Source organism: Lactuca sativa, chromosome 1 (genome assembly GCF_002870075.4).
Source record: "Lactuca sativa cultivar Salinas chromosome 1, Lsat_Salinas_v11, whole genome shotgun sequence".
In the NCBI taxonomy this organism is placed as follows: domain Eukaryota; kingdom Viridiplantae; phylum Streptophyta; class Magnoliopsida; order Asterales; family Asteraceae; genus Lactuca; species Lactuca sativa.
In genome coordinates, this window is record NC_056623.2 from 56,806,925 (window position 1) to 56,879,013 (window position 72,089).

General features: G+C 40.7%; 2 protein-coding genes and 1 pseudogene across 2 annotated transcripts; 2 read left to right on the plus strand and 1 right to left on the minus strand.

Moving 5' to 3' along the window:
• The first annotated feature begins 25,033 nt into the window (after positions 1 to 25,033).
• Positions 25,034 to 51,445, plus strand: LOC111891294 (uncharacterized). Its single transcript, XM_042896552.1, has 3 exons — positions 25,034 to 27,172; positions 50,039 to 50,229; positions 51,442 to 51,445. The coding sequence occupies exons 1-3, from the start codon at positions 25,034 to 25,036 to the stop codon at positions 51,443 to 51,445; spliced, it is 2,334 nt and encodes a 777-aa protein (XP_042752486.1).
• A 2,721-nt stretch (positions 51,446 to 54,166) lies between these two features.
• LOC111891319 (uncharacterized) lies at positions 54,167 to 58,673 on the plus strand. Its single transcript, XM_042900923.2, has 2 exons — positions 54,167 to 54,693; positions 54,826 to 58,673. The coding sequence occupies exons 1-2, from the start codon at positions 54,348 to 54,350 to the stop codon at positions 56,289 to 56,291; spliced, it is 1,812 nt and encodes a 603-aa protein (XP_042756857.1). The 5' UTR covers positions 54,167 to 54,347; the 3' UTR covers positions 56,292 to 58,673.
• Positions 58,674 to 62,907: 4,234 nt separating this feature from the next.
• On the minus strand, positions 62,908 to 65,110 carry LOC111891318 (protein unc-13 homolog; annotated as a pseudogene).
• Positions 65,111 to 72,089: the final 6,979 nt, after the last annotated feature.

A 72,089-nucleotide genomic window follows, 5' to 3' on the forward strand; every position in this document is an offset into this window, starting at 1 on the left:
ACCATCATATATATAATAAAACGTACATTGTTGCGTAATACATGTTTCCAAAATAATATTACAAATATGATGATTTAAAATGTTTGATAACAGACGCCTTAGTGTTCCTTCTTCAAAAGCTGGTAGTTACCTGTATTACTGATTCCCTGCGAAATACAAGTAGTTTCGAAAAAGTGTCAACAATCACTACTAGAAAAATACCCTTTAATGACGCATGAACCATGACACGCGGTATTTTATGATACGCAAATGTGTGTGCCCTAAAAATAATGTTATCTCTACAAAAATTAGAAGGATTTAGGTCACGTACTTTTGCGCGCCCTCAAATAAGTGTCACATTGAAAGAAAAAAAAACACGGAGGGCACATAACATAAAATGGGCGTCGTGTAACCATGTCGCTTTATATTTTTTAATGAAACACGGGATCTCTTCTCTGGGGTGAAATGAAATTCTGAAAAGTTTGAAAGGCCCGCCATGCTATTACCTTCTTTCCACCTTTCTTCTCTCTCTTACTCAAATACCCCAAAAAAACCCTAAGTCATCACCAAATCTCCGATCTCCCACCGGCAAAATGTCTCCACCTACTCTCTGCCCTCACACTAATTCTCTCAATTGAAAATACAAAAACCCTCAATCAGATAACCATGGCTACTTCTCCCTTCCTTATCTTCTCAAAAACCCAAAATTTCTTTAACCGTAAATCAATTGCGAATCCGACCCGAAGACCCATACTCCGAGCTCACTCTCTTTCCGGAAGATTCTACACCTCGCCATCGTCAAACTCGTTTGCTTCCTCCAACTCCGCCTTCTCGTCGAGCCCATCGTCGTTCTTTCAGAACCGATCTGCATCACCTACACGTGTCAACGTATACGGATCATCTCCATCGGCGTCGAATATACGATTTTCTCTCAACAATCGTCAAATTTCTCCGAGTCGTTCGATCTTTGTAATTCCGAGGAGTAATAATAGTAATCAAGCGTCAAAAAAGCAGTTGGATAAACCAAGGCGGATGTGTATGTGTTCTCCTACTTCGCATCCACGTTCGTTTAGTGTTTGATTCTAGTGTAAAGATGATTTATCTTCTATCTTTTACAAGCTATATGATCCTCATATACCTGAGTTAGAAAAATTTCTACACAAGGATTTGTTCTTCCCTTCTAACAAATTCTCTGATGCATTTCATGAAGATTATGTAGGCAAGCTGTTCGATGAAATGCCAGGAGACGAGTTTTGGTCTAAACTAAAAGCCATCAGATAGTATCCTGTTTCTGTTGACCCACCTTTGACCAGACTTCCATGGTTAGTGCCAGATAATACATGTACACATATAATACATGTACATAGATGGTATCTTGTTTGGTTTTCCCGTTGTTTTTTTAGTTTGCAATTGTACACACATATAGCTATACATACATGCATATGTATACATACATATATAGATAGAAATACATGTATGTATGCATATAGATACATGTATGTATGCATCTATGTGTGCCTCCTTGTCATTTTTTTAGCTATTTCAAAAAAAAAAATGAAGATGGATATATCGGGGTCTTGGACAAGAAAAAGGTTCATGAAGAGGAATCGATTGCTGTAACTTGTTGGTTTAATAATCAGGTATTGTGGGATTGGCTATGACTTATGGGCAACCACTACTTTTGATAGTTGTGGTTGGAACTGGTACAACAAGCATATATGCTGGTTTCACGAGTATGTTTCTTTGATATTAGTGATTGTTTTCCAGCTTTAGTGTAAAAATGTTTTTGGTTATTAAAAAGAAACATTTTCATGACTTTTTTTTTCTGAAAATGCTTTGAATTATTGTATGTTTAACCATTGTATTTCTTTTGAGTTTTTGTCTCTTTATATTATAAGGGCTATATATATTTGGGATGTTATGTTTAAGCATAATTAATCTATTTTGTTTTTGGTTATATTGTTTTGTTTTGTTGTTTAAACTTTCCCTCATTTAACTAGTTTGAAAATTTTAAAATATTCTGATTCCATTACTTAGTAATTACTATATATGACTCTGTTTTCCTAATTACCTGAGTAGCGTGTCTGTAAATTTTTGATTATTAATAAATAAATAAATATATAAGATGGATGATTTTGCAGGAAGAAACTGATAGGTGAGGCAAAGGCGACTTTTATCCCACGAGTTCCAGAGGTGTTGAAAACAAGTCTGATCAAGCACATTAGAGCTCATGTGGATCCATGAAACAAGTCAACAAGAATAGGAGGTAAATTTTATTTCTTTTTTTTTAATCTTTTGACCCATCATCAGGTATTCTGCTGGATCAATTGGACTTGTTTTCTCTTTTGAATCAGCTTCATTTCTGTTTTAATTATCTTAATCATGATAAAAGAGAAATCTTTGTTGACCATAATAGTTATCTATGAAACTATGAAGGTTTTGAAACAAGTTGTAGAGAATGTCTTAAAGGAGGTTGCATCCTTTTCCAGTAACTGGCTTTGTTTTACAATCAACTTGAATTAAAAGTCTTGTCTGAGCTTTTCAATTTTGTCTTGAATTTTGATGCATCAAGTGGAAGGAAGATCTTTCCAAGGAACCACAAGTAGAACAAGAATTGACGCTTGTGATGCTTAATGTCAATCAAACGACATTGCTCCTAACAGCAACAACAACAACAACAACAACACTAACACTACCATTAATGGCCGACTAGATTCCGGGTAAGTTGCATAAAATAGCAACATACTATTACTTTTTTTTATAACAAGACATGTGATATTGTGTAGTTTATGATGATTTGTGATAAAGTTGGTCAATAGAGGAGGAAGTGTTGCTTCATCTTTGTTCCAAAATTATTTGTATTTCCTGTAATGCATCTTACATTTTCCCTTTTTCACTTTATATAATTTACAATTCCATTATATTTATATGTAGATCAGTAATGTTGCAGTTAAGGCTCCTGCACCAGGTCAAGCGGTATATTCTTCTTAAAAATTTGCTTTAAATGGCTACTTTCATTCCTTGCGATCTGAGGTACACCAACTTTATATTAACTTTCTTTTATTAAATAAAAAATCAAAAAAATTATAATTATGATAATCATACTTATTATTTCAGTTTTACCAAAAGGGAATCATGGTAACAGTTGTTTGCCCTGGGCCAATAGAGACATCAAATGCACCTGCTACAAGCACATCATCGAAGGAGGTTAGTTTCATATCATGTTCCATCACCTGCCTGATATTTGTTATAAAGGGAAAAACTCCAACAAACTATGCCCATTGTTTCATATTAGGTCCTTATGGGTTGGCAATAGCAGGTTTACTGGTTAAGTCAACTTTAAAATGTTGACTCTTCTATAGCCACAAAAATACTTGTTCAAGGACCCAATGTGGACAAAAAAAGTTTCCTGACTAATCTGGGACAACAGGTATAGTTTGTTGGAGTTTTTTCCGACTTTACCCCTGTTATAAATTCAATGGCATGTTGATTATTTTGTATCGTAGATAGATAAAATCTGATGAACAGTAGGATATTTGTGTCTTTGTTATACATACAGATTAGAAAGGTAGACCCGACTTTGGACATGGAGGTTGATGAAGGAGACAATTACACACATATTCCAGTAAGAAACATAAATTTTTTAGTTTTATAGGAATGTATAACCCATCCATGTTAGCAATGTATTATTTTTCTATAACATTTGAATGATTCTTTGTATGACATATTATAATTTGTGCAATTTATTTTATTTTTTGACTTTGAAATTTTATTTTATATTATGCAATGGATTGCATTTTTTGTATATGGTATTTTATTTCGATTATGAGAGATTAAATGCAAATTTAATTTAAAAATTAATAAATATATAAATATATATTTTTTCTATTATGAGACATGAAATGCAAATATTATTTGAAAATCAGTAAATCTATAAATAATTTAAAAAAAAAAAATTAAAATTACGATACGCAAAAATGTGTGTCGTCTTCATTTATGACATGGCCTTTCTTGACAGGGGCTTCCTTGATACGCATTGCGTGTCATAAACATGCGCGTCGTAAGGTTACGACATGCAAATGCGTGTCGTCTTCCTTTATGACAGTGTCTTCCTTGATACACATTGCGTGTCATAAATGCGCGTCATCTATAGACGACGCGCAAAAACGCGTCGTCTGTCTTTATGACAGGGCCTTCCTTGACGCGCATTTGCGCGTCGTTTGAGCGTTTTACGACGCGCAATGAGCGTCGTAAAAGGCTGTTTTTCTAGTAGTGAATAAAGTTGGTGAGTTCATAAGTGTTTTTGTGCTGAAAAGTATGTCTTTTTGGAAGAAAATAGATGAACGTGGTTTCCAGAAAATCCAATATTTTCCACATATAGTTTGAAAAGCTCCCAAAAGTTGGAGGGCGTTTAGTATCTTTCATACTTAAATGATAAAGATGAATTCATACTCAAAATAATGTAAATACTGAATGCATTCATGAGTTTCGTAAATCAAGCTTGTTTTTATACTTCCGTGTGAGGCTTATAACCATGCTTTTGACACAGACTGCCTGTAACAACGTTCTTCAGGAGTTGTAATGTTATGACATTTGTCACCCTAGACCTGCTGGTCTAACTGTAGTTAACAGTTTAGGTGCAGGATTGTCAATATCGTATAGATCTATACACAATTATCACACTCTCCCTCCAAGAGATTATGGTTTATAATATAGGACTTGAAATGCATACTTGAGAGTACGTTGATGTTGAATATCTCACAACACTTAGTATAAATAGATTTACGAAAAGAAAGTCTTTATTTCATTTCAGATGAAAGTATTTCGTTTTTCAATATGTTTACGTAAGAATGTATGAATAACTCATAAATATACCCATTATAGTTTTTCATAAAGTGCGTTCCATTTGGTGAAAATAACTCGGTGAAATACTAACCTTTTTAAGTAAAGTAAGATGTTGATATCGAATAATAACAAGATAGAAGTTGTATTTATATCTATATAAAACGATATGTTTTCTTGTATTGTACTTGTATCCCCCCCCTAAAACATGAAAAGACGTGAAAAGTAGGGGTATGAACTCACCTGTTCGGTTTGAAGAGAGTGAGACTAGAATCGAGCGGAACTTCAACAGTGGAAAGTTGCGTCTTCGAGCTTCTCGGGGATCTTGGTAGCGTAGAACCTTCGTCGGGGGCTCGGGTATGGATCCGAGGGTGTCGGGATGGCCTCTGGAGCTCACAATTGAGTGAAAGTGAGAGAGAGTTTGAGAAAAGTGTGCCAAAACCCGGAGCTCATGCCCTCTATTTATAGGGTTGAAAGTGGGAGTACGTTGGGCGTACTTCGGTTACGCTGGGCATAAATTTGCGTCATGGCTTACGACTCGAGTCTAGCTAAGCGTAGAGTCTGCTAGCCGATGGGACTCAACCCTGCACGTGAGTACGCTGGGCGTACCCTTAAATTACGCTGAGCGTAATTTGGGCTTCAATCTTCTAAATTCCGTAACTTTCGCGTACGGGCTCCGTTTTTCGCGTTCTTTATATCCACGCGTAGGTGAGACTATGCTCTACAACTTTCATTTAGACTCCGTCGGCTAGTTTTGAATTTATTTTTAATATTATGTTTTTAGTAGGTCGGGACTGCTAAAGTCCGTTAAAAATTCATAACTTCTTTATCCGACGTTTGATTTCGTCTGTCTTTTCACCATCTTACTCCTGTTGTGGAGACCTTCAATTCTCGTTTAGGTTGTGTTGGCTAAAAATCATTCGATCTTTTAATTCGAGTTTTTAGCTCTCTACCGCTGTTACGAAACTTAGAAAATTCGTAACTTCTTCATATGAGGTGCAATTTTGGCGATCTTTTTATACACGTTCACGTTTTAACGAAATCTACAACTTTTGTTTAGATAGTTAAGGCTAAAATGCATTTTATTGGAATTTCACTTTTTACATTTAATAATGTTTTACCGAGTGTGTCGTGAATATTTGAGTGGTCATAACCTTTTCATTATAATTTGGTTTTGAATGTTCTTTATGTTTTTGGAAACCTTGGCACGATATCTAACATTTGATGCTTCCCAAATTTAGATTTTTGAACATTTTATTTTTGAGGTTAATTATGTTGATTCCATATAACAAGGAGGAAAAGAGTGTAGGATAATGTCAATAGCCAACTCTTCGTCAAAATTGACATTCAACTTTAGCTAGCGGTCCACATATCTTTGCATCTTTTGCAAGTGGGTCGTGATGGACTCTCCATCCTTTATTTTTGTTGTTATCATGGAGGCAATGATCTCATACATTTCTTGTCGAGCACTCTGATGGTACCTTTCCATCAAGTCTTGGTGCATCTCGAAAGGCCAAAAGTCCTCGTAGGACTTCTGAAGCGTATAAGTCATAGCGGCTAGCATGATGCACGACACCTTTGTTGCGTCCTTCTCATGAGCCCTACACTTAGCCAGTTGCTCAGGAGTAGCAGTTTCTTCATCAATCTCCTATAGCGCTTTGTCGAGGACATATTCCTTTTCCTCGTATCGAATGGCCATGCGAATGTTTCGAATCCAATCGTTGAAATTCGACCCATCGAAAATGACCTTCCCATATAAGTTCATGATGGAGAAAGAGCCAAAAGCGTTTGAGTTTGAAAAAGAAGAATAAGTTTTATTAGATAGAAATTCCTTAATGTAACACCCAAATGAAATATTAAGGCAAGGACCCAAACACAATAGTTCACAATTCAGAAAAGGGATGTTGTAATGTAATTTCAAATTATTTGAAGGGAGGTAAATGTCGATTTACCAATTTCACCACCAGAAACAAAATTTGAAAGAATTAAGTTTTATGAAATTCCTAGTACTTTGAGATTCATTAAACTTTTCAATGGCATGTTTAATCTCAATAGTGCCCTTCAAATTTTTGAATGGGATACAGAGGATCACAAACAAGGTGTGAAGAACCATGCAAATGTGCTCAGTACTCTTGATGTCATTTATCACCTAATCAATGTGCTGGTTAACCACACACACTCCATTGATCTTTGATAAACATCGAGCTACCCTTTTCCACCCTTTTTGTCCAAGTTAGTGTGTCGGTTAACCACACACGCTCCACTAACGACTTGTCAAGGTGCAAAGTGCAATTTCATGGAATAGTACCATTTTCACACTTTTCCTAAAGTCTGGGAATTTATGAAAAACATTTAGTTACTTTTATAATTATCATTATACTTATTAATGAGATCTAATGTCGTATCCTACCCGTTCGGCTAACGACCCTCCACTAGTCAAGGAAGCGGTGGGTGAGAGTGGACACCCATTCAATCACCATTTTATAGGCAATTTCCTTATACCCCCTTATAAACCAACTTCGTGAATGAGGCCTACTAAGGGTAAGACTGACTGTCTTATGCATATATATATATATATATATATATATATATATATATATATATATATATATAAGTATTAACTTATTAATATTATAATAGTATAAGGGTTGAATTTTAAACCTTTGAAACTCTAGGGTTTAGAATTTAAATATTTCAAAATCAAAACTTTTTAATCAAATTTTAAATTCCAAAACTTGAGGGAAAGTCTTAAAAGTTTTCAAAACCTCCTAGATCAAATTTGAAAACAATTTAAATTAATCATATAATTTATCTATATCACAAAACTTGACCTAATCTAATTTCATATAGAAAGATAATTCAAATTAAATTCTACAAATAATTAATTTATCACATAATCAAGTAATTATCTTAAAATTTGACAATTACCCTCCAATTGGATGAGGATAATCATTACCTTATAATAAAAAACGAATTTTATCAGTCAAAACAGTTTGTAGTATTGATCCTAATCTAATTCTGGCAAAAAAAAACCCAAAAAACTGCCAACATATGATCCAACTCGTCGAGTCAGGGCACTGCACTCATCGAGTTGGCCCAACTCGTCGAGTTCGTCATATAGAGGGTAGATTTCGATTTGCTTCAGCTTTGAACAATTAACCAATGCATCCATATAACAGAAAATAATCTAGGATTTGATACCACTGATGAGTTTTGAGCACGATAACAACCTTATGGTGCAACTACAACCCTAATGCTTTGGATCTAAGTTTTCTCTAGTTATACATGCAATTTTTCTTTTATCCAAAGCATGAAACCTAACTAGCATACAATTTAGAGACTTACAACATAAAACAAGTTAGATGAATGCCTCTTTGTTGTAGCTTGTAGAACTTGGCCTTTCAAGATCTTAGTACCTCAAATCTGATGCCTCAATTAAGTCACAAACACCAAGAACAATGGAGGATTATGAGAGAGAGGCTAGGAGGCACCAAAAATCGTCTAAGGTTTCTTCTTGGAAGTCTTGGCCGATTTTGGAAGTGCTAGGGGTTACATTTATAGTGTAGAATTCCTAGGGTTTTAACTTGTAAACCCGAATTCATTTACTTAGGCTTTTAAGCAATCCAATAACTCATTTGATAGGCCCATTGGACTAAATCTTCATGGACTCTCACATAGATTTAGTCCATCCCTAATCAACATGGATCATTAGCCCAAACTATATGTATTACTGATTTACCTAATCAGTCCCCGTAAATTTAATCAGTCTCTTTTTTTATCACTAAATTAATTCCAAATTAATTCCTAATCAATACCAATTAAATAATATGATTTCTCAATTAACATATTATATTAATAAATCACAAATAACCTCTTTCTTAAATATCCATCCTATCAAATTGCTCTTGTGAAGGCAACCCAAAAGAACCATGCTACTATCGGGTCAAGTATAACAAATATAGTTATGGGCTTAGACACCTATTCCAACAATACGCACATAAGACCCTCCGGTCATGTAACTCAAATAAGACCCTCTGGCCACATAGTATTACCACTCATGTAAGTATAGTGAGAAGACTCACCTCACCGAGTAAAGCAATATATCCCACACTCGAACTGCTGGTCTAGAGTCTGCCTACACATATCACAATCATCTATACTTAACAATTATATAAAACGACAAGCTAGCTCATTTACTAAATCTCCAAAAAGGGTGAAAGACTATTTTAGTCCTCAATGTTCTCCAAATTCCACAACTTGACCCAACCCTAAAAGTCAATGGAAGTCAACACTCAATCAACAATCCATGTTGACTCAACTCGTCGAGTGCATCTATGTGACTCGTCGAGTTCCTCTTTTTCTCAGAAAATAGGGAAAACTCCAACTCAACTCGCTGAGTTGTCTCATCAACTCATCGAGTTTGCACGTGTCCAGACTATTAGGGAAAACCCTAACCGACCCATCGAGTTAGCTCATGCACTCGTCAAGTCCCTCTAGTCCAACTCTTATTCAGGCGATTCTAGGAAGATCTAAAGTCCAAAACTCTAGATCTAGCCTCCCTAGGCAGAAATACCACATAAAGTTGCAAGCTTTACGGCCATGCATGGCACCTGGGCTCAAAATGCCAAAACAAAGCTCTATAGAAGGTTTAATGTTTGGAACTTGGCCAATTGCTTGATAAAGCTTGGATCTTTATGCTCAAGGGACCTCATATAGTCCAGATCTGAAGTTTCAACTTCATGCCATGCTCAAATGACTCAAAGGCTCTAAAAGGAAGATGGAAATAGCCACAAACTTCCTGAAGAAGAGATCTAACCAAACAATGATCAAGGTGATAGCTTTTTACCTCCAGTTAGTAGCTAGTACTGAAGGAACACTGGATCCGAGGCCTTCTTCTCATTCCAAACCTTTTGCTCTTCTATCTCCTTCCAAGAATGCACCAAATCTCACACTTTTGGCCTCTCTCTCTTTCTCGCAGATGATACTAGGTCGTTTAGGGTTTCTCTCAGGGTGTTAAAGTGATAAGGGAGGCAGAAATGAAGACTTAAGGTCCTTTAAATAGGATACAAACCCTAAAAATTAGGGTTGTCACACTCACCACCTACTCATTGAGTTGGGATCCTTCAACTCTTCGAGTAGACTATAGAAATATCGCGACTATCTCCATCTCTACTCAGCAAGTTGGGGCCTCCAACTCGTCACGTCACCCTAACAAAATGAATATAACTTAATTAAATACTATACCTAGGAGTCGGGATGTTACAATCCTCCCCACTAGAATCAAAATTTACCCATGAAGTCATCCTCAGGAAATAACTCTGGGTACTGCCCACGCATCTCGAACTCCGGCTCCAAAGTATACTCGGATCCCTTCTGATGCTGCCACTGAACCTGAACCAAGGGCACCTCTTTATTCCTCAAGACCTTCACTTTCTTATCCAAAATCGTCATTGGCTTCTCAATGTAGTTCAGGCGGTCATCGGCCAATGTCATCTCATCAGCTACACACTTCCTCAACTGTGACACATGGAAGGTGTTATGAATCTGGCTCAACTTTGCAGGCAGCTCTAACCGATAAGCTACCTTACCTACTCGTGTGATCACTCTAAAAGGACCGATGTATCTATGACCCAGCTTGCCCTACTTCCTGAATCCGATCACCCCTTTCCATGGGGATACCTTGAGGTGGACAAAATCACCGACCTGGAACTCTAGCTTGGAGCGTCTACGGTCTGCGTAACTCTTCTAACGACTTTGGGCTATCAATAACCTCTGCCTGACATGCTGAATTTGCTTCGTCGTCTTTAGCACTATCTCAGTGCTCTCCAAAACTTTCTGTCCGAAAGAGTGGCGAGAAGCCCTACGCTTTAGGCAACTAATCACCGCCTCAAAACTCCAAATCCAAGGTTCATAAAAGTTTGATCCACTCCATCAACCCTTGGGTTCTAAAGCACAACCCGAAACTCAAAACACACAACGATCTCCTCAAGACAACCAAAACAATCAGAAACTTCCAACCCGAGGAAGAACAACCACCTTACTGATCCACAAGGAAACCAAAACGCTTCACAAGGTCTGACCTCCGTCAAACTGAACCATCCCAACCCAAATCCTAGGGAGATTCAGCTCTTGCTCCGAACTGAATGACCATAACTCCCGCCATCTTCCAATATTGAACACCAAATCTGGATACAGGGTTGACTCTGACCCAATAGTGGAACCGTCACACGCTACCCTTAGCACCTTCGGCAATACGACCCCCATAGTCGCTAAATTTCACATGGCTATCTCTCTTAATCACGTTGTTTCTGCAGTCACCAAGTTCACTTCACCCCAAATAAACATTACATTTGATCTGTAGGCACACATCACTTCTGACCTCTGGCGTCTACTACTTGCTCATACCATGCGTGTCGTGGTTCTCCTCAAGCCAACGACTGATCCACTCCAGTCTCAACCATCAGATGGGATCATAATCACTCAGAATGAGACCCATCTGAAAGTCCGAAATCCCAACCCATCCGTCCTTTTCATAGATAGAGCCAAACTCAACATAAGAGTCTGACCCGACAACAAAATTGAAACCACTCATATCCAATCTGATACTGCACTCATGACCCGAGATCTGCGAACCTACTCATATATTACTCCTGTCATTCTTTCGATTTGTGACAACCCCTATCTTAATCGAGATATTATGGTTTCCGACCATCACAAAGACCCCGGTATCGCCCCTGGTCTGGCTACCAGGTTCCCACAGACTCAATTGATAAGACTACCTAGGCCTAAGAACCCCTCTGCGTCACATCCATACTAGTTAATAATATGGCTCCCCATAGTCTTAAAACACTCTCTCATTAGCTACTGAGTGCTATGGCTCCCTGTAGTCTTACGATACTCTCTCTTACCGACTCGTGGATGCTACGACCCGTAGTCTTACAATACTCTCTCTTACTAAATCGTGAATGCTACGGCTCCCTGCAGTATTACAATACTCTCTCTTACATACTTGTGAATGCTATGGATCTTCGTAGTCTTACAACACTCCATCACTCGCCATGGGCTCACCCCACGGTCGTCCCTGACAGTCCTAAGCGATTACTCCCACCTGGATCTACTCACTCTCTTATCACCCCACAATCTCATCATCAACTATCACCATAATGAGTTCACTAACTCATGCTCTGCGGTCCAACCTAGATAGGTGCACACACCTACCCAGATTATGCTTCACTTAATCTTGACGAAAATTTTGGTAGACAAGGCACTTTCCCTCTGTACAGTTTTCTCCCTTGGATAATCCTCGTTTGGCAACAATTAACCGATGATCTCACATCTGGAAATGTAGTCGCTTGATGTTTCACCTTCCGTCTGACAAACGCAAGTCTCATAGTAATCGAACAATTTAGGTCATTGTACTCAGATACCTTGACACACCATCACAGAATGTCACGATGTCTTTCCATGACCATTGATCTTCCACTTACATAACTCAAAACCTTGAAGTACTCTGGCACACAACGTGAAGCACGGAGGAATCGTCAATGACTAAGAAAACGTTGATGACAATCCAAAGCCCCATCCTCTACTGATGCAACCCATGTGAAACTACTCATATCGACTCTGAAGTTGATTGACAAATAAGTTGCTGCCCTTCCCGGAGTATAGATAAAAACCTATACGTCGAACTACCATTCTCTCAGCAATCGATTCTTGACCTCAGCAACCCAACCATCTCGAAACTCAGCCATTGGCACACCCGAAGAAACACAGGCCACAATCAGATTCCTGACCAACGGCCACCTGCCGTGAAAACACTCATTCTCTCCTGATCACATGCAACATGCATCATTTCGCCATGTATGTTGCCTTGGCTATTACATGACCCCAGTCTCATATACTCGGACCGCGGATCTCCATAACCCAAACTTATGCACCACACTATATTGAGAATCCTTCTCACAGAATACCCAATTCTCCCCCACTTAGGGTTCAAACCATCATCCATTGACATACCAAACAGATCACACTACAGACTGGCTAACAGAATGTACCATTCCCGACTCATGGAACGTACCATGAAACACTCGATGATATTCCAGATAATGACCAAATTCTCCAATTATCCCGTATCTCAGATGAAAACCATGGAATCCTCCCAATTTGACTGCCTCTAGTCATCCAAAATCTCATACCGATACATCATCTGACATCTTGACTGTCCCGAATTAGTTACGACTCTCAACCTGAGAATAATGAACTATCACACACACCTCATCTCTGATTCCTCAGCCAACATTCCATCATGGTGAATTATCATAGAAGCAAGAGACCTCACTCTCACAGTCAATATACAATGTAAACAGCAAGGGCCGCCGCCCCGATATACTCCTCTTGATTAACAGGATCTGCTGCTAAAATATTTCTTACTATACTCAACTAAAGCATATCCTTGTGCTCATCCCTCTCAGTCCCCACTGATGACTCTCTTACGGTGTAAGAAATACCTCGTAGCTGACATACTACAAAATGCTTTGGTGAATATATCGCCACTATATGCTACCCCATGAGGTTTGACTCCAAACTTTGAAACTGGAAGCTCGTTATCTCTTTCGCTCCACACAGAAAGCGGTAATAGTGTAATTCTCGTCACAGAAAGTGACATCTCAACCATCGGCCGATCACTCAACCCAGACCGCAATCCTCCACAAGACATTGTCTCCACTTTTCCTTGAGTCATGCGACTCTAACTGGTAGCTCACTAGTTAAATCCTTCGAGATCTAAACTCAAATTTCCTTGCAAGGTACACTCTATTGAAACTCAACCGACATGACCCTTTGGCCCCACAGTTTACCATATCCATTCTCAGTGTGAACACCCATCGTCGAATAACTATTAAGGACGGAAGCATACTCTGCTACGAATCATGGTACCCGAACCGTGTTATATCCCCTAAATTTGCCATTTAGAACCTCTAGAATTCTCCCTGTTTCGAGTATGGGTCCTCCGCTTTCAGTAGTACGGGCCCATACTACCTGCCACTTCTACCCATACTTTCCACACAGATCGTCCTAGATTTCCTAAGTAGTTACTCAACCTTCTCAATCTCCAATCTCATTACATTTGTTCAATCTCCAGCGAATACTCATCTCTAAACAGCGTACTTATTGGACTAAAATTACTCCTTAGGCTCTCCTAGGTTCTCACACTTCTCTGCCATCAGCTGCTGAAGAACTCCTCATGATGCCACCCATCTACCTCCTGAATATCGTTATATTCACTTAGTAACTTACTCCCATCATTTCAAAAGTTCCACAAAGCACAAAGCAAGCAGCATTCGGGCATCAAATAACCTCCACCAGCACATAAAGCCACTCTAGCATACAACTCGACTTGCTCTATACACAACTCAAAAGGCATCATCGAACTCAGGTAATCCTACTTCTCGTGGGTATCTAACTACTCTCTCAGTAGATTCCTCAAATTCACATCTAGGTATCTCTCCTAGATCACTATGCTACTTAAAGCTCTCTCTAAATGAAATCCTAGCACATACATAGAGCAAATTGTAGATAATATCAATCAATAGCATCCCCTAGGCTAAGGCATCATGAATCAGGCAACTCTAGTTTTAAATTCCTGAAATACCTAGCCTATCCTCTAGCATGTAGTTCTAATATCTCGTAAGTGTCCCATAATATAAACAAGTAATGGTATTTTGAGAAATCACCGTTCGGGCTCTAGTTGATTGTACACACTACTCCATCTTGTTTTCTCTCAAAAGCTCTTACTCATTTTAGAAAAATCACTTATTTTAGAAAGTTTTCTCAAATCCTCATTTTGAGTCCAGACATACCCGAGGGTACATCCGAATCCCGCAAACCAAGGCTCTGATACCAACTTGTAACACTCAAAAATTTCAAACAAAATTTTCATTTTAAAATCACATAAAACGCAATATCACATTTCTCAAAAACCACAAATGTATAAGTTGTCAAAATACAAGTCAACAATTTTTTTGATAGTATCCCAGAATCCTCAAAAACATAAACTCCAACTGGTGTGTACAATCAGTCGGCGCCTTCCCACAATCCTGAGAAGTACCTGAAACATATATCACACATCAATGTAAGCACGAAATATAGTGAGTTCCCCAAAATACCACACACAAATAGTTAGCCTCTCATGGCTATATCTCAATAATGACCCTCCGGTCATGTGTCTCAGTGAATACCCTCCGGTCTCACAACTCGGTTTGGACCCTCCGGTCCTAACTCAATAAGGCACAAAAATAATATACAACATAAATCACAAAGACAAAATGCATGATATCAAATAGCTCAATATAAGCATGTAAGACCCTCCGATCATGTAACTCAAATAAGACCCTCCGGCCACACAGTATTACCACTCAAGTAAGTATAATGAGAAGACTCACCTTGTAGAGTAAAGCAATATATCCCACACTCGAACTGTTGGTCTAGACTCCGCCTACACATATCACAATCATCTCTACTTAACAATTATATAAAATGTTAAGCTAACTCCTCTACTAAATCTCCAAAAAGGGTGAAAGACCATTTTACCCCTACATGTTCTAGAAAATCCACAACTTGACCCAACCCTAAAAGTCAACAGAAGTCAACACTCAAGTCAATAGTCCATGTTGACTCAACTCGTCGAGTGCATCTATATGACTCGTCGAGTTCCTCTTATTCTCAGAAATTCGGGAAAACTCCAACTCAACTCGCTGAGTTGTCTCATCAACTCGTCAAGTTTGCACGTGTCTAGATTATTGGGGAAAACCCTAACCGACTCGTCGAGTTGGCTCATGCACTCCTCGAGTCCCTCTAGTCAAATTCTCATTCAGACGATTCCAAGCAAATCTAAACTCCCCAAATTCTAGATCTAGCCTCTCCAGGCTGAAATACGATGTAAAACATGCAAAGCACCTGGGGCTCAAAATGCCAAAACAAAGCTCTATAGAAGTTTTGGATCTTTATGCTCAAGGGACCTCATATAGTCCAGATCTGAAGTTTCAACTTCATGTCATGCTCAAATGACTCAAAATATCAAAAAGGAAAATGAAAATGGCCACAAACTTTCTGAAGAAGAGATCTAACCAAATAATGATCAAGGTGATAGCTTTTTACCTCCAATTAGTAGCTAGTACTGAAGGAACACTGGATCGAAGGCCTTATTTTCGTTTCAAACCTTTTGCTCTTCTATCTCCTTACAAGAATGCACCAAATATCACACTTTTAGCCTCTCTCTCTCTCTCTCTCTCTCTCACACACACACACACACAGAGATGATACTAGCTCGTTTAGGGTTTCTCTCAGGGTGTTAAAGTGATAAGGGAGGCGGAAATGAAGGCTTAAGGTCCTTTAAATAGGGTACAAACCCTGAAAATTAGGGTTTTCACACTCAACACCTACTCGTTGAATTAGGGTCCTCCAACTCATCGAGTAGACTCTAGAAATCCTACGGCTATCTCCATCTCTACTCGGCGAGTTGGGGCCTCCACTCATCGAGTTGCCCTAACAAAATGAATATAAATTAATTAAATATTATACTTGGGAATCGAGATGTTACATGGTGTTGTTTAGTTCTTCAGGTGTGGCTTTGGATCCACAAATAATCCAAATTTTGCATGTCGTGTCGACAATGTTGGTATTTGGATTGATCCGACCAGGGTTTTAACAACATTTCTAGATAAAGTTTGGATGTTTTGTTGAGCTAGATACGTAATGGTGGAATCTGTTCAGTTTCAGTCAAGAGGTTGGATCTTGTTTCATTCATTTATGAGGATGTTTCTATTAACAATTGAGGTTCGTCATTTTGTTAGATCTACCGGTACTTCACCTTTTGGGTAAGTTTGTGAAGAAAAATGAATGCAGTAGATCCAAAGTTGGTTATGGGTTATCTTAAGTGTGGATCGTGTGGTAAGTTCATTAGATATTGTCGTGAGGGGTGTATGTGGACTAAACAAGGTAGAAAAGAAGCACTTGGTTTGAATTATTGGCATGGTTTTATTTGGGTTTTAGCCCTTGAAATGGGAACAAGAATAAAACTGCATATCTCAATCTTTGGTTGTGTGCGACCATGTTTTCGTCTGATTTTGCATTGGTAGTAGCCTACACTGTGAAAGGAATTGTGTGTTATAAAAGGGTATATCTCGTATTAATTTTTAGTTAGGTATCCTTATGGGTAATTTGCAAGACCATGGGTTGGGCCCATGGAAGTGGTAGAAGTATTGTAAGACTGCGGGGTATTCATAACATTCACTAGGCCGATAGGTAATGGTGGAAGTGTTGTAAGACTGCATGGTAACCGTAACATTCACTATTATGGTAGACGGCTGTGAGAGTGTGGTAAGTCCACGATAAGGCTAGTAGCCTTTACTAGGATGAGTTATACGATTGGAGGAATGGTTGTGAGACTGTGGGAAGGCCACACCATTCATAGGATTGAGGAAGTTCGCAGGCCGATTTAGGGACGGATGTGATGTAAGACTATGGTTGGGCTGGTAGCATTCACCCAAAATGAAGTGGACTATCTTTTGTTTGCATGTTGTTCGGTTATGTTGTCCCTTGAGGATTGTTTGTGTCATTTTGGCAAACCAGCTATGATAGCCTCTGTCACTTAGACTCTTGGGAGGAGTCTCGTTGTGCGACCATGCATGAGATTGTCAGTCTTAGCAGACAATTAGGGATTTCGCATACCATGTTGTTAGAAGGTCAACATGATATCAGTAGATCACGAATAGATCAAATATGCAAAACTTTGGTTATCGGAATGTGTGTGTTATGTGTTGGTGTAGCATCTATGGGTGAGACTTGCATTAGGAGTCGCCTTTGCTTTCAAATGAAAGGTTTCCGCAACAAGAAATGGTTAGGGATTCTGTTTTCCAGTTATCTGTAAGATAATTCAGAGTCGAAAGGATTTCGTTTGGTTCATATTGTGAATTGGGGTCTTTTATGGTGTAGGATGACATAATTTTGTCTGTTGGGGAGTTAGACATTGTTAGAATCTCCAGGTTTCGAACAGGGTAATTAGTTTTCTTTCGTTAGCTGAGGAAAGAATGATAAGGTTCATTTCTTCGTCAGGATGAGTTATTTTGCTAAGAATGGGCCCTGATAGAAGTATTAGAATAGGGTTGACTAGTGGGGTAGTGGAAGTAGTAAGGAATGATTTCGAGAATGAAATCTAATTTAAGTGGAGGAGAATTGTAACATCCTGTTTCATAAAGTTCTTATTTTAGGATTTTGGACAACAAGTGGATCAAATGGAAGCCTAGGGCTTCAATGGAATGGAGTTTAGACTCTATTGAAGGTGTAGGATGTTGGATGAGTAATTTAAACGTAGGATTGTTCGATGGAAGCTGATGGGTAAAATGGGAAATGGTAGGTTTTGGGATTCTTGTATAAATTAAGGATTTTGGTTTGAGGTATTTTTAGTCATAAGTATCAAGATAGAATTGTAGAGATCGTCGATACCTTTTCGTGGATATAAGGAACCTCAAAAACGGAGTTGAAACGAAGAAGTTATGGTTGTTTGAAGTTAATCTAGAAAAAGGAGTCTGACAGTACGCTGAGCGTACTAGGTTGATGGGGATGCATTTTTAGGGTGTTATACTAAGCATAATGTATGGTATGCTAAGCTTACCATCGTAGTGTTAAAACCATAAATTCTTGGTTTTGATCCCTATTTGAGGACTCTAACCCCCTTGGGTCCTTCCTAACATCAACCATCACCCTCTTGAGCCTCCAACTCGAAACCCTAGCCCCTAGATCAAATCTTGAGCCTTTCTATGTGTTCTGAGTGCATTTTGGATGAAATAGAAGTTCAAGCTTATTGATTGTTGAAGCTCAAGATTGTAGATGCAAAGCCTACATTGCTTTTCTCAACTCCAAAAGGTATAAAGCTTGAATATTGATGATGCATTTGTTAGATCTAGCTAGTTTCGGTTTTTATGAGCGTTTTGGTCACTTTAGTGCATAAAGTTTAGATCTTGAAATTTTTTGACCTTGATATGGATAAAGTTGTAAACTTTATCCATCTAAATATCATATTGGTTCAAATATAAAGGTTGAAGACTGGACCTAATAGATTTAGTTGAGAAAGACGCAATTTTGGTCCTGTTAAGACCTAAAGAATAGATCTTGGTCGTTTGGACCATCCTAATGGATCAAGTTGGAAACTTTATCCATTATGGAGCTATTAGAGTCATAAAATGTGATCTTGGTCCCTTTCTTCCTCCATGCAAGAGTCATGATGCTTTGGTTTGTGTCTTAAGTTAGGATTTTGGTGTATGGACTCCTTTTAGCCGTGGAAAGTCATAAAGTTGGAAACTTTTTGACATAGAAAGTTATTTGGGACTACAATTGAGCTTTAGATGTGTGATATTAATGCAATAAGCACTTAATGAAGGTAAATGGAATTGGTCGGGTACGTTGGGCGTACCTGGTAGTACGTTGAGCGTACCAGGCTGAAGCTCCATAATCAGGAAGGGATCTACTATGCTGAGTGTAGTGACTGAGTAAGCTGGGGGTACTCAGTCTACGTTGACCTCCTTTGACTTGTTGACCTTGACCAAGAATTTAACCAAGTTTGATCTAAGGGTATTTTGGATAATTTGAATAGTAATTTGAGATCTGGGTCCCTTTTAATTATATAAGTAACAGGTAAAGATAGCTTTTGGATCAGTGATCTGTGCAACTATTCTTTTTGACTGTGAGGTGAGTCTCCTTACTATACTTGTGGGACAAAGGCACCAGAATTGGCTCATTGGGTTATGTTGTATGATAGTAGTGGTCCTTGTAATACTTACTGATATTCTTGTATGTACTAGATGTCTCTGTGACTCTTACTAGTATGATTGTATGCTTACTTATAGGAGTGAAATAGACCTGTACCGGTTGAAAGATACCATATGCTTAGTTGTAGGGGTGAAATAGACCTGTACTGGTTGAAAGATACCGAAGGAGTTGGAAGGGACTTAGGGAGTCGGAAGGGAATCAGGGGTGAAATAGACCCGTACTTGCTTTAGCATGATTTGTATGTATGATATGTGGTATTTTGGGGAACTCGCTAATCTTTGTGCTTACGGTTTATGTTTGAAATGTTTTCAGGTACTTCTGGTTCGAAACGTAAGGGCTCGACATGACCGCATTGCATCCACCAGTAGTCCACACTTATGATTTTGGGATTGTATTCTGATAACTATTTTTCATAATGTTATACTTTGATGGTTTGAAATGAATGAATGATGGTTTGGATAATTAAAAACAAAAACTTTTACTATGTGTCTTTGGGATGTTACATTAACATAAAACCAAACTTATGCATATAACCATATACTAATTTTTTATGTTATTGGGTCAATTTAGGACCATAAGGTTATGATGGTAAAATAGTTATTTTATCAAAAAAGGAAACAGTAATTTATTAATGATGCTCGTAAATTATATCATTTTTTTAAATCAAATGCCAAAAAATAGGATTGAAAGATTCAAGCATCATTATTAATAATAATAATAATAATAATAATAATAATAATAATAATAATAATAATAATAATAATAACTAATTGCATTGATCATCAACAAAACAAGCATTGATCATATAAAATGAATATGATTAAAGTTCATATATGTATATATGTTTATAGATGAACATGTGTTCACGAATGTACATATGTTCATGTATGAACATTTTTTTTTAAAATCCAGTAATTTATTATGTTCATACATGTTCATGAACATGTATAAATGTAACCATCATACATGAATATCAAATCTATAAATGGTCATTTAGTGAACATATGTATATGTTCAGTTATAAACATTTATTTAAAACCAGAAATTTGTCATGTTCTTACATGTTCAGTCATAAACATATAAATAATTTAACTGATTTAACTGGTGTTAGTAGTAAGGATGAAAGTGGGTCCAAACCCGGACCAGATGGACTCAGACCCGGAAAACCCGGAACCAGTTAACGAGATTTTGTAGAACCGGAAACCGGACAGGTATATAGGAACCGGTTCCGGTTCGGTTACGGGTACGATACCGGGTAAAGTAGGTCTAGAACCGAAAAACCCGGAAACATCAAAGTGGATAGGTTGGAACCGAATAAAAAGGGTTTAGAACCGGAAAACCCAGAAAAACCGAAATTTATTGGTAATTACTTACTACTTAGTGGGTTGAACTTTGAAATTTTCATATTGATATCCCGACTTTGGGGGACTGTAACTGTAACTCATTGAATATGAAACAAAAATTAACAAAATTATAGTCCAAAATCATGTACAAACTCTAAAATACACTGTGGAAAAAAAACGCATGCCAATCCGACTTTAAACGAATGAGATACGCATGTGTTAACATTTTCACATAATACAAAGTACCAAAACAAATAGCTGAAAAGTTGAAAATTTTTAGTTTTGATATCCCAACTTCGGAGGACTGTAAATCATTGAATATTAAACCAAAAATGATAAAATTAAAGTCTAAACTCATGTACAAACTGTAAACTACAAGTTGGAAAAAACCACATGTCAATCCGACTTCAAACGAATTAGATACACATGTTTTAAAACATTCACCGAATACAAAAAAGTTGAAAAACTAAAACTTCCAGCTTTGATATCTCAATTTTGGAGGATTATAAGTCAATGAATATAAAACTAAAAATGGCAAATTTATAGTCTAAAACAATGTACATACTGTAAACTACATGTTGGAAAAAAAACCCCGCATGTCAATCGGAGTTGAAACGAATAAGATATGCATCTTTTAAACGTTTTACAAAAACCGGTTCAGGCCCTAAAGTGGTTATGGTTCCTAACACCGGTTCCGGTTTTTAGACCCGGTTTACCCGGACCCAATGGACTGAAACCCGGATTACCCGAAACCTAGATAAAGACAACTTTTAAACCCGAATCCAGAATTGGTTCTATATATTCCAGTTCTAACAGTTCGATTCCGGTCCGATTCCGGTTCCGGTCTGGTTTTCCGGTTCTAAATCTCATCCCTAGTTAGTAGCACGATACCGACTTAGGTTATTCTATTCTAAGTAATTATTGTGTTATTTTATGCATAAATGTGAGCCAACCAATTTTACTTATTTTAAGAAAGTGATTAATATATATTATTGAATTAAATATAATTGAAAAATATCATCTAAATTAATTACAAGGGTATTTTAGTCAATTAATATAGATTTAATAAAGGAAAACTGCATATTTTAAGGGATCATAAATTCTATTAATTTTAAAAATCCGATTTTACGAATTATAATTCTTTTAATTCGGACATTCTGACATAATATGTTTATGAGTATATTTAAAAATAAAAATATTATTGAACCATAAATAATAAAAATATTCTTGAACCTATTTTTTGATCATGATTTTAAAAACTTCTTGTAGAATAACAAATTCTTGAACAATCAATTGAAGAATAAAAACAAAAAAATCATTATTTCTTATAGAATACGGGTAACAATTGTTAAGAATTACATTTATTGTTAAAGAATAAAACTAAAAAACCTTTCAAAACGGGAAAGAAAACATCAAAATCTAACAACGACACTAATACATTCTATAAGAATAATGTTGCTTAGAACCACTTTCAATTTTGTGGTCCGTTCTTTAAGCATCAATTTCTGTTAAAACAAAGCCAAATTGTAGTTTATATTCCAATAATGCATTAGCAAATGAAAAATAAAAAACTAAATTCCTTTGGAAAGATATGTGGACTTTTGAATTGCACCAAAACCAATAACCAAGAATTGTAGAACATGCATAAATCAGTAAGAAAATATTTATACTCCATTCCAACAGAATTAGAATTCATGATTTCATTTCAACAGAATTGGAATTCATGATTCCATTCCAATAAAATTGGAATCTCACCAATATTATCCATTGCATCATCTACATAAACAAAATGATTTTTATCATATAAGAAGAAGTAAATTTGATATGAAAATAATGACAAACTACCTTCACTTTGTACTTTACCAAAAAATAGTGAAAAACCTCCTATGGCATGAGGCTGTTTGACGAGTTCAGGGGAATCTTTCCCAAAAAAAATATGGACCGCCATCAGAGGAGAAGATTGACGATCGGAGTGAGGATGAGGGCCGACTCCTTCGGATGGAAGAGAATCAGTCGGAGTTGCAGCATTCGACGGTAAGAGAAAAAACGGCCGATCAGCATCACCGATGGGAACACAAACCAGATTGGCCTCCATAGCCATAGGAGGAGAGTTCGAGACCTCGACAGAAAGCGGTGGTCCAATAGCATCACTTTTTTCATAGAATTTCTATCTTAATTCTTCAAGAGTTAACCCAGTTTCAATAAAGGAGGAATCGAAGAAGGTGAAACTTGATTCCTCATCAGCGTCGACGATCTTCAGAGCACCATCAGAATGCGACAATGACATTTGAGGAGCCATTTCTTTGGATCGATATCCTCTGGTGTATCGGCAATAGATGGTGGTTTTAAAAAACCGACGATGGATGGAGAAAACTTAGGTAGGTGAAGTCAATGGTTACCATAATTGTAGGATATTATTTATGGAAAATAATTATCAAATTACCTATTTACCCTTATTTATTTATTTATTTATTTTTATTTTAAATTTTTATTGGCCCACATTTATGCATACAATGACATAATAAATACTTTGAATACCTGAACCTAGCTCGCACGATACCTATTTAACAACCGAACTAACATAGAGTAAGAATCGAAAAAAATTAACACCATAGCTAATGTGTAACCATCTAAATAAATAAAATAAATGTTCAGTTATTAAAATAAATTAAGACCATAGCTGTTGTTGATTATTCGGGAACTAAAAACATATACTTTATTTTAAACAATCAAAATAAATAAACACAAACTAAGAATTAAAAAAAAAAAAAAAAAAAAAAAAAAAAAAAAAAAGCAATAACATGTAAGAAAATAAATAATAATAATAAATGGTCATTCATCACTTCCGACTTCAAAACAGAACAATTATTCAAACATTAACTCAATTTCACAAATCACTATGTAAAAGTACGCACCCAATTCTTGAAGTGGAAAACCTTCCTTATCCACAAAAGACTTATTAGCTAGGCAATTACAATTTAAACATAGAAACAAGCGAGTGTGGTCTGGTGGTGTGTAACAGTGTAAGGAGGAAAAAAGGATTGGATGAAAGAAAATATAAGGTGATGTGTGTTCTTGATTGGATGAAGGTATATATAAAGTGATGTCTATTCTTGATTCTTGATGATTAGATCATGGAATTTGGTGACAGTTGTTGTGAAGGTTCCATTAGTGCCCCATCAATTTAGGTAGTGATGGCTGTTGCAATTAAAGCAAAGAAAAAGAGGCCAACAATTTGGTTAAGAAAAAGCATAATATAAATTTGTAGGGATTGAATTTAATTTTCCACAAAATATACCATTTTGTGTATGTGATTCTATAAAAAAAAAGTATTGTATACCATCCATATAATAATTTTAGGGTTATAAGTATGTTTAACAATATTACCCTTAAAACACAATTGAAGTGAATGCGTTATTGGCTAAATATCCGTTTTCTCATTGACCTAAATAAATGAATATTATATTATTATTTTATATACTATCATTTTTAAGTTTTATATTTGTAAAGATCGTCCAAAGACTCGTTATTTTGAAAATTAGTTTTGAAATCCAGTTTTTTTTAATCAGTAAACCATTAATTGGTTAAGAAAAAAACCAAACCAAAAAAATCGGTTAACCTGTATTTCCTGTTTAGGTTTAGGTTTAAGAAATTAATAAACCTTTACTCTCGCTTAACCATCCAAACCGAACATGGACATGGACCCTAGTGAAAAGATTCACATGAATATATTTGGTTAACCATCCATGAACATGGACCCTAGTGAAAAGATTCACATGAATAAAGAAAGTGAGATGAATAGTAGCCCCAACATTATGGTGTTGGATAGTGGATACGTACATCAATAATTGTCAAACCACTGAGAAGTAATGATGACAGATTCCTAGAAATATCTTTCTAGCTTCTCACTAATTTGTTTCGTCAATATTCTCCTTGATCAGGTGGGACAAAAATCTTTTTGAATTCCTACCTATATATGCCAAGCATCAGTTAGCACTTGCATAGCTACATAAAGTTAAGCTCTTCATTTTCTCTGGTCTAGCAAGATGATATTGACACCTGCAGATGCCATGCCATGGGTGGGATTGTATATTGCCTTAGCATCACTGATTTGCACTCTAGCAATGGCAGCCGATCTCTTCCGAGGCTTTCGACAACGGAAGCTCTGGTTTCCATGCAGATTTTTCACCATCAACTCTACTTCCATTACACTGATAACAATATCAACGAAGATACCAGTGGATCTGAGCACCGACATATCTGACAGTCTTGTGCAGGTGGCAAAGTTAATCAGCATTGCTTTCTTGGTCACCATGTTAGCCAACGTTCTCCCATCTCTAGGGCTTATGAATGACAAGGAACTTTTGCTGAACACCGTGGCCTTGTGTATCCTCATATACACCATTAATGTAAATATGTGGATCCAAATTATAAGTTTGAGAATCGGGACAGCAATCCTTTTATTGATTCTTTTAATTCCATGGCCAATTTCAGTAGCCTTGACAGTTTCAGCATCCAGAAGAGTTTTACAACAACGTTACAAGGAGTTGCACAGTTTGGCTTCTAATCATCAAGAGATGAAGAACTTCTCCAACAAGCGACTCATTTGTTATGTTAAAAAGTATTGGATGATGGCAGAAACTGGTAACCCCCAATTTGGAATTGCTTGTTCACCGGTTTCTTCTGCTTTTGGGGTTTTATGCGCAAGCCTTGCATTAAGTTTACTTACTTTTTTTCTTTCTGATATATCAGATGAGCCACAGAATGATAAATCTGATTATAAGTGGTCAATCGATGTGATTATTATCTTACAGTTAATAGGAACAATAGTAGGTAGTATAGCCCCAATTTTCAGATGTTTGACTGCCACCAGTCATTTCAACCTTTCCATGAAATGGAGCATTCACCATCTAAACGTATTCAGAGTCGAGAAGCATTGGATACAATGGCTTCAGCTGTGGAAAAGCAGCTCTGTTCCTATGTATATCCCAGGCCGATATTCCAAAAAGGTTTTCCATAAAATCCGAAATATGATTTTGAATTTATGTATAGCACTTCAGATAACGATTGTAGTTGTATGTAAAACAATATGTCTGGTTCCCATATCTTTTCTGATCTTATTCTCTTATTGTTACCGCTTTGCCAAGTTTTCCTTGAACTGGTTCAAGGAAGAACTAAATGCATCTAATAGCAATGTGATATCCGATATGGAAGAATATACTGGTTACGTCTTGCAAATCGAACAGGATGCGAAGCTTTCAAAGAGAATATTACGAAATGCGCTCAACTCTATAACTCGACTTCTTCACGAGTCTGAAGGTAAAGAGCCGAGGAATCTTATGAAGCTTCTCGAGAAATCTACAGGATTCAATGGAGTAATAGAGTTCGACAGCGATCGAGTTCCACCTTTACATCCAGAAGAAATCCAGAACTGCTGGAGCCTAGTAACAGTAACATTAACAGCCATTGCGCTTTCTCTTCCTAACATTGCAAACAGCCACATCCAGGGATTGCTTGACTGCATGAGGGAAGGCCTCCAAATTGTAAGATATATTGAAGAAAGCCTCAATACAAATGGTGATTTGGTGAAGACAAGAAAATCAGCTAGACATGTGTGGATGGATGTTGAACTATATTGCAGGTGGCTACAATTTGATCTTCAAAAGAAGGCCCGTCATGGAAAAACGTCAGAGGAGATTCTTCAATGGCTTGGTGATGAAGCAGTAAAATTTGTTATACAGTTCAAGGCAAGGAAAAATGTAAGTCTGGATGACTCACTTTGTAAGTTCACTGCTGCGAGTTCAATGTACAGAATTAGTCAATCCATACTGCTTCACTGCAATGAGCAAGAAAATTGGCCAACAGATGAGGAACTGTTTGAGTTTATATCTACCATAATCGCAGATCTGCTATGTGCTTGCTTTACCAACTTGCCACGTGTCATAACCATGAACTGTCATGATGACGCGATAGAGAAAAGGGAAGATAACATCAGAACTGCAGCTCAGCTTCTTGGTAGATCCAAAAAAATCTTGAAAATTCTCAAAGCACGCCAACTTCCCAACTTAGACTTGGAATCGATGGGGTACATTGATAAGTGGCATGCAATACCAAAGACTGAGATATACAATGGTTGTTCTTCGACCAAGATTCATTCAGCTTCTTCAAGTTCTAATGAATCTTTGGTAGTAACTATTATTTGACTAGTATGTATATGTTCGAAATCTGCCAGGCCTTCATATGATTTAGCATATCTAGAATAAGCTCATCACTAATGTGGTACTTGTTACAAATTTAGTAAGTATTATTGGAATTTAAGGTTTCTCAGCCTCTCATCCTTTTCATATATTTCTTTCTTAAAACTAGAATTGCGGTTTATACCTAATGTGAATGATGGATTTGTGCATATTTTGGTTTAATAGATAGGCATTAATATTGAAGATATATGGTACATTTATTGTGAAGATAGTATCCTAAAATAGTGATAGGGCTCTTGCATATATTTGGATCGATACCTAATGGAATACACAGGGATTGATACACCTTAGCAATCACTTTTGTCCCGAGGGATTTGTTGCGGAAGGAGTGGTTGCATGCAGGAAGTTATCAGAAAAGTGAGAGTGAAAGGTGATGAAATGACCCAAAAACACGACCCAAAAATTTCGTTTTCAACATAACCAAAAACCATAATCTGAGCGTCATATCATAAACCATACATGATGTATCTCAAAATAATAAAAACACTGTGCGGAAAACTGCATCATATCCATGTCATATAGAAATCAAGAACCAAATCATCTCCCAGGATAAAAGCTGAAGCGGTGGTGTGTGCGATGCCATCATCCCGAGCTCTTCCCTCTACAAGCGGAAGTACCTGAAACCCAAACTGAAACTGTAAGCACGAAGCTTAGTGAGCTCCCCCAAATTACCACATACCATACAATAATATATCAAGCACATACGAGGCCTTGCCCCCTCCATCGGACCGAAGTCCGAAGCTGACTGACTGGGACCTTATCCCCTACATCGAACCGAAGTCCGAAGCTGACATCGGACCGGAGTCCGAAGCTAACTGGGACCTTGTCCCCTACATCGAACCGAAGTCCGAAGCTGACATCGGACCGAAGTCCGAAGCTAACTGGGACCTTGTCCCCTACATCGAACCGAAGTCCGAAGCTGACATCGGACCGAAGTCCGAAGCTAACTGGGACCTTGTCCCCTACATCGAACCGAAGTCCGAAGCTGACATCGGACCGGAGCCCGAAGCTGACTGATCATAGCATAACATATCACTAACATGAACACACATACCCTTGTCTGAGCCACGAAGGCATCAGACATGCTAACTACTGCATCGGATAACATCCGGATACTACTGCTAGCTAAACGGGTCGGCATTGTGGCCTTAGACCCGTTCCTACTGAAAGGAAACTCACCTCGTAAACTGGCGGCTGAGTGTGTGTCTCTGAAAGCTACCGGCTGCTGCTCCTGAATCTCCTCGGCTACAAGCCCATGAACACACTCAATCAAATACTAAACACTGCACTTGGGGTAAAATGACTCTTTTACCCTTGGCCAAAGTCAACTTACTTTTGGGGCTGACTCGCTGAGTTGGGCCACCCAACTCGCCGAGTCCTACTCTCACTTCTCAGTTCTACATGCTGCTACTCGTCGAGTGTGGCATCGACTCGACGAGTACCCTCTTGATTCAAGAACTCAGACAATCTTCATCCGACTCGCCGAGCCGTAAGAACAAACTCGACGAGTTGTTCATGATCCTAAGAAGATTGCCTTGGACTCGCCGAGTTGTATGAACAACTCGCCGAGTCCCTCCATCACTGAGTCTACCCTCAACTCGCTGAGTTCACTCTCTAACTCACTGGATTCACTCGATGATGCTCCAAAATGAAGGACTCGGGAACCCGCGACCCAACTCGCCGAGTCGTTCTTCCCGACTCGCCGAGTTGCCGCCATGCAGCTGATTTTTACTCGATCTTGTTTGAATCTAACACATACAATTGATAGATCTGAGTCCAATAAGCTGATTTACCACGTAAAGTTTCCAACTTTACGTGCACAACCTCATGAATAAGGGAAATAAGGCTAAAAGATGCATAAAATGGGTAGATCTATGATTATTATGCAAAGTAACTCCAAAAAGACAGTAGATCTGGGCTCTACAACACCCCAACACTCAGATCCCAAGGTATTTCGACTTATTAAGACATTCATGTAAACATAAGGCTTTGAACAACAACAAATAGCTCTTAGAAGAGCTCTAATGGAAGATTAAAACATATAACAAGAAGGGAACTCCGAAAATACCTCAATAAACTCAGATTTGCCCTTGGATCTTTGCAATACAACTCGTTTCCTTGCTTCTTTCTTCTTCTCCTTCTTCACACCTTCACAAAATGGCACCAAATCACTTATAAGCTTTCAAGGGAGGATTAGGGTTTTCTCACTGAGTTCACAGGGTGAGGGAGGCGAGAATGGGGCTATAAGATGGTTTAAATAGTGGGCAACTCGGGGATTTAGGGTTTCATCCAGACGGATGGACTCGCCGAGTCCAGGATATGGACTCGCCGAGTCCCCGGCTCACGCGTGCTCTCAGCCGCGACCCCACTCGGCGAGTCAGGCTATGAACTCGCCGAGTTCCTCTTGCAAAACTCACAACAATTACCAATAAATTAACATACCGGGAACGGGTCGTTACAATTCTTCCCCACTTGACTCAGACTTCGTCCTCGAAGTCTGCTACGGCTGGATCTGCAAATAACTCTGGGTAGTGCTCTCTCATCTCCTCCTCAACCTCCCACGTCCACTCAGACCCCTTCTAGTGCTGCCACTGCACCTTTACTAACTGAATTTCCTTGTTCCTCAAGGTCTTGGTCTTCCGGTCCAAAATCGCGACCGGTCTCTCAATATAATTCAGGCTACCATCAACCTGAATATCCTCTAGGGGAATGACTGCTGATTCATCCACCAAACACTTCCTCAACTGAGACACATGGAAAGTGTTGTGGATCTGACTAAGCTCTTCAGGAAGATCTAACCAATAAGCAACCCGACCCACCCGGGCCAAAACCCTAAAAGGACCAATAAATCTGGGGCCCAACTTGCCCCTCTTCCGGAACCTGATGACACCCTTCCAAGGTGAGACCTTCAGAAGGACCATATCTCCCACCTGGAACTCCAAGTCCGAACGCCTCCTATTGGCGTAGCTCTTCTGCCGACTCTGAGCAGTTTGCAGCCTACTACGGACCTGCTGGATCAACTCAGTCGTCTTGAGCACCACCTCTGTGCTCCCAATGACTCGCTGACCGACCTCGCCCCAACAAATCGGGGTCCTACACTTCCTCCCATATAGCATCTCAAAGGGAGGTCGGTCAATGCTCGCATGGTAACTGTTGTTATACGAGAACTCCGCTAACGGAAGGTACGTATCCCAACTGCCACCGAAATCTAGAACGCATGCCCTGAGCATATCCTCTAGAGTCTGAATCGTCCTCTCGCTCTGCCCGTCTGTCTGAGGGTGGAAAGCGGTGCTGAAATGGAGACGAGTACCCATCTCGTCGTGGAATCGCTTCCAAAATCTGGATGTGAAACGGACATCTCGGTCAGACACCACTGATACCGGCACTCCATGGCGTGCCACGATCTCACGCACATAGATATCGGCTAACCTTTCCGCCGATATACTCTCCTGGATCGGGATAAAATGGGCACTCTTCGTCAACCGATCCACTACTACCCATATCGAGTCCACTCCTCGTGCGGTCCGGGGAAGCTTGGTGACAAAATCCATGGTAATGTCCTCCCATTTCCACACGGGAATGTCTAACGGCTGCATCCTGCCGTGAGGCCTCTGGTGCTCCGCCTTGACCTTCCGGCAGGTCAGGCATCTGTCGACGTACCAGGCGACGTCCCGCTTCATGCAGGGCCACCAATAATCGGGTCGAAGATCCCGGTACATCTTTGTCGCTCCTGGGTGGATAGAAAATCGAGACTTATGAGCCTCGTCCATCAATACCTGCCGTATCCCACCCCAGTACGGTACCCATACCCTACCATGAAGCGTCAACAAACCCCGACTGTCGTACTCAAATGAAGCTACTCGGCCTACTATCCTTTCACACTTCTGCCTCTCCTCCTTGAGGCCCTCCATCTGAGCCTCCTTGATCCGCTCCAACAGTGGAGTGATCACTGTCATCCTCATACACAGATCCCTGATAGGGGCCGCCGGCACCTTGCGGCTTAGGGTGTCGGCCACCACGTTGGCCTTCCCTGGATGATAAAGGATCTCACAGTCATAGTCCTTCAGCACGTCCAACCACCTCCTTTGCCTCATATTCAAACTCGGCTGATCCATAAGATACCTCAAACTCTTATGATCCGTGTATATAGTACAACAGACCCCATAAAGGTAATGCCTCCAAATCTTGAGGGCAAACACAACTGCCCCCAGCTCCAAATCATGGGTAGGATAATTAGCCTCGTGAGGCTTCAACTGTCTCAAGGCATAAGCTATCACATGGCCTCGCTGCATCAGAACTGCTCCCAAACCTGTGATCGAGGCATCACAATAGACTACAAAATCCTCTACTCCCTCTGGCAAGGTAAGGATCGGAGCCTCGCACAATCTCTGCCTGAGGGTCTCGAACGCTGTCTGCTGCTCCGGACCCCAACGAAATACCACTGATTTCTTGGTCAGTCGGGTGAGCGGCACTGCTATCTTGGAGAAATCCTGAATAAATCTCCGATAATACCCTGCCAGCCCTAGGAAGCTCCGAATCTCAGATGGAGACTTCGGGACCTCCCACTGCATCACGGCCTCTATCTTGGCCGGATCTACCAGAATACCCTTCTGGTTGACGAGGTGACCAAGGAACTGCACCTCGCGCAACCAGAACTCACATTTGGAGAATTTTGCGAAAAGTCTCTCCCTCCTCAAAACCTCTAGCACCTCCCGCAGGTGCTCCTCGTGCTGTTCCTGCGTCTTGGAATACACCAAGATGTCATCTATGAACACTATCACTGACCGATCCAGCATCGGCCTACACACGCGGTTCATGAGATCCATGAACGCGGCTGGGGCATTGGTGAGCCCAAATGGCATCACCACAAACTCGTAATGACCATACCTGGTCCTGAAAGCAGTCTTCTGCACATCCTCATCTCTAACCTGCATCTGATGATATCCGGAGCGTAGATCGATCTTGGAGAACCAAGACGCTCCCTGAAGCTGATCAAGCAAATCATCTATCCTCAGGAGTGGGTAACGGTTCTTCACCGTTACCTTATTCAGCTCCCGATAATCAATACACATACGATGCGACCCATCCTTCTTTCTCACAAACAGGATTGGCGCTCCCCAAGGCGAACTGCTCGGCCGAATGAAACCCTTGTCTAACAGCTCCTGCAGCTGTGTAGACAACTCCTGCATCTCAGGGGGAGCTAGTCGATACGGTGCCTTGGCTATCGGAGCCGCACCAGGGACGAGGTCGATCCGGAACTCGACCTGTCTCTCAGGAGGTACCCCCGGCAAATCCTCAGGAAACACATCCGGGTAGTCTCGAACAATAGGAACATCATCCACTGTCGACTTGCCCTTCTCCCGGGCATCCAAAACGTAGGCTACAAAACCGGCGCAACCCTGCTGAACATAGCGCCTCGCCCTTGCGGCGGAACAAAAGGTCGGTCCTCGCTGTGGCCTTTCGCCCTGAATCACCAACTCTCCCCCACTGGGAGTGCGAACCCTCACTAACTGAAGCTCGCAATCAATCACCGCCCCATTGGGGCTTAGCCAATCCATACCCACAATAACCTTATTCCCTCGCAGGGGAATGGGTACCAAATCCACTGAAAACTGCTCATCAAATAACTGAAGAGAACACCCTCTGTGCACTCTGCCGACCCTCACGGTCCTATCATCCGCTATCTCAACCTCTAATGGACAATCCAGCTCCCCTGGAGCTCTACTGAACCTCTTGCTAAGCGCAAGAGATACGAATGATCGGGTAGCCCCCGAATCGAATAATACCAAAGCAGAAATGCCGTTCACAGAGAACGACCCTGAATAAAACATACAACCATAAGCAACATTTAATCAATAATAATAAAGAGATAAAAGGGAAGATACATACCCGTCACCACATCAGGAGTCGCTCGCGCCTCCTCTGCTGTCATCTGAAACGCCCTACTCTTCGCCACTGGCGCATCAGCTCGGCCCTGCCGGCCGTCTGTAATCCTCAAGGTAGCAGGGGCAGGTGCAGCCACCTTCCCTGCTGAAGCTAAACTCGGACACTGGGACTTTTTATGTCCCCTCTGATTGCACTGAAAGCAAATCAGGTCTGACGCAGCAACGACAGTAGCAGGAGCCGTACAATCCCTACTCAAATGTCCAACCCGACCGCACTTGAAGCAGCCGGAACTCCCTGCCTTGCACGCTCCCTCGTGCATCTTCCCACACCTACCACATCGACCGTAGCTCGGCTGTCCCCTGGACCTAGGATCTGAAACCCTGGGCTTTTTGCCTGAACCTCCCGAACCCGAAACCGCCTCCGGTTTCCTCTTCTTCTCCATCTCGAGATCAATCTCCCTCTCCCGAGCTCTAGCTATCATATCTTCCAGCGTTTTACAGCTGGACCGGCTCACAAACTGGCGAATATCGCTCCGCAACATCTCATGATAGCGGGCCTTCTTCATTTCCTCATCAGCTATGTAACACTGAAAATTTTAAAATTTATTTTTCACCATTTATAAAAGCATTTCTCTCTTAATTTCATAAAACATCAAATTTCAAATTCCAATGTGTATCATACAAATCCCAAGATCACATAATTATATCGAATTCCTCTACGTGTGTACAAATCAAGTCGGCGCCTTCCCACGGTCATCGCTAGTACCTGAAACAACAACACTAACACTGTAAGCACAAAGCTTAGTGAGTTCCCCAAAATACCACACATAAAACACATATTAGCCACTCGAGGCCATAACTCTATGGGTCCGTGCACCCAACTCTGTGAACCCTCAGGTTCTAACTCTGGGAACCTTCCGGTTCCAACTCTATAAGCATGCACAACATAAATCACATAGACATCATGCAGTACAACACATAGCATACACATAACATACACATACTCTATCACATGACTCTGATTACCTACTCAAGGTAAAGTATAGTGAGAAGACTCACCTCGCGTGTCTCGGTATCTCACGATCCCTGGAAATCCCTCGTACTCGATCCTCCGAGCTCTAATCCTCCTATAACATCACAAGACTCTAATTAACACTTTTATCTCTAAGGTTGACTATCCCTAAGAAGTCAACACAGGTCAACGGTCAACGGTCAACTTTGACCGGACTCGGCGAGTGCACGCGGCAACTCGGCGAGTCTAGACGTTCTCACCAACTCTCTAGGATTCCCTTTCTACACGTCGAGTACTCCCCCTGACTCGACGAGTTCCACCTGGAAGAATCGCGGGACCACCCCGACTCAACTCGCCGAGTCTCAAGAACGACTCGGCGAGTCCCAGCTCGACTCAGACCACATGACAATCCTCTCTAACTCGCCCTGACTCACTGGGTCAACTCCTGACTCGTCTGGACCACTCTCTGGCCGGTCCAAGGCAATCTTCAAGCTACTCGCCGAGTCTGCTCATCGGACTCGGCGAGTCCATTCCATGCAATCACTCAAACTTGCTTCTAAGGTCAGATCTACTCCAACAATTCATAGATCTGGCCCTCCTAGACTGATTCATCACGTAAAGTCCTAGTCTTGATGCATTAACAACCTCTATATGACTAATTATGAAGAATCTTCAACAAATCTCACTACACAAGGTCATGACCTTCATTGTTCTCTATAAAGCTTGAAGAATGAGACTCTCTGGACCTCTATGGATCCAGATCCGAAGTCTCATCACTAGCATGGGACTATTTGGCCATCAAATCAACTCAACAAGGCCACAAGAAACCCTAAAATCGGTTATACTTCACAAAACAGGAGATGAGTCGAAATTATACCTTTAGATTGAAGGGTCAAGCTTCCAATCCACCAAATAGCAGTCCCCTTTGCCTCCTCTTGGCTAGAGCCTCCTTCTTCTTTGCTAAACAACACACAAATGTCAAGAAATGCCTCCTTTCACTCTCAAATCGTTAAAGCACTTTTAGGGTTTCTCTCTATGGACTGATGGATGCAAATGACGGCCATAAGGCCATTTAAATAGGTCCCAAACCCGAGAAATTAGGGTTTCATTAAACAGCGTGGACTCGCCGAGTCCATATCCTGGACTCGCCGAGTCCGAACGAATCCCGCGTCCAGAATCGCGACCCTACTCGGCGAGTCTGAGCTCCAACTCGCCGAGTCCCTTCTCAAAACTCAAAATATTAAAACAATAAAATACCTGGAGATCCGGGCTGTTACAATTCTCCCCCACTAGGATTAGACTTCGCCCTCGAAGTCTCGCTCTAAAATAGCTCCGGATGCTGAGCCCGCATCTCGCGCTCCGGCTCCCAGGTCATCTCTGATCCCTTCCGGTGTTGCCACTGAACCAACACCAAAGGTACCTCCTTGTTCCTCAGAACCTTGATCTTCCGATCTCTGATGGCTACTGGTCTCTCGGCGTAATTCAGGCTCGCATCTACCTGAATGTCCTCTAATGGAACTACTGCCGACTCATCGGCAATACATTTCCTCAATTGCGACACATGAAAAGTGTCGTGGATTTGCCCCAACTCTGCTGGCAATTCCAAACGATAGGCTACCCGGCCTACCCTCGCAATCACGCGAAATGGCCCAATATACCGGGGCCCCAACTTGCCCCTCTTCCTGAATCGAATCACCCCTTTCCAAGGAGAGACCTTCAGGAGAACGAAGTCACCGACCTGAAACTCAAACTCGGACCGGCGTCTGTCTGCATAACTCTTCTGTCGACTCTGGGCGGTCAACAACCTCTGTCTGACCTGCTGAATCTGCTCTGTCGTCTGAAGCACGATCTCGGTACTGCCCATCACTCTCTGCCCGACCTCTCCCCAGCAAATGGGGGTCCGACACCTCCTACCATACAACAGCTCAAAGGGTGGCATACCAATGCTCGAATGATGGCTGTTGTTGTAGGAAAACTCTGCCAAGGGTAGATACGCATCCCAGCTACCCCCAAAATCCAACACACATGCTCGAAGCATGTCCTCAAGCGTCTGAATCGTCCGCTCACTCTGACCGTCTGTCTGGGGATGATATGCGGTACTAAAATGCAATCTAGTACCCAACTCCTCATGAAATTTCTTCCAGAATCTGGAAGTAAAGCGCACATCACGGTCTGAAACAATCGAGATCGGCACCCCATGCCGAGATACCACTTCTCTCACATATAACTCTGCCAACTTCTCTGCTGAAGAACTCTCACTGATGGCAAGGAAGTGAGCGCTCTTCGTCAACCTATCCACAATTACCCAAATTGCATCAACTCCCCTGGCAGTTCTCGGCAATTTGGTGATGAAATCCATAGTGATCTGTTCCCATTTCCATTCGGGAACCTCCAATGGCTGCAACTTGCCATGCGGTCTCTGGTGCTCGGCCTTAACCCTACGGCAGGTCAAGCACCTCTCAACGAACCACACGACGTCCCTCTTCATACAGGGCCACCAATACTCTCTCCTCAAATCCAAATACATCTTCGTAGCCCCCGGATGGATCGAAAATTTCGACCGATGAGCCTCCTCCATCAAGGAAGTGCGCGTACCACCCACGAACGGTACCCAAATCCGACCCTGAAAAGTCATAAGCCCTCGCCCATCCGTAACGAATTCTGAAACCAAACCAACGACCCGTTCCCTCTTCTGCATCTCCGGCTGCACAGCCTCGGCTTGTGCCCCACAAATGGCATCCAATACCGGAGCTATCATGGTCAATCTCAAACATACATCTCGCAATGGAGTGCTCTCCGCCCTGCGGCTCAACGCATCGGCCACCACGTTGGCCTTGCCCGGGTGGTACAGGATCTCACAATCATAATCCTTGACCACATCTAACCACCTCCTCTGACGCATGTTTAGATTGGGCTGATCCATCAAGTACTTCAAGCTCTTATGGTCCGTGTATATCGTACATCGAACCCCATATAAGTAGTGGCGCCAAATCTCGAGGGCGAACACTACTGCCCCCAACTCTAGGTCATGCGTGGGATATCTTGTCTCATGAGGCTTCAGCTGCCTCGATGCATATGCTATCACATGACCCCTCTGCATCAACACCGCACCCAACCCCAAAATCGATGCATCACAATATACTACAAAATCCTCCATCCCTTCCGGGAGAGCTAATACCGGGGCTTCGCACAACCTCTGGCGAAGTGTCTCAAAGGAGGTCTGCTGCTCGGGACCCCATGAGAATGCAACACCCTTCCGGGTCAACCTGGTGAGCGGCACTGCGATCTTGGAGAAATCCTTGATAAATCTCCGATAATACCCTGCTAATCCAAGGAAGCTCCTGATCTCAGAGGGTGACTTTGGCACCTCCCAACCCATCACCGCCTCAACCTTGGCCGGATCGACCAGAATCCCTTCCTGGTTAACGAGATGTCCTAGGAACTGGACCTCCCGTAACCAGAAATCACACTTGGAGAACTTTGCATAAAGCTTCTCCGATCTCAGTACCCCAAGGACCTCCCTCAAATGTTCCTCATGCTGCTCCCTAGATCTCGAATACACCAGAATATCATCGATAAATACAATCACCGACCGATCCAACATCGGCCTACATACCCTGTTCATGAGATCCATGAACACCGCCGGGGCATTGGTGAGCCCAAAAGGCATCACCACAAACTCATAATGCCCATAACGCGTCCTGAAAGCTGTCTTCTGGACGTCCCCATCTCGCACCCTCACCTGATGATATCCCGACCTCAAATCGATCTTGGAAAACCAAGATGCTCCCTGCAACTGATCAAATAAATCGTCGATCCTCGGCAACGGGTAACGGTTCTTGACCGTCAGCTTGTTCAACTCCCGGTAATCAATACACATCCGGTGTGAACCATCCTTCTTCTTGACAAACAGAATAGGTGCTCCCCACGGCGAGCTGCTCGGCCGAATAAATCCCTTCCCCAGCAACTCCTGAAGCTGCGAGGATAACTCTTGCATCTCTGGAGGTGCAAGACGATAAGGCACCTTGGCTATAGGCGCAGCCCCCGGAACCAAATCAATACCAAACTCTACTTGCCTCACAGGAGGTACTCCCGGCAGCTCCTCGGGAAAGACATCTGGAAACTCACATACCACCGGTACCTCCCCAACTGAACTCGGTCTCTCGGAAGTCGCTCGCGTATCCATCACATACGCCACAAAACCCTTACAGCCCTGCTGTAGACACTGCCTCGCCCTGGCGGCCGAACAAAAGGCTGATCCCGAACGTGTACCCTCACCGTACACCGAAAGAACTCCCCCACTAGGGTCTCGTATAGTCACCAGCTGACGCTCACAGTCGATAATCGCGCCGAATCGGCTCAACCAGTCCATGCCCACAATGACACAAACATCACCCATCGCAATAGGAATCAGATCAATCGGAAACTCAATCCCGAAGATCTCTAACACACATCCCCGGAAAACCTCTGCGGCACAAATCACTCTATCATCAGCTATGGAGACTCTCAGAGGCCGACTCAGTGCCTCACGACTAGCACTGATATGCTGGCTAAAGGCCAAAGATACAAAAGACCGACTCGCACCCGAGTCAAATAACACTAAAGCAGGTACGGAATTCACAAGAAAAGTACCTACACATAACATAATATAAGCATAACATCATATGTCAAAATAAATACACGAAAGGAAACATACCAGCCACAACATCGGGCGCAGCGCGGACCTCCTCCGCAGTCAGCTGGAAGGCTCTCCCTCGAGCTCTCGGCGTCTCGGCCTTCACAGGCCGACTCTCTGTAACTCTGATGGCGGCAGGAGCAGACCCCTGAGATGCTCCGCGCAACTGCGGACACTCGGCCTTCCGGTGTCCGGTCTGGTTGCAGTGAAAGCACACTGCAAACCCCTTGGGGCAGTCCTTGGCCATGTGCCCCTCCTTACCACATTTGTAGCAAGACCCTACTCGGCAGACTCCGTCATGACCCTTGCCGCACTTTCCGCAAGTGCGGCCCTTCTGGCTCCCTGGTCTGGGATCAGCAGGCTTGGCCCGCTTGGCGGCCGGCTGCGACAACGCCGGTCGCCGATCCCTCCCCTGAGACTCTGCCTCCTCCCTGGCCTGGGTCTCAAGCTCAATCTCCCTCTTCCGGGCATTTGCCTGAAGCTCGGCAAATGTCCAGTACGAGGAGTTCGCAGCGAACTCCCGAATATCCCTCCTCAAGATGCTCAAGTAGCGGCTCATACGTGCCTGCTCAGTGGACACGTGCTCAGGGCAGAACATCGCCCTCTCGTGCAACATCCTCGTGATCGCTGTAACAGACTCAGTACCCTGCTTGAGGGTCAGAAACTCCTGTGCTAAACGCTCCCTCTCCACCTGGGGAACGTACTCATCCCGAAACATAGTGGTGAACCTCTCCCAGGTCACCGCAGAAAGCTCAGCAGGCGAATAATGCGCTGTCACAAACTTCCACCAGTCCTTCGCTCCCAAGCGAAGCTGGTTCAGCGCGAACCGTACCTTCAAATGCTCAGGAGACGAGCAAGTGAAGAAACACCCCTCAATATCGGATATCCACCTCATAGCTGCCACCGGATCCTGAGTACCATCAAACTCTGGTGGTTTTGTGTTGCTGAACTCACGGAACAGCAACGCATCCCCACCCTGCGGCCTCGCAGCAGCAATCGCTGCGGTAGCCGCTGCAGCAGCAGCCTCAGAAAGAGCGGCATAACGCTCATCAAACGTCTCAATCAAGGTGGTCTTTATAGACCCAAACATCTCCGGTATCTCTGCCCTGATGGCCGCAGCCACCTCCTCCTGAATGATCCGGCGGATCTCCTCCTCACTGGTACCACTGCTCTCGGGCATCAAACGTGTCCTCACCATGGTCTACCTCTGAAATACAACATACGATAAATTAGAATCCACACGAGTATGCTCACACTCGACAACTCTTTTCTCCTTGATTCTTGGCATTCCAAAGATTCTGACTTAGGCTGCACACTGCTCCGGTGCTTCCAGTAGTACGGGCCCAATACTACTGTCCGCACCGCACCAGAATACACTCCAAGTCCTTCTCTTTGGATCCCAGGTCTCAAGTACTTTATCATGCATAGACTACTCTCTAATAGATTTCTCATAAGTCCCTTGCTGCTACCTACTCACTCTCAAGCATCTCATAGCAGCTCACCTCTCTCTAGGCTAAGGCATCACACATCAGGCCACTCTAGTCCTAATAGCAATAGCTAGCCTACTCTAGCATGCGGATACATCATATCAATATCAATATCACATAATATATAAAGGTATTTTGGGAAATCACCGTTCGGGCGCTGACTGATCGTACACACATCTCTTGCTCTGCGTTTTTCGAAAATCTTTTACTCTTTTTGAAAATACATCTCAAATCCTCAGTTTGAGTTCAAATACGCCCGAAGGTGTACTCGAATCCCTCAAACCAAGGCTCTGATACCAACTTGTAACACTGAAAATTTTAAAATTTATTTTTCACCATTTATAAAAGCATTTCTCTCTTAATTTCATAAAACATCAAATTTCAAATTCCAATGTGTATCATACAAATCCCAAGATCACATAATTATATCGAATTCCTCTACGTGTGTACAGATCAAGTCGGCGCCTTCCCACGGTCATCGCTAGTACCTGAAACAACAACACTAACACTGTAAGCACAAAGCTTAGTGAGTTCCCCAAAATACCACACATAAAACACATATTAGCCACTCGAGGCCATAACTCTATGGGTCCGTGCACCCAACTCTGTGAACCCTCAGGTTCTAACTCTGGGAACCTTCCGGTTCCAACTCTATAAGCATGCACAACATAAATCACATAGACATCATGCAGTACAACACATAGCATACACATAACATACACATACTCTATCACATGACTCTGATTACCTACTCAAGGTAAAGTATAGTGAGAAGACTCACCTCGCGTGTCTCGGTATCTCACGATCCCTGGAAATCCCTCGTACTCGATCCTCCGAGCTCTAATCCTCCTATAACATCACAAGACTCTAATTAACACTTTTATCTCTAAGGTTGACTATCCCTAAGAAGTCAACACAGGTCAACGGTCAACGGTCAACTTTGACCGGACTCGGCGAGTGCACGCGGCAACTCGGCGAGTCTAGACGTTCTCACCAACTCTCTAGGATTCCCTTTCTACACGTCGAGTACTCCCCCTGACTCGACGAGTTCCACCTGGAAGAATCGCGGGACCACCCCGACTCAACTCGCCGAGTCTCAAGAACGACTCGGCGAGTCCCAGCTCGACTCAGACCACATGACAATCCTCTCTAACTCGCCCTGACTCACTGGGTCAACTCCTGACTCATCTGGACCACTCTCTGGCCGGTCCAAGGCAATCTTCAAGCTACTCGCCGAGTCTGCTCATCGGACTCGGCGAGTCCATTCCATGCAATCACTCAAACTTGCTTCTAAGGTCAGATCTACTCCAACAATTCATAGATCTGGCCCTCCTAGACTGATTCATCACGTAAAGTCCTAGTCTTGATGCATTAACAACCTCTATATGACTAATTATGAAGAATCTTCAACAAATCTCACTACACAAGGTCATGACCTCCATTGTTCTCTATAAAGCTTGAAGAATGAGACTCTCTGGACCTCTATGGATCCAGATCCGAAGTCTCATCACTAGCATGGGACTATTTGGCCATCAAATCAACTCAACAAGGCCACAAGAAACCCTAAAATCGGTTATACTTCACAAAACAGGAGATGAGTCGAAATTATACCTTTAGATTGAAGGGTCAAGCTTCCAATCCACCAAATAGCAGTCCCCTTTGCCTCCTCTTGGCTAGAGCCTCCTTCTTCTTTGCTAAACAACACACAAATGTCAAGAAATGCCTCCTTTCACTCTCAAATCGTTAAAGCACTTTTAGGGTTTCTCTCTATGGACTGATGGATGCAAATGACGGCCATAAGGCCATTTAAATAGGTCCCAAACCCGAGAAATTAGGGTTTCATTAAACAGCGTGGACTCGCCGAGTCCGAACGAATCCCGCGTCCAGAATCGCGACCCTACTCGGCGAGTCTGAGCTCCAACTCGCCGAGTCCCTTCTCAAAACTCAAAATATTAAAACAATAAAATACCTGGAGATCCGGGCTGTTACAAGCTACATACTGAGGAACGAGAAGAGCCCTCTCCCTGAACTTGGCGGTGATCTCCGCCACTGTCTCTGTAGTCTGGGTGAGGTCCTGAAACTCCCTAGCTAGCTGTTGCACCTCAATGACCGGTGCAAACTCCGCCCTAAACCTGGTAGAGAAATCAGCCCAGGTCATAGCGTCCAATGCTGCATCATCCCCAATAGCATGCCCGACCTCCTCCCACCAATCTCGTGCCCTGTCCTTCAGAAGACAGGACGCCAATCTGACCTTGTCCCCCTCGGGACATCTGCTAGTACGGAAAGCGTTGGCCACATCTGCCAACCATCTGGTGCTCGCTATGGGGTCCCGCGCCCCATGATAGTCCGGGGCTCCACATGCCCTGAACTCCCTGAAGGTAAGGGTGCGCGACCCCATCATGGCCGCCACCTCGGCACGGAAGGTGCCCAGTCTCTCATCCATCAGCTCTAGAATCCCCTCCTTGATCGAACCGAAGATCACAGGAGTCTGCTCTATAATGATGCACGTAATCTCCGAAGAAAGAAACTCTCGGGTCTGCTCATCCATGCGTTCATCCCCCGAGCCTGAACCTGATCCCTCCCCGGCACCTCCGCTGCCGGCTGCTGGTCTCGAACGCAAAACCACCATTCTGAAACACATCACAATCACATCAGAAACAGAAATATCTTGAGGGATCATTGATACTACAACTAGCTTCCTGGTCTTGTCTCAGCCTTTCTTGATTCGAGTACGGATCCTCTGCTTCCAGTAGTACGGGCCCATACTACCTTCCACATCTATCCGTACTTTCTTCAAGAACTGCCCTGACTCCACCAAGTCACTTCTACTACTACTGATCTCTGCTACTCTCATCCTAGGCTTGCCCCAGGGAAACCTCAGACTTAACTCAACTAGTCCTCAGCTGCTGCAGGTCTTCTTATAATGCTAATTAACCATCACCTGAACACCATCACATGTGACGAAGATCAGATAATCCTTTAAGTAAAAGACCCGTCCCTATAACGGTTGGACTCAAACAAGAGCTGCGCAATAGGGTCAGTTCCAGCACTCTGGGATTATTCAACCCTGTTCACATGTGGTGTATCGTGTTCACCTAATGGCCAACTTCCATCACTCAGAATTCCCACAAAGCACGAAGCAGACAGCATTCGGATAAGGGAAACATACTCAAGCAAAACTATTCTCAAAATGAGAAACTGATCTAGCATACAGTGCTAAGCTCATACTATCAGGCATAACCTAAACAGGCTATCCTACTGCTGTCTACTCAATACTAGCATGCAATACTCATAAAGCTGTAACACATAAAGCAGGCACATAAGGCATCCTCCTAGATCCTTAGTCCTATACTAGCATGTTATTCAACTGAAACTGAAACTGAACAAATAACTTGTATGGATAATTTGGGAGTACTTACTTGAGCTCGGCTGATCGCATGCACCACACCCTTATCTTGTTTTAAAAATTTCTTTCTTTCTAAGTGCTTTCAAAATTTCTTTTAGAAAACATTTTCCCTTTTAAAAAAAATCTTTTTGTTTCCCCTTAGTTTGAGTTCAGATATACCCGGAAGTGTATCCGAATCCCTCAAACCAGGGCTCTGATACCAACTTGAAACGACCCAAAAACACGACCCAAAAATTTCGTTTTCAACATAACCAAAAACCATAATCTGAGCGTCATATCATAAACCATACATGATGTATCTCAAAATAATAAAAACACTGTGCGGAAAACTGCATCATATCCATGTCATATAGAAATCAAGAACCAAATCATCTCCCAGGATAAAAGCTGAAGCGGTGGTGTGTGCGATGCCATCATCCCGAGCTCTTCCCTCTACAAGCGGAAGTACCTGAAACCCAAACTGAAACTGTAAGCACGAAGCTTAGTGAGCTCCCCCAAATTACCACATACCATACAATAATATATCAAGCACATACGAGGCCTTGCCCCCTCCATCGGACCGAAGTCCGAAGCTGACTGACTGGGACCTTATCCCCTACATCGAACCGAAGTCCGAAGCTGACATCGGACCGGAGTCCGAAGCTAACTGGGACCTTGTCCCCTACATCGAACCGAAGTCCGAAGCTGACATCGGACCGAAGTCCGAAGCTAACTGGGACCTTGTCCCCTACATCGAACCGAAGTCCGAAGCTGACATCGGACCGAAGTCCGAAGCTAACTAGGACCTTGTCCCCTACATCGAACCGAAGTCCGAAGCTGACATCGGACCGGAGCCCGAAGCTGACTGATCATAGCATAACATATCACTAACATGAACACACATACCCTTGTCTGAGCCACGAAGGCATCAGACATGCTAACTACTGCATCGGATAACATCCGGATACTACTGCTAGCTAAACGGGTCGGCATTGTGGCCTTAGACCCGTTCCTACTGAAAGGAAACTCACCTCGTAAACTGGCGGCTGAGTGTGTGTCTCTGAAAGCTACCGGCTGCTGCTCCTGAATCTCCTCGGCTACAAGCCCATGAACACACTCAATCAAATACTAAACACTGCACTTGGGGTAAAATGACTCTTTTACCCTTGGCCAAAGTCAACTTACTTTTGGGGCTGACTCGCTGAGTTGGGCCACCCAACTCGCCGAGTCCTACTCTCACTTCTCAGTTCTACATGCTGCTACTCGTCGAGTGTGGCATCGACTCGACGAGTACCCTCTTGATTCAAGAACTCAGACAATCTTCATCCGACTCGCCGAGCCGTAAGAACAAACTCGACGAGTTGTTCATGATCCTAAGAAGATTGCCTTGGACTCGCCGAGTTGTATGAACAACTCGCCGAGTCCCTCCATCACTGAGTCTACCCTCAACTCGCTGAGTTCACTCTCTAACTCACTGGATTCACTCGATGATGCTCCAAAATGAAGGACTCGGGAACCCGCGACCCAACTCGCCGAGTCGTTCTTCCCGACTCGCCGAGTTGCCGCCATGCAGCTGATTTTTACTCGATCTTGTTTGAATCTAACACATACAATTGATAGATCTGAGTCCAATAAGCTGATTTACCACGTAAAGTTTCCAACTTTACGTGCACAACCTCATGAATAAGGGAAATAAGGCTAAAAGATGCATAAAATGGGTAGATCTATGATTATTATGCAAAGTAACTCCAAAAAGACAATAGATCTGGGCTCTACAACACCCCAACACTCAGATCCCAAGGTATTTCGACTTATTAAGACATTCATGTAAACATAAGGCTTTGAACAACAACAAATAGCTCTTAGAAGAGCTCTAATGGAAGATTAAAACATATAACAAGAAGGGAACTCCGAAAATACCTCAATAAACTCAGATTTGCCCTTGGATCTTTGCAATACAACTCGTTTCCTTGCTTCTTTCTTCTTCTCCTTCTTCACACCTTCACAAAATGGCACCAAATCACTTATAAGCTTTCAAGGGAGGATTAGGGTTTTCTCACTGAGTTCACAGGGTGAGGGAGGCGAGAATGGGGCTATAAGATGGTTTAAATAGTGGGCAACCCGGGGATTTAGGGTTTCATCCAGACGGATGGACTCGCCGAGTCCAGGATATGGACTCGCCGAGTCCCCGGCTCACGCGTGCTCTCAGCCGCGACCCCACTCGGCGAGTCAGGCTATGAACTCGCCGAGTTCCTCTTGCAAAACTCACAACAATTACCAATAAATTAACATACCGGGAACGGGTCGTTACAGGTGAAGGTGTGATCAAGGTTCTAAATGGCGTGAGGCGTGACGTGGCGGCAAGGCCAAGCGGCAAGGCCAAGCCTCAAGCTTAACGAGCCATGGCGAGCCACGACGTTTTTCAAGGCGTGATGTAAGGCGGCGATTTTGTATTAATTTAAAATTATATTACCACATAAATATAAATTTATATTAAATATAACTACTTTTTAGAAGTGTTAAATCAATAACTAATAACAAAAAGTTAACAAAAACCACAATACTTATATCTCCGGTTTGAAAAGACATAACAAAGAGAAAAAAACTGTGTCTCAAACGAAAAAACACGCGCCATAACACGCCATAACGCGCCATGGCGCGCCATATCACGTTTTGCCACGCGTTACGCCTAACAGCAACGTTATGAAGCTTTTCGTAACGGCAAAGCCACGCCTCACGCCATGACGCGCCTTGGCGCGCGCCATGGCGCGCCTTTTAGAACACTGGGTGTGATGAAGGTTGACGGGTGGGTTTCAAAAAGACCTGGCAAAATCTGACACGACACGACAACCCGACACGAAGTTAGCGGGTTAGGGTCAGAGATTTTGACCCGTTTATGTACACAGTTTGACACGACACGATACGATAATTAAACGGGTAGGGTTAGGGTCAAGACTTTCAACTCTAAGATGACACGTTTACTTATATATATATATATATATATATATATATATATATATATATATATATATATATATATATATATATATATATATATATATATATATATATATAAGTTTCATATTTTTATAAATATTTTAAATATTGTACATTTGTAGTAGCCCAAACTCAAAAATTCAAAGTAAAATTCAAACTTTCAAAGTGACTTAATTTTACTCCTACTCGTTACCTATCTCATTTGCTTCCCAACTCTAACTATTTTCAATTTGCTTTCTAAAGTTATAACTACCTCCGTCCCATATTTATTGTCTAATTTTGACTTTTGAAGTCTTTATTCTTCAAACTTGACCTTAAATGTTTTTGTTTTTGATATATAACACTTAATGCAAAATGTATGAATAGATTGTATTTTAAATATCTTTTCATTGTTATGAGTTTTATCGATTAATTTATTACACAAATAAAAATGTTTAAGGTCAAAGTTGAAAAATAAAAACTTTAAAAGTCAAAAATGGACAATAAATATGGGACGGAGAGAGTATACTTTTTTTTTTTTGCTTTCCACCTCCCAACTCCAACATTTCATTGTTCATTTTTTTCCCCTCCATAACTCTTACTTTTCAACCTTTAAAATGTTTCAACCCGACATGACACAACATATTTATAAGGTTTAAACCATAACCCGAAACCCGACACGAAATCGACACGAAAATAAACGGGTTGACACGACATGACACGATAACTAAAGGGGTCGGGTTAGGGTCAAATACTCTCAACCCGTTTAATGTCTTGACACGACACCAACCCGACACGACACGACACGTTTACCAAGTCTAGTTTCAAGTGCAGGTGAAGGAGGGTAAGTGGGCCCATAAAATACTACAACAAATTAAAATAAATGGTATTTTCATCATTTCCGAATATAAAATAATTAAAATACATTAAAACAAATGGTATTTTCGTCATTTCACAAATATCTAAAGAATTTGTTGACAGAGTTAGTCGGACAGGTGATCTTCTAAAATCCGAAGTTAACCGTTCGTGCATGGAAAACTTTCATAAGGGCGGTTTTAAGGAATAATTTTAAATCACAAGCACCAATCGTGAAATTTAGTCTGTAACAAAAACAAAAAACAAAATAGTAATAAAATGACAAATTAAAGTTAATATGCTTATTCTGTAAATTTAACTGACTGACTGTTAACCTTAATGACCCGGGACCAAATCCAAAATCGTTATGAAGCATCAAAACAAGGACAGAGACCCTCAAAAAATGTCAAATTATTTATTTGGGATAAATGTGAACAGAGGCATGATTATAAAATATTTTAGAAACACAAAATTCAAACTCGACATGCAATATTTTTCTATCTGAAATCCAATCTAATGACACTTTAATTTTTACTCATAATAGAAAGTTAGAAATCGCTCTTTACCAAAATTCCCAATTATAACAACATTCCAGGTCACTAGTTGTTATAATCACAAAGACTCTCGGATACATAGTGTATTTCATGTCTCCTTAATTACTCCAACAAGCCCTAGTCAATCCAAAGTAAAATCCAAAGTAAGGGCCCTTTGAAGGAATGATTTTAAACCATGAGGACCAACCATGAAATTTAGTCTATAATAATAACAAAAGACAAAAGAATAATAAAAAGACAAATTGAGGGTAAAATGATCATTTTGTAAATCCAAAATCTAACTAGCTGTTAACCTTAATGACCGGGGACCAAATCCAAAATCGTTACGAAGCATCTAAATAAGGAGCAAAATTGCAACAAAATTACTTTTGGGTCCAAAACCGAAAAAAAAATAGCTAAACCCACGGACCAAAAATAGAATTTACTCTAAAAGATAAACGGATAAACTTGAAAAAACAGCTAAAATCATGACCAAAAAAGTCTCTATCATAAAGTATAAAGATTGTTAGAAAAAGACTTGATAAAAGCAAGTTTCTGAAAAGGTGTTATGGCTCCAGAATTTGTATTTGCTGCTGAATTTAATAAAATGTAGTCTTAACTCACATATGTATATAAAATTAATAATAATAGAAAACATATAGAGAATTATTAATTATATACGAATTTGCTGCCTTACAGACAACATGGCTTGCCACGACTCGAAAAACTTGAGGCGAGACATTGTCGTCAAGTAATGTCTTGCATTATCTAGATTACACGATCTGTTATACCACCATTAACCACTATAGTAGTGGGTGTCACGTTATCACTACATTCTCGACCACTAACCATGAGATGTCTACCACTAAACATACCACTCCACCTAATTTTTTAATTAAATTTAAATGAAAAATACATAAATTAAAAATCATATAATTTTTTTAAATAATAATTTTCATTAATTTAAAAATACCAAGTTACATTTATTAAAATAAAAATAAAATAAAAACAACATTAAAAATAAAAATTACATTAATTAAAAAAATAAAAATTACATTAATTAAAATAAAAAAAGAAAAATAACATTAAAAATAAAAAAACCTAAAATTACCAAGCTTAACCAAAAAAAACTATCATCTATTCCTACATCGGACTCGAACAAACTCCTTCATCGCGAGAAATAGCTCCAAATCTTCGTCTTCATGGTCATCCACTTTGGTTTCAAGATATTAATATCGGTTTTTGTTTGAATCATCGATTGTGTTTCTATCATTTTTTGTTCTACCTAACTCAACTCTCCGCCTTCGTTTTTTAAATGTGCACATAATGATCAAATTAATTTCTCTCCAAATTGATCCATAACACTATACCCGAAGCCGTTGATACTGCTTTTTTTGTGCTTTACTTCTTCCAGCAGGTCGACGAAGAGGTTGATCGTCTTCAAGATTGAATGGATCATCGTTGATGTCAAAATGTGTTCGCCCATCCGATTGTTGAGGCGTTCCGTCGGGGTTTCTTGAACGCTTTGAACCGGAAGATTTTGAGCTTCCTTGCGTTTGCTCTTTCCATTTTGGAGTATCTTTCAACTTTAGCCAAGGTTTCACATATGTAAAAGCCTTGCGTGTTGGCGTTATATTTTCAAATTGGTCCAAAGCCGCCTTGAAGACATCAAAATCGTTTTCCCCGCTTCTCGTATGTTTAGCAGGTGGTTGTAAATTCCCCTAAATTTGGTGCTTTTTATTCGATTATCGCGCCACTTCGAGCTAATTTGATCAGGATTTCAGCTTTCGCTTCCCGTTAGCTCGTAAAACACCGTACAAACTTTCTCCCAAAAACAATCGAACGGTTGATTATAGCATTTGATTGGGTGTTGGGAAGCCGAAATCCATGCCTTCGCTAGCATTTCTTCTTCTTCCTCTTTTGTCCATCGGACTCTTTCTTGGGTGGTGTTGGGTCGAACTGTTTTTTTTTCTTTTTTCTTTTTAGGTTGAGGTGGCAGTGAAGGTTGAGTTTCCGAAACAAAATCCGGAGAATGAGGAGGTTATGATGTTGTTGATGGAATTGTTGGAAAGCTTGATATTGTTTGAAGGCCAAGAAAGTTTGATATTGTTGTTGGCAAAGTGTTTTTTGTTGGATATGGGAACCGGTTTGAAGCAAATTGACAAAACCACATTGAGGTGATTCCATGGTCGGGAATTGATAAGGGGTTGTGTCTAACGCAAAAGTGTTATTGGGTTTGCGATTTCTATGGTTTAGAGGGGTGTTTTGGTTGGGATCCATGGTTTTGGCTGTGAAAATGTTGTGTGTGTTTTGTGTATAGAGTAAGAAAAGAATGGTGTATAAAAATAAGGTTTAGAATTGAGTATTTATAGGTGAAAATGGTATATAAAATTTTTATTTAAAAAAAAACAATTTTTTAAAAAATTTGGCCATTCAACGGCTAGTCAAATGGTCAAGGAAGTACTTGAGCCCTATTGGCGTTTCGTTTCATTGTCTGGAGAACGGTTGACCACGACCACGACCGGCCGGGAGAGTGTGCACGGTCGTGATCGTGGTCCAGCTCAACCACGAGAAGGCTCATGCCAAGTATACCGGTTGGCCTTAGCAAAAGAGGAAACGATACGCTCGTACTCTACATTTTCATGAATCAATACAATAACAATTGAACATATCGAAAATGATAAACAATTCACAATTCTATCAGATTTCATTAAGAACTGAAACTCTAATTCCCTCGGTTTCTATAAACAAAATCTTAAAATATTACAATTACTATGAAATCCGAGTTTGCTTACGGAAGAGCTACGCCAATCGAATTCCGGTAATGCCAAATGCCTGGTCAAACCCTAACCCCTGAAAATCTCATTATAAATCGATTCCAAAGAAAAAATCAATGATGATGACTGTCCATAGCGATTTTAAAGAAAAATCGATGATGATGGTTGAAGATGGCTATAAAGGAAGCAGGGATAAAGAACGAGTAAGAAGCAGCCGGCATTTTCTTAACCCCTCTTCCCTGTTTTCTTCAAACTCGTAAGAGACAAGTAGTACTGTAATTTATAACTATAGTCCGAAGGTACTAAAGTTTTTTCACAGTGTTAGTAGCAAAATTTTAACCGGAGCTAACAAAGTGATACCAAACAGTGAAATAAGTACCATCTATAATCAAATCCCAATACTAAGGACAAAGAGTGATAAATCTGTGCAAACCACAGGGGCCAAAAACGTATTTTACTCTAAAGTCTATATCATTTATAGCATTGCTTATTAGATAAAAATAAATATATTGTAAAACTGGCTGATTCAAAGGGTGCGCAATGTAGCAAGGTTTCATTTAGTTGGATCATTGTCTTTTTTTTTATTTTTTATTTTTTATTTTTTATGAACAGTTAGTTGTTAGATGTTAAATTCACCAAATTAGTAAATTCGTCTAAGCCTGGATTTGAACCCAAGACCTCTGGCTAAGAGGCGTCCACCTCTAGCAGACTAGTCCCACATTGGCAGTTGGATCATTGTCTTAACCAGAGATTTCATCCATTCGAAATTAATGCGTTTACTTTGGGTCAAAGCTTTAGGAACATTAGGCGTTTACTTTGAGTCAAGCCCTATATACATTATGCTATTGCTGGATACATGAATAATTAAACTGTCAAGCCATTGCGAAGTCTTTGAGACTTTGACCACATATTCCTGGAAATATATTTCTAGCTTCTCACTAGTTTGTTTCATCCATATTCTCCTTGATTAAATGAAATAAAAGTTTTTCTTGAACTCCTATATATGTATATATATATCAAGCATCAGTTAGCTCTTATATTGCTAGATCAAGTTAACTCTTCATTTTTTATAGTCTAACAAGATGACATTGGAATCTCGTGCAGAACATGCCATGCCATGGGTGGGAATGTATATTTGCATAGCATCTTTGGTTTGCACTCTAGCAATGGCAGCCGATGTCATCCAAGGCTTTCGACAATGGAAGCTCTGGTTTCCATGCAGATTTTTTACCATCAATTATGTTTCCATTACACTGAGCTCCGACATGTCTGTTGACAATCATGATATTGTAGCAAAGTTTGTCAGCACCATTTTCTTGTTCACCATATAGTCACTCTAGCATTAACAGCCATTGCTCTTGCGCTTCCAAATATTGCAACTGCCATGTCAAGGGGTTACTTTCTGGTATGAAAAAAGGTCTCCAATTTGTAAGACATATCGAAGAAAGCCTCAATGCAAATGAAGAGTTGGTAAAGGCAAGAGAAGCAGCTAGACATGTGTGGACAGACGTTGAAATATACTGCAAGTGGCTACAAATTGATCTTCAAAAGAAAGCTCATAAAGGAAAAACATCAAAGGAGATTCTTCAATGGTTGGGTGATGAAGCAGCAAAAATTGTGATACAGTTCAAGACAAGGAAAAATGTAAGTTTGTATCACTCACATTGTGAGTTCATTTCTGCAATTTCTATGTACAGGATCAGCCAAACCATACTGCTCCACTGCAATGAGCAAGAAAGTTGGCCAACAGATGAAGAAATTTTTGAGTCTATAACAACTATTATCGCAGATCTGCTATGTGCTTGCTTTACCAACATACCATGTGCCATAACTATGAAGTGTCATGATGATGCAATAGAGAAAAGGGAAGACAGCATCCGAATTGCAGCTCAGCTTCTTGGTAGATCCAAAAAGATCCTGAAATTGCTTAAAAAACGCCAACTTCCCAACTTAGACATGGAGTCAATGGGGTACATTGATAAGTGGCATGCATTACCAAAGAGTAAAATACACCATGCTTCAGCTAGGATTCAACCAGCTTCTTCAAGTTGTAATGAATCTTTCGTAATAACTATTGTTTGACTAGTATGTGTATGTTCGAAATATACCAAGAATTAACTCATCACTAGCTAGTGTGGTACTTGTTACCAATATTAATTATTAATGGAATTTCAGGTTTCTCAACCTCTCATCCTTTTCTTATATTTCTTTCTTAAAACAAGAATTGCAGTTTATACTTAATGTGAATGATGAATTTCTTTAAACATAGTTAAAAGTTGTAACAGCTAAATTTAAGTTACTACATTTTTTGTGGACAACAAAGACACTCATTGCTGTCTCAAAAACCATATGAAAATTAATTTTTATGTCATTTGTGAAGCTAAACAGGAACAATAAATAAAAAAAAAATCCAAACTACTGTTTAACATACCAATAATAAGATCCAAAGAATTTAGATTAACACTCAAAGATCAAGTGTACACAAACTAAGCATTCTTTCACGAACAAGTCATCATATTTTCTTAGGTAAATTACATGTTTTCGTAAGAAACTTCAAAGCCGAATCATCATTTCGATAACACAAAACACGCAAAATATCAACCTTGAATTCAAACAATTTCACAAATATAAAGAATTACAAAATGGTATTTTCGTCAGTTCACAAATTTCTAACAGCATTTGTCAATAGAGTTAGTCGGGCAGGTGGTGTTCTAAAATCCAAAGTTAAGGACCATTCGTGTATGGAAAAATTTCATAAGGGCTGATTGAAGGAATAATTTAAAACTACAAGGACTAACCGTAAAATTTAGTGGATAATAATAACAAAAGAGAAAATAATAATAAAAGGACAAATTAAGGGTAAAGCGGACATTTTGTAAATTTAATTAACTAGTTGTTAACCTAAACGACCCAGGACCAAATATAAAATTGTTATGTAGCATCAACACAAGGACCAAAATTGCAACCCAATTTCTTTTGGGACCAAAACGGGAAAAAACGACCAAAAATGTAATTTACTCTTAAAAAATAAACAGAGATAACTTTATAATAAAGTGTACACTCTATATCATTATAGCATTATGAGATAACAATATATATACTATATTTTAAAACTCGCTGTATCAATTAAAGGATGCGGTGATGCAAAATATGGAGCAAGGTTTTGTTATACGTCTTATTAACGTCCATCAATTTCTTGGATTATTTTCTTAACAAGAGATTTCATCCTTGGATACATATCCTGGAATCTGGATACAGACAAAAGTACACTGTCAAGCCATAGAGAACGAACGAAAATCACACAAACATGATAAAATGGAAATAGAATTCCTAACCACAAGGTTCCTGGAAATAAATAACTAACAATATCTTTCTAGCTTCTCACTACTATGTTTGATCCATATTCTCCTTGATCAAATAAAAATCTTTCTTAAACTCCTATGTATATATATGAAGCATCAATTAGCTCTTGTATTTACTAGATCAAGTTAACACTTCATTTTCGCTGGTCTAGCAAGATGGCATGGACATCTCCAGAAGAAGCCATGCCTTGGGTGGGATTGTATATTTGTGCAGCATCTCTGGTTTGCACTCTAGCAATGGCAGCCGATGTCTACCGAGGCTTTCGACAACGGAAGCTCTGGTTCCCATGCAGATTTTTCACCATCAATTCTGCTTCCGTTACACTGATAGCAATATCAACAAAGCTACCAGTGGATCTGAGCGCCGACATGTCTGATGACTTTCAGGAGATTCTAGCAAAGAGTGTCAGCATCATTTTCTTGTTCACCATGTTAGCCAACTTTCTCGCATCTTTAGGGCTTATGAATGACAAGGAACTTCTGCTGAATACGGTGGCCTTGTGTATCCTCTTATACACCATTAATGTAAATATGTGGATCCAATTTATTAGTGCTTGGGTGAATTTAGCATCATTAATCCCTTTATTGATTCTTTTGATTCCATGGCCAATTTCAGTAGCCTTGACAGTTTCAGCATCTAGAAGAGTTTTACAACAACGGTACAAGGAGTTGCACAGTTTGGCTTCTAATCATGAACAGATAAACTTCTCCTACAAGGAAATCGAACATAAGGTTAAAAAGTATTGGATGATGGCAGAGAGTGGTAACCCCCAATTTGCAATTGCTTGTTCACCAGTTTCTTCTACTTTTGGGGTTCTATGCTCACTCTTTTCTTACATTCCATTCATTATTTTGCGTTTTTTTAGATCAGATATTCAGAAAGATGTATCGGATTATAAGTGGTCGATCAAATTAATTGTTTACTTGCAACTAACTGGGACATTAGTTGGTAGTATAGCACCTATTTTCAGATGTTTGACTGCCACCAGTCACTTCAACCCCTCCATGAAATGGAGCATGCACCATCTAAACGTGTTCCATGTTGAGAAGCATTGGATTCAAAGGCTTCAGCATTGGAAACACAGCCATGTCCCTTCATATCTCCCAAGCCGCCATTGCAAGAAAGTTTTCCGCAACATCAGAAATATAATTTTGAACTTTTGTATAGTGCTTCAGATAATGGTCGTGGTTATATGTAAAACAATATGTCTCATTCCCATATCTTTTCTGATCTTATTCTCTTATTGTTACCACTTCGCCAAGTCTTCCTTGAAGTGGTTCAAGGAAGAACCAAGTCCATCTAATAGCAATGTGATATCCGATATGGAAGAATATACCGATTACGTCCTGCAAATCGAACAGGATGCGAAGCTTTCAAAGAGATTATTACGAAATGCACTCAACTCTATAACTCGACTTCTTCAAGAGTCTGAAAAGAAAGAGCCAAGGAATCTTATGAAGCTTCTCGAGAAATCTACTGGATTCAATGGAGTAGTAGAATTCGACAATGACCGAGTTCCACCTTTACATCCAGAAGAAATACAGAATTGCTGGAGCCTAGTAGCAGTGACATTAACTGCCATTGCACTTGCTCTTCCCAACATTGCAAATGGCCAAATCAAGGGTTTGCTTGACAGCATGAGGGAAGGTCTCCAATTTGTAAGACATATCGAAGAACGCCTGAATACAAATGGTGAGTTGGTAAAGGCAAGAAAAGCAGCTAGACATGTGTGGACGGATGTTGAAGTATACTGCAAGTGGCTACAAATTGATCTTCAAAAGAGGGCTCGTAAAGGAGAAACATCACAGAAAATTCTTGAATGTTTGGGTGGTGAAGCAGTAAGTATTGTGATACAGTTCAAGGCAAGGAAAAATGTAACTCTGGATCACTCACTCTGTAAATTCATTGCTGCAAGTTCTATGTACAGGATCAGCCAAACCATATTGCTTCTCTGCAATGAGCAAAAGAATTGGCCAACAGATGAGGAGCTTTTTGATTTGATATCAACCCGATATTCTAATTCACAACTAGAACTCGACATAGTAGGTTACTTCTTGGCAATCCATGAAACAATATTACCACTAAGAAAGATAGAATAACCATAGGTTGAGCGTCGTGTCTCGATACAACGTGCCTGGTCAACATCCGAGTAGGCAACAAGAGGAATAGTTGAAGATCTTTGGTAATGAAGACCAAAGGATAAGGTTCCTTTCACATATCGATGACTACGCTTGACTGCCTGGAAATGAGTTGTTGTAGATGCATGCAAGAATCGACTAACTTGATCTACTGCGTAGGATAGATCAGGACGAGTGGTGGTGAGGTATTTCAAAGCACCAACCGAAGAACGATGGAGAGTTTGGTCATGAAACAGGTCACCATGACTAGTTGGTGCCTTTGAGGTAGCAAGTGGAGTATAAATTGGTTTTGCATCCAATAAACCAGCTTTGGATAGAATATTTAAAGCATATTTAGATTGAGTAAGATACAGCCCATTAGTAGTGTAAACAACCTCCAATCCCAAGAAATAGTTGAGTTTTCCCAGGTCCTTACTAGCGAATTCCTGATGTAATCTAGCAATAAACGCCTATTCCTGTTAAAATTATGTCATCGGCATAAACAAGAAGAAAAAAAATGTAGGAGCCCTTTTAAACATGAACAAGGAAGGGTCTGCATGACTGCAAGTAAAACCAACTTTGATTAGAAAGGAACTAATTAAGGTGTTGAAACCAAGCTCTTGCAGCTTGTTTCAAACCATAAAGTGTTTTTTAAACTCCTGTTTAGATGAACTGCAAGAGAAAGGATGATACGCACAGTGGAAGCTTTCACAATTGGGCTAAAGATATGAGAGTAGTCGAGACTCGGTATCTGAGTGAAGCCTTGGGCGACTAAGCGTGCTTGTATTGATCTATAGAACTATCAGACCGATACTTCGTTCGAAAGACCCATTTGGCTCCAACAATGTTGGATGTAGCTGGTCTAGGAACCAAGTCCCATGTTTCATTTTGGAAGAGCTTGTACTTCAGTGTTCATGGCGTCAATCCATCTGGAATGTTTGGCGGCTGATTTGAAGCCATTTAGATCTTTATGAGATAATAAGACCGTTTGTGAAGCACTTGATGTGAGAGCTGTGAAATCTATGAAATAACAAGGCTTGGAGATTTCAGCCTTACCTCGTGTAATCATGGGGTGTGTCGAGACAACAGGGGGAGGAGAGTCTGGAGCAAAAGGGGCAGCAGAGACGGGTTTGGAGTCCGCTGGAGGCACATCTTCAACAAGTGTTGAACAGATCTTTGAACAAATTTGTCGGAATCAAAACACAAATGGCATGAACTTGGGCTCGTGGGGGAGCAACGTGGGGATGGATGGGTACATCACTAGGATTTGATTGGGCCGACAGTGGTGCACTTGCTTCTTCAAAATTTGATAGAAACAAGCTAATATCATAACGTCACCACTTAACAGAAATAGAGTCTCATCAAACTTAGCATGCTGAGTGGTGTAGATCTTAGAAGTAGTCATATCAAGACACCGATAACCTTTATATAGGTGCTATACCCGAGGAAAACACAAGGGATGCTACGTGGAGCAAGTTTATGATTTGAATAGTTCCTTAAATAAGGAGATACTCCACATCCAAAGTTACGAAACATGTGAAAATTTTTCTGAGTTTTAGAGAGAAGCTCGAATGGTGACTTGTTCTCTAGCACATGCAATGGAAGCCGATTAATAATGTATACCCCATAACTAAAAGCATCAACCCATAAGGACGACAATGCACCTGTAGTAAATAACATAGCAACCCATTTTCGGTACGAGGTTTACGCTCAACACGCCCATTTTGTTCAGGTGTATAAGGGCATGAGATACGATGATGAGTATCATTTTTAGCAAAAAGATTTGACTTGTTTATTTAAGAATTCAGTGCCACCGTCACTTTGAAAAACCTCAACCCTGCATGAATATTGAGTTTGAACAATTGCCAAAAAGGTTTTAAGAACTATGGAAAAGTCAAATTTGTGCTTCAAGGGATAGAACCAAATAAAACGGGAGAAATCATCAACAAAAATAACATAATACATATAACCATCTATAGATGAAACAGGTGTAGGACCACATTGATCACAATGTATCATATCCAACACATGCAAAGATCATTTTTTATTTAAAAGAAATGGAAGCTTATGACTTTTAGAAATCTCACAAGATGAGCAAACACCGGGTTTAGGTAAAAGGGAAATACAAACAAATTAACATGTTTTTGTGACAAGGAAAAAGTAGAAAACAAAACATGTCTACACGACTATGCCAGAGCTCCTAGGATGCATGCAGCCTATTTGACTTTAGTTGAGCAACCAAAGCTTTATGACCATGCTCAAGCACATAGAGCCCATTATCAACCCTTCCATTTGCTAGCACCTTTTTCGTGAGTCGTTTCTTAATTGAAAATTTATGATTAGAGAACAATACATCAACAGGAGAATCATATGTTAATTTACTTATGGAAAGAAGATTCTTGGTAAGTTTTGAAACCACAAGAACATTTGTTAGATTAACTAGGTGTGAGACCCATGTATTACATGAGTTTATTTAAAATAAAAATTAAATTTAAAATTCTAAACATTTAAGAAGTTTGAATTTATAAGAAAAATGAAAAAAAAATATTGAATTATAAAAATCAAAGTGTTTTTTTTTCATTTAAATTTAAAGAAATAATTTAGATAAATAAATAAAAAAAATTAATAAAACTTTAACTTGGTAATTTTGAAATTAAAAGGAAAGTTTATTAATGAAATTGATAAACATTTATTATTATATTTAATATTATGTGGAATTTAATAAAATGGAAAACTCATAAAATGACATGTGGAATAAAAATTAATTTAAAATTACCACAAATTTACATGTGGCAAAATGAATGCGAATGTGACATGTAGCAAAAAGATATTTATTTATTATAGTAGATATCTTTTGTAAGATATGCATTACCAATTCGAGATATAGATATACTGAGAATATTACCATTTCCAAAAGAGACATGTCCATTCCCATTGTATGGAGTGGACGTAATAAGATTAGTATCCGATGGTGTCATGTGTGCAGAAGCACCATAATCAACATACCAATCAGAGGGGTTATCATGAACATTACACTTAGCAATGAAGACATGCACTAAGTTAGCATCAAGGTTAGGACCGTGCGTTGCAAAAGTAGAAAGATCTGCCTGTCTTTCCAGCATAGCTGATAATGAGGAGGGTGAAGACCACGCCCCTGTCTGCCACGACCACCAGAAGAGAAAGAAGCACGGGTGGAGCTGAGATAGAATCGAGTTTGTTGGGCATTAAATGCAACTTGTGGTGTGGTGGTACATGAACATTAGATTTAGGGGGGGTCGGATCAAACTTCGAAACAAAACAATATAAACAAGTTTGATTTAATTCAAAATTATGACATATCAAATATCTAAACAAAACCATTAAAATGAATTATTATTAAATCGTTCATAGCAATAGCTCTGGACGAATTTTTTTTGAACCTTGCATGATTTTCTTTAAGTTAATCTTTTCTGACAAGTTTTGTTTCGAAAAGACAATACCAATAGTACGTTGTTATAATAACTTGTACAATTTTTTTTTTCGAAATTTTTTTTACTCCTTTAATAATTTGCATAATTTTCAATATATATATATATATATATATATATATATATATATATATATATATATATATATATATATATATAACTATTTTTTATACATTTATAATCAATTAAGGATTTAAATGTACATTAAAATTATGTTTGTATGTATTATAAAATAAATTGAAAGTTTAGTATGTTAATATATATAATTTGAGTAAATTACAAGAATGGTCCCTGAGGTTTGGGGTAATTTGCACGTTCGGTCCCTAACTTATTTTTTTAACTCGAAAGGTCCCTACTGTTTGTTTTTGTTGCGCGCTTGGTCCCTGTCTTACATAAATAGACTATTTTCCTTTGACTTTTTAATTTATTTAAATAAACACACCCCCAACCCTACTTCCACTTCACATTACATTAGGCCGGCAATCATGTCGTGTTCGGGTTGTCGTGTCGCGGGTTGGCGGGTCAAAATATGTCAACCCAAACACGACCCATTTAAATATACATGTCACAGGTTGGCAGGTTTGGAACATAAACTCATGTATGACCCTCCAACCCATTTATTTATATGGGTTCACAGGTTGGGGGGTTTCTTGGGTCATATTTGGGTTCGTGGGTCTGAATTTTAGACATTTAAGTCTTAAACATCCAAATGAAAATTAAAAACATTCATAAAAACATGTTACAGACTTAGCCTTATAGATTACGACTTATGACCTTAAACCATCCACCACGAGTCAAAATGTCAAAACAGTCAAATGTTCTATGAATCAATGGTCTATATTATATAATACTTATTAAATATTAATACTTGATACATAAATACATTTTAAAATAAAATAATTTTTTTTATTAAGACTATAAACGGGTTGGCGGGTCAACCTGTTTATTTTTTGAGAAACTCATATATAACCCGTTTAATAAATGGGTTGGTGGGTTTGCGGGTTGAAAAACTCAACCCAAACCCATTTATTTCGTTTCGTGTCGCGGTTCGTGTTGTATGTCGTGTCAAGAATTGCCAGCCCTAAATTACATTACCTTACCTACCCCACCATATTTAAATATAGCGCTTACATCCTAAAAATCGAACAGGATGTGAAGCTTTCAAAATGAATATTACGAAATGCACTCAACTCCATAACTCGAATTCTTCACAAGTCTGAAGGTAAAGAGCCAAGGAATCTTATGAAGCTTTTTCGACAAATCTATAGAATTCAATGGAGTAATAGAGTTCGACAGTGATCGAGTTCCACCTTTACATCCAGAAGAAACCCAAAAATGCTGGAGCCTAGTAGCAGTAACATTAACAATCATTACGCTTTCTCTTCCTAACATTGCAAAAAGCCACATCAAGGGATTGCTTGCCAACATGAGGGAAGGCCTCCATTTTGTAAGACATATCGAAGAAAGACTCAATGCAAATGATGAGTTAGTAAAGACAAGAGAAGCAGAAAGATACTGCAAGTGGCTACAAATTGATCTTCAAAAGTAGGCTCGAAATGGAAAAACTTCAAAGGAGATTCTTAAATGTTTGGGTGATGAAGCAGCAAAAATTGTGATACAGTTCCAGACAAGGAAAAATTTAAGTCTGGATCACTCACTTCATAAGTTCATTGCTGCGAGTTCCATGTATAGAATCAGTCAAACTGTACTGTTTCACTACAATGAGCAAGAAAATTGGCCAACAGATAAGGAACTTTTTGAGTTGATATCAACCATAATCGCAGATCTGTTATGTGCTTGCTTTACCAACTTGCCACGTGTCATAACCATGAGGTGTCATGATGATGCAATAGAGAAAAGGGAAGATAGCATCAGAACTGCAGCTCAGCTTCTTGGTAGATCCAAAAAGATCCTGGGAATGCTTAAAAGGCGACAACTTCCCAACATAGACATGGAGTCAATGGGGTACATTGATAAGTGGCATGCATTACCAAAGACTCAAACACCTAATGGTTGTTGTTCTTCAGCCAGGATTCAACCAGCTTCTTCAAGTTCTAATGAATCTTTCATAGTAACTATTATTTGACTAGTATGTGTATCAGTGTATGTTTGAAATCTACCAGTCATTCTTATGGTTTAGCATATCTAGAATTATCTCATCACGAGTGTGGTACTTCTTTCCAATATTATTAATGGAATATCAAGTTTCTCAAACTCTCATCCTTTCTTATATTTCTTTCCTGAATCAAGAATTGTGGTTTATACTTAATGTGAATGATGAATTTCTCAAAACATAGTTAAAAGTTGCAACGATGCATGTGGCACCTCCCCCACTAAGTTTATGCGGCTATAGTTCATGTGGACATCAAAAACACTCATTGCTATCTCAAAAAACATATAAAAATCAAGTTTTATGTCATTTGTGAAGCTAAACAGGAAAAGGATGTAAAACTTGTCTGCAAATCATGAGTATCAATTTGACTCCATGTGAAAATGTGAAAAAGTAACCGCAACAATAAATAAATAAAATCCAAACTACACTTTAACATACCAATATTCATACCATATAGCAACCAAAATCGCTGCCAATAACAAGTACTACCGCTGTCCCGAATGAATTGTCCACATTTGACTTTTGAAGTCTTTATTCTTCAACTTTTACCTTAAATATCTTTGTTTTTGATAAATAGTACTTGATGGAAAATATATTAATGGATTGTATTTTAAATGTCTTTTCATTGTTATAAGTTTTATCAAGTAATATATAACACAAATAAAAATATTTAAGGTCAAAGTTGAAGAAAGAACACTTCAAAGGTCAAAAGTGGACAATTAATTTGGGACGGAGGGAATATACTAATACTATACAAAATCATAAATAAATACCTAACACGAATTTAAAACCAACCAACTACACCTAACGTGAAAAACATCTCCCCAAAAGAGAAAAAAATTCTCCCATCAAAACAAAACAATAAACAAGTCCATCCTAGAAACACAAGTAAAAAGAAGATTGCAAGAACCTATATTAACACTCAACAATAATGAATAGATCTCCACATGTCACCTTACCTTCAACACACTCGAAGACTAACTATACACAAACTAACCATTTTTCCACCACTAAATCATCAAATTTTCTTAGGAAAATTATCCGCTTTCTTGAAAAACTTCGAAACCGAATCATCATTTCGATAACACAAAACACGCAAAAGTGTATTCAGATCATTCAAACTCCATTGACCCGTAGTCGCAGGCAACGGTAACCTAGATTTAGGAGACGACCTGTATGCCTCCAAAGTCAACCACCTAAACCGCTCCACGACCGCCTCCGTTTCCATCCCAAAAAGCAGAATCACATCTCTCACAACAATCGAAAACTTATTAATCACATCCATAGACAACCCATCACCATTTGCAAAAAACAAATCTTTAATCACCTTAAAATCATCTTCAATCCCTCTCGAATCTTGTATAGTGAACACCTAGTGGGCCAACCACCAAGTAAAACCAACAACAACCCTTCAAAACTCACTTTCATTATTTCTACAACTAATCACATTCGAACCCTTTCGTGTTGCACATTATCCGCAAAAACCGTTAAGTTTTGTTCAAGTTCTTGAAGGAAAGGTTCGATCAGGGAACATGTGGGCCCACCTACAAAAAGATTATCCCATAACGTGTTTTAAAGATCGTGAAATACGATTTTGTAAGCGGTTGATTTGCAAAGTTGTTGGATGCCTTCGAGGCATGCGGGGGTGTAAGTTCGAAAATTTTTTGTAAACCGTTTGAGAAGTCAAAGACATGAGCAGATTTGGAATTTAACAAAAGTGTTAGGATTTGTTTTTCGATTGTTTCGAGTTTGGATCGGATTTTTTGGGGAGTGTTTATACGTACGTATAGTTGTGGGACCCCTAATATGTTGTTGTTATTGTTTGTTGGGGAGACTTGAGAGTTTCTTCTTTCTAAAGTTGCTGGTTTTTATTTTTTCTTGAAAACCCTGTGGAATTTTGTCTTGGTTGTGCATCGGGTTAATGCGAGAAGAGCGGGAATATATGTGTTTCTTGATCTTGTAAATAAAAAAGTTGTTATGTAAACAACTGTAATGCATGCAAACCCTAATTTGAATTAATTGAAAGTATGTTCAGCAATTATTAATTATTAATTACTGATTGGTAATTGGTAATTAGTAATTACCACAGCCGGATTTGACTTTGGTTGAGTAATACTGAAGACATCGATCAAGGCCAAGACTAAATCAGGAAGCAAAGTTGGATGCATTGGAATTGGGAGATGAAAGAAGGCATCCAAAGTTTCATCTATGATTCTCAGGACTTCAACAGATGAGGGAGTGTATCCTACTTGATTAGCTCGTGGATTCCATACATGTTATTTGACAGTTTTAGTCAAATACCATAAATGCCCTTAGAATTACGTTGGTATTTATCTAAGAGTAAATTACACGAATGGTCCCTAGGGTTTGTGGTAATTTGTTCGTTTGGTTTCTAGCTTATTTTTTAACTCGGAAGGTCCCTACTTTTTGATTTTGTTATGTGCTTGCTCCCTATCTTACCTAAGAAGACAAATTTTGCCCTTGATTTTTTAATTTATTTAAATAAAAACACCCCTAAACCCACTTCCACCTCACATTACCTTATCTTACCTTACCTACCCCATCTTATTTAAATAAATTAAAAAATCAAGGGTGAAATAGTCTTTTTATGTGAGATAGGGACCAAGCACGCAACAAAAACAAACTGACGAGACCTTCCGAGTTAAAAAATAAGTTAGGGACCAAACGTGCAAATTACCCTAAACTATAGGGACCATTCGTGTAATTTACTCTTTATTTATTGAACTGACCACTTGTTGGAGATTTCTATCCACCCACTCTTTCAACCTATCTAATCTCACTTTAGTCTACCCTTTGACCAAATTTACAATTGAAGCTTCAGCTTCAAAAGGTGGCATTTCTCTTATGATTGCTTTTCCACCATCATCACTATCAACAGAATCTTCAACTGCAATTTGTACAAGGTCTTTATCTAACTTATATGCAGCCCGTAAGACTTGAACTGCATCTGGGGTTAATTCAGTAATTCTTGAAATGAATTGTTTTAATTTTTTTCCATAGCAGACATGAAGAGTGACTACAGCAACACCAGCTGCAAGAGGGTGCTGTCTTTTTAAAATTGGGCTGAGCATTTTCTTTTCTTTTGTGGCTAATTCATTAATGTCTTTTGCAAGGATTGCAAGAACTAGAAGTGGATTTGGTTGGTTTCTTGATGCTCTTCTGATTGAATCTGCTTTCTCCATTATTTGTGCGTTTAAAGATCAAATTTCAATACAATTCAGATTTGGTTGGATGGAATGGAATCATGGAGGAATGGAATGGAATTGTTATGGTAATGGAATTAGTCGTTACATTCCATGATCATGTTTTGTTGACATGTAGGAATGGGATGAATTTTGACATGAATTTTTGTATTATATGTAAATATAAGGTGTAGTTTTAATATTGTTCTGTATATTATAAAGGGTACATTACATAATCACATACCATAAAGCTTGGATAAACCTTCGAGTAACAGACTAAACCCTACAACGGTTAGACTCAAATGAGAGATGCACAGTAGAGTCAAATCCATCACGCTGAGATTATTTAACCTTTGTAACATGTGACTTGACATATTCATGTAACATCTTGAAACTCAGGTAAGCTATTTAACCCTTCTATTTTTGTAAGTTGTCAAGATAAGTCCCTTAAAGTTGAATATTGGACTTGTGAGTACGCTGCGCGTAACGAGGAGTACGCCGCGCGTACTCACGCGCTTATTTTGGATGCGGACTCGCCTGGTTACGCTGGGCGTAGTGTTCCCAGATGCAAACCCTAAATTTTGACTTGTGCACTATAAAAGGAACGTTAAGTCCTTTACCCTAGCCACCATACCTCATTGAGTGAGCCCTAAGAGAGCAGGAAACCGTGTTTAAGCTTGTGTGTGTGTTCTTAAGCTTGAAGGTGCCTTTTTAAGGTGAAGAAGGAGAAGAAGAAGCCATTGTTGGAGCTAAAAGTTGAAGAGCAAGAGTAGATCCGAGTTCTACAGAGGTTGGAGCTTCTTTTTGAGGTAAAAAGCTCAAAGCTTTCCTTGCCTTTCATGAGTTTTGATTTATGGACCCATTTTTAGGGTTTGTGGTTCAAAGGTGGAGACTTTTTGTGCAAAGGGTCTCCATCAGCTTAGATCTAGCCTTTCCTAGTGTATATTGTGATGAGAGTTCATTAAAATCCAATCTTGGTCGTGGATATTGAGTCATGCATGAGATATGGTCTTAATATGGAAAGAGGAAAGGTGTTTTGAGTGATAGGTGCCATTTACAGCCATGCAAAGGCTTAAAGGTTGCAACTTTATGGAGGAAGTAACCTTAGAGAAGTCAGATCTGGAATATGAGTTCATGTCTTAACCGTTTAAGACCAAAATCCACAAAATGGCTGAACTGGGATTTACGCTGGGCGTAATCCCAGTACGCGCAGCGTAACAAGTCGCGCACCCTGATTCTGTGAAGGCACCGGGTACGCCCAGCGTACATGCTTGGTACGCGTAGTGTAACCCGGAGGGTTGACTTTTAGGGTTTGGTCAACTTTAGGGTATTTAAGCCATGAGAGGGGTAAAATGGCCTTTTACCCTCTTGAGGGTGCTAAGAGAGGGAATGGTCTAGCCTTGGGAAATGTGTTGATGCCAAGTGTTTATTTCATGATTAGGCAGAGGATAGATCCTATTTCACCGAGTCCAAGATTTCCGAGTTACCGAGTTACACAAGGTAAGTCTTCTCACTATACGTTACCTAGAGTGGTATTATGTGTTGACCGGAAGGTCTTATGTGCTATGTATGAGATTATATGCTATGAATAAGATTATGTGCTATGTGATATATGTATGTTATATGATTGTGTAGTCCGGACCGGAGAGTCCAACGATACAGACCGAACCGGAAGGTCCAACGATTCAGACCGGGCCACAGGGCCCAACAAGCTATGACCGGACCAGAGGCTCCAACATGCTACGGGACTGGAGGGTCCCGTTGAGACACATCGACCAGAGGGTCGTACTGTAGCCTCGAGTGGCGTATGTGTTGTATGCGGTATTTTGGGAACTCACTAAGTATTTATGCTTACAGTTGTTGTGTTATGTGTTTCAGGTACTAGCAAGGACCGTGGAAAGGCGCCGACGTGATCCGTACACACAGTTAGGAGATTTTATTTGTGATCTTGGGATATGTTTTATTTGATAACTACTGTGGAACATATGTTTTAAGAATGTTTTAAATATAAATTTGGTTGTTAAAAAATGAAAAAAATTTGTTTTGGAAATTTACATCAAACGAGTCTATGATGTTTTTATGTTGTATTTCAGAGACATCATGGTTGGGACACGACACACACCTGAGAGCATCGGTGTCAGCGACGAGGAGATCCGTCGGTTGATTCATGAGGAGGTAGTTGCGGCCATACGAGCTGAGATACTAGAGATGTTTGGCTCTATCAAGACCACGTTGATTGAGACTTTTAATCAGTGGTATGCCACTCTTACTGATGTTGCTGTTGTTGCCGCCACCGCAGCCATTGCAGATGCCAGGCCGCAGGGAGATGATTTGTTGCTGTATCGGGAGTTCAGCAACACGAAGCCACCAGAGTTCTATGGGACGCAGGATTCGATTGCTGCGATGAGATGGATTGCAGATGTTGAGGGATGTTTTTACAGTTGTTCGTGTCCGGAGCATTTGAGAGTGTGGTTCGTGCTGAACCAGCTTCGCCTAGGGGCGAAGGACTGGTGGAAGTTTGTATCAGCAAATTTCACCCAAGCTGAGCTTACTGCGATGACCTGGGAAAGGTTCACCACCATGTTTCATGATGAGTATGTTCCCCCTATGGAAAGGGAACGACTGGCTCAGGAGTTTTTAACCCTCAAGCAGGGTACTGATTCAGTTACTATGATTACGCGGAAATTTCATGAGAGGGCGGTGTTTTGCCCTCAGCAGGTGTCTACCGAGCAGGCATGCATGAGCAGGTATCTGAGTGTTCTGAGGAGAGATATTCAGGAGTTCGTGGCGAACTCGACTTACCGGACATTTGCCGAACTCCAGGCGAATGCTTGGAAGGGGGAGATAGAGCTGGAGACTCAGGCCATGGAGGAGGCAGAGTCTCAGGGAAAGGATCGGCGGCCGGCACAGTCTCAGCCGGCAGCCAAGCGGGTGAAGTCCGCTGATTCGAGATCTAGGGGTGTGAAGGGCCGCACTTGTGGGAAGTGTGGCAAGAGTCATGAGGGAACGTGCAAAGGGTATGTTACAAGTGTGGGAAGGAGGGGCATATCGTGAGGGATTGCCCCAAGGGATTTTTGGTTTGCTTCCATTGCAACCAGACCGGCCATCGGAAGGCCGAGTGCCCTCAGCTGCATCAGGGATCAATGCAAGGATCTGCGCCTACTGCTACGGCTACCGAGGTTCGGCCAGCAAAGGTCGAGGAGCCGAAGGCTCGCGGGATAGCCTTCCAGTTGACAGCGGAGGAGGTCCGCGCAACACCCGATGTTGTGGCTGGTATGTATTCTTCCCTCTATTTATTTTGAGTCTGAGATATTATGCTTATATTATGATATGCGTAGGTACTTTTCTTGTGAATTCTGCCTTAGTTCTATTTGACTCGGGAGCGAGTCGATCTTTTGTGTCGTCAGCTTTTAGTCGTCATATCAGTATTTTTCAAGAGGCTTTGAGTCGACCCCTGCGAGTTTCTATAGCTAACGAGCGAGCGGTGTATGCCACGGAGGTGATTCGAGGATGTAGCCTTGAGATCTTCAGTGTGGGGTTCCCTTATTGATCTAGTCCCTATTGCGATGGGGGACGTATGTGTCATAGTGGGCATGGATTGGTTGAGCCAATTTGGAGCTATTATAGACTGCGAGCGTCAGTTGGTGACAATATGAGACCCTAGTGGGGGAGTAATTACGGTGTACGGTGAGGGTACCCGTCCTGAGTCAGCATTTTTTTCGGCTGCTGGGGCGAGGCAGAGTCTATAGCAGGGCTGTAGGGGGTTTGTGGCCTATGTGATGGACACACGAGTGGCTTCTGGGAGGCCATGTTCGATTGATGAGGTCTCGATTGTGCGGAAGTTCCCTGATGTTTTCCCCGAGGATGTAACACCGTGATTTTCAAGACAAAAATTTTTATTTAAATAATCAATTTAATATTAATACACTTGTTTAAAATCTTATTCACATTCGAATACAAATCATAGTTTCATTTTTTATTATAATAGAAGGCCAGGATCCTCCAAAACACAACTCTTTCTTCGGTGTGTACAATCGAACCGTTGCCGTCCCGCGTTACTGTAAGAACCTGAAACAACATAGCATAAACAACGTAAGCACGAAGCTTAGTGAGCTCCCCAATATACCTTACGCACATACGCCTTCCGGCCCGGACCTTTCGGTCCACATAACATTGCCTTCCGGCCCGGACCTTTCGGTCCACATAACATTGCCTTCCGGCCCGTAACATAATCGCCTTCCGGCCCATAACATATCGCCTTCCGGCCCATAACATATCGCCTTCCGGCCCATAACATATCGCCTTCCGGCCCGTATTAAATTGCCTTCCGGCCCATAATAGTATAAACATAACACATGTAACATAACGCACATAGCACATAAGTCATACATCATACCGTTCTTCCGATCACATGAAGTCTCGCCTTCCGGCCCGTATAAGCATACATCATATATAAGCATACATCACATATAAATCATCTACCTCCCTAGCCATAGCATAAACATAACACATACGACCTTCCGGTCTCACAATCAAACCCTTCCGGGTAAAGTATAGTGAGAAGACTCACCTCGCGGACACTGGAAGATAGCAACTCCTGAAATCTCTTGCACCTGATCCTCCGAGCTACAAGCTCCCTATAACACCATATATCCCTTATTAATACTTCTATCTCCCTCGTTAACTGACCCTAAGAAATCACATCGGTCAACTCTGGTCAACAGACCATTGTCAGCTCGACTGGACTCGGCGAGTTCCCTGGCGACTCGGCGAGTCTGGTCGTCCTTCAATCCTCTAAGAGTCCCCTTCTACTCGTCGAGTATCCTCTTTGGCTCGACGAGTCACTCCTGGCAGAATCGCGGGGCCACCCCAACTCCACTCGCCGAGTCTGAAGAACAACTCGGCGAGTCCCAGTGAATCTTCAAGCTACTCGCCGAGTCTGATCATCCGACTCGGCGAGTCCACGCCATGCAGTCGATCGAACTGCTTCCTGAGATACATATATTCCCGAATATACAAACATGGGACCTTCTGGACCTCTAAGGGGTACTAATACAGGGTTATAAACGTTGGGTAACAACACAACAATCCGTCTAATCTCCAAATGGGTTTCACAAACCCTAAATCCGTGCACACATTCACATAGTAGTAAATAATCCGAAAGGTTACCTGAATCATGCACTCTCAGTGTCCCCAAGACTCAAAACGTGATTCCCTTACTGTCCCATTAGCCAAAACCTTCTCCTTCTTGAACAATAACTTCCTCAAATCACCAATGATCTTCAATCCTTGTTCTGGATGCCCACAACCGGTTTAGGATCCTTCTCAGTCGGCCAAAAGGCGAACAATGACGGCATAAGGTCCCTTATATACGACCCAACACGAAACGGCTAGGGTTTCCGCTGAACAGCGTCGACTCGCCGAGTCCATACCTGGACTCGTCGAGTCCAGTCACGAACCCGCGACCCAAGCTGCGACCCCACTCGGCGAGTCTGGCTCCAACTCGCCGAGTCTCCCCTTTAAAACACCCTAAAATGCAATTTAACAATACTTGAGATTTTGGGCTGTTACAATTCTCCCCCACTAGCATTAGACTTCGCCCTCGAAGTCTCACTCTGAAAATAGCTCTGGCTGCTGCTCTCGCATCTCACGTTTCGGCTTCCCTAGACACTACCGATCTCTTCCGAGGCCGCTACTGAACCAATACCAGAGGTACCTCCTTGTTCCTCAGAACCTTGATCTTCCGATCTCCGACGGCCACTGGCCTCTCGACGTAACACAGGCTCGCATTCACCTAATCGTTCTCTAGTAGAACCACTGCTGACTCATCCGCTATACACCTCTTCAATTGCGACACATACAAGTGTCATGGATCCGTCCCAATTCCGTTGGCAGCTCCAAACGGTAGGCCACCCTTCCTACCTTCGCACCTTCACGAAAAGTCCCAACATACCGGGGCCCCCCATTTACCCCTCTTCCTAAATCGAAACACCCTGCCAGAAATACGAAATCGCCGACCGGAATCACATGCTCATAACGGCGTCTGCCTGCATAACTTTCCTGTTAACTCTAGACGATCACTAACTCTCTTTAACCTGCTGAGTCTGCCCTGTCAACTAAAGTACGAACTCTGAACTGCTCATCACTCTTTGTAGTCGGAAATTACCCAAGATGCACTCTGCTCCAAATCTCAACGATCACTCAACCCCTAAGGGTTAGGAAACCCTGAACCATCGGATCCCCGATCCAAAGCCCACTTTGCCCATTCCGGACCAACTGAGAGATCCGTTCTCCTTCTCAGATCAACTCTCACAAGTTCCCTCTTGCCATCACATACACATACTGAACTAGTCCCAACACTCGCAGGTTGAGAAACCCGATTCACTGATGATATCCTCGAACATCTCCCAAGACGAACTACTAATATCCGTCCTATACCCTGATCAGACTCACACTGAGAATTCAAGATTCTCTATTCCCTTGCATCCTTTCTGAGTCTCGTCAGTCATCCCAACCCGGATGGGTTCCTACTTCACTGCCACAAACACGATGCTCGAAACCATACTTGAAATACTCTAACCATAATTCTGCTCTGCAGCTTTCACTTTCGTGAACTTGCACCCCTTCGGAGTTACACACCTTCCTCTTTTCCTTTTTCCAAAGAACCCTCTTGGCCATAATGCCACTCCAACCGGTGCCACGGTGCTCGCCCCAGGCGACACCACCCTTTTTGCATAACCGCTATCCACATACTCTGATTCCCATTGCAGGGGCTCTCAATCTCATGTACTCTCTCCACTCATCAAAATCACTGCCTCCGCTAAACAAGATAAATAACCCGGGGCCAGACCTTCCAATGCAATCACACTGCAACATACGCGATCCGCAAATCTCAAACTAATCCAGCAATACCAACAGAGTCTCCAGTATGACTGGACCGACTCTCATAACACATACTAGCCACTCGAGGCTATATCTCTGTGGGTCCGTACACCCA

Coding starts and splice junctions, on each gene's coding strand:
- LOC111891294 (XM_042896552.1), top strand. CDS start 25,034: ATGATATTGACACCTGCAGATGCCATGCCATGGGTGGGATTGTATATT. Junction 27,173..50,038: donor CAAGTTCTAATGAATCTTTG/GTAGTAACTATT, acceptor TTTTCTTTTTAG/GTTGAGGTGGCAGTGAAGGT.
- LOC111891319 (XM_042900923.2), top strand. CDS start 54,348: ATGGCATGGACATCTCCAGAAGAAGCCATGCCTTGGGTGGGATTGTAT. Junction 54,694..54,825: donor GCTGAATACGGTGGCCTTGT/GTATCCTCTTAT, acceptor TGACAGTTTCAG/CATCTAGAAGAGTTTTACAA.